Below are 72,089 nucleotides of genomic sequence, written 5' to 3'. Positions count from 1 at the left end.
AGCCAGTAGGAGTCATTACTTGAGTTTGGGGTCCCAGGGGTACTGTCATCTCTGAGCAGGAATAGACACCAAGAATGACCAAGGTCCCACCCTTTGGACCCCAAAGCCTGGACACTGTCACAAAAGCATTGAGCTCAGAGATAGCTAGAAGAATTGGTTTATGTGATATTGTGTTGCAAGATTCAGACCAGTATAAGCCACATGAGCTGACCACCCCTCATCCATAAAGACCTTTCTGGTTGGCACAAAGGTGACCCTCCCAATTGTGCATCTCCCAGTAAGCAATTGTCACCACCTTCCCCAAGATGCCTTCCCTGTGCACTGGTCTCCATCAGCCCACCCATCTGGGGATTCCCAGATTCTATTTTGGTGCTAACCCTTTTGTGGAAGTGTCGCCTTCTTAAACAATGTAGATTGTTTTAACTCCAGCTGACCTGGCCAAAAAGCTGTGGAAGGAAATTATCAGGAGACAAGAAAGGAACTAGAGGAAGCCGGAAACAAGCAGGTCAGAGCCAGAGGTAGTAACCACCACAGCTGGCCTCCCTGGAGGGAGGGAGAGAAGGAGGGAGGGAGGGAGGGAGGGAGGGAGGGAGGGAGGGAGGGAGGGAGGGAAGTATTGGGGAATGATGAAGAGCTGTGGAGAGAGCACCCATGGGTATCCAAAGAAGAAGCCCCCACTCATGTTCATTAGAGATGAAGTAAGTACTGGGACTTACCAGAGGAGGGTGTTAGCACCCCACCCTCACCCCCCACCCCCGGGGCCGCGGACCAGTTCAGCACCTCGGAGAGGGCTTTCAAGAATGAAGCAGAGTAGCAGTGGGTCAAATAGGCAAGCTGTATCAGTGTGGGGCTCTAGAATTTCCAAGCCTATAATTAAGTTTCTTACAGTTTTAGCTGGCTTTTTTCCCACTCTGTGCTACCTAGCACTCAAAAACAAAAAGGAATGGGATGTAACTTAATGGTAGAGCATTTGCCCAGCATCCATAAGGCCCATGTTCCACCCAAAGAACAAAAGACAGAGAGAAGGAGAAAGAAAAAGTGGGGAAAATAATGAAAGCTTGAATAAGCCAAAACATGTCCCTGGGGTCTGGAGAGATGTCACGGTAGTTAAGAGCACTGGCTATTCTCCAGATGATCTGGGTTCCATTCCCAGCATCCTCACAGCAGTTCACAACTGTCTATGACTCCAGCTCCAGCAGATCTGATGCTGTCTTCTGACCTCTGCAGGTACCAGGCATGCACACTGTTCACAAACATCCATACAGGAAAAACACCCATACACATAAAATAAAATTAAAATTAAACAACAAAAACAGCAACCACGTTCTCCCCTCTGCTTCCCTTTGAATGAGAGGCTAAGGGCAGGGGCTTTTCCTTAGCCTTTAGCCCACTTTAAATGACCAAAGGGTGGAGGCCTCTTCCATCTCCCACTCCTATGTTAGCAGCATTTTCTGGATTTCTTTGGTTTCTGGGCAGAATCAAAGAAGTGCACCTGGTTGAACTTGGTGCTGTCTGTAGTTTTGTTCCTCTTAGCTGAGAGGATGCTGGCCTGTCAGACAGATGCTCCCAGAAATCCAGCTGTTGGGCCCTCACCGGGAGCAGGCTTTGACCACCATCATTTTTCTGTAGGGCCTCCATGTCCAAATTTCAAAGCTGTGGGCCCTCTGCCTTGGCAGATGGATTTTATTTAGATCAGATGAATTTCCTCCGGGCACCAGCACAACTCCTCACTTAGGATCAGTGTTTCAGATGACAACCACCTTTGCCTCACCCAGGGGGTTCTGCGAGCTCACTTCACCTTCCTCTCATTTTCATATCCACAAATTCTGCCTACATCTGGCATCTGGAGCACCTATGCTGTACTGGACCAGAGTGGTGGGGGACGGAGACACCATCCCTACATATGCACCTATAGATAACCAAAGGTGTGTTAGTATACCATTTGGTAGTAGAGCTATACCAGGCTGTTCAGACATTGCCATGAGTGCATCACTGCCACCAGCTTCCTGTCTTCATAGCCTGATGGAGACAAGAGAAAGTTCTAGAGAACTCCAAATATCCTCAGGTGTAGCCCAGAAGCAGAGAAGAGGGAAGAGGAATGGAGGGCAGGACCCAAGATTTTTCTAGGAAGCCTTGAAGGCTTCATTCAGCAGCTGCTCTATGGACACAGGGAAGGAGAAACAACAGAGGCTTCAAGAGTCCAACACATGACTACGGAAGCTCAGATGGAGGCTTTTAGCTGACCCTTGAGTCATCAGAGATAAGATTTGGGCACAGTCCAACAAAAGGAAAGACAGGTTCTCCTACAGGAGAGAACATGCCCAGGGGCCCAAAGGCCCAGGAAGGAACAACACATTCTGTACATGCTGCAAGGCTTTTGAGTCCAGAATAGCCTGGTGGAGAATGGTGAGAAATGAACCAGAGAGCAGACAGTGGGACATAGTGATTCTCCTATATAGACCAAAATGAACTCGGCCAAGCTGCGGACCATCAGCCCCACCCAACTCTTAGTGAATGGGCTGACTGGGCTATTTCTATGGCCCAGCCTAGCCCCAGATACACAGTGAGGGGGCCCACTGTGCAGCATCTTCCGAAGGCCAATAGCCCATCAGACTGGTACAATGACCTGCAATTTTTAATCCCATGTGTGATAAGGGCCATTAACAAGTACAGGGGTTTGGGGTATTAAATAAAAGGTTTTCACTATCTGGAGATCAGGGAAGACCTCCTTACAGAAGTGATGTCTGGGTGGAGACTGAAGACTGAAGACTGAATTAGAATGAAACGTATTAAAAACTCACTCCCAGCTGCCTTGAAAACCTGCTGGGCAATTTCTAATACATGTGGCCTGAGAAATCCCAGTCCAAAGCACACATCCAAGAGCAGCCTTCTGCAATCCAAACATGAAGAAAACACAAATGTCCAGCAATAGGGAGTGGATTGTCATAGTATAGTGACTCCACACAGAGCTACTCAGTGGCAAAAAAAAAAAAAAAAAAAAACAAAAAAACAAAAACAAGAGTGAAACTCGTCCAACTGATGAGAGAGAGCAATGTGCACAAATCTCACAGTTCATCATTGAGCAGAGACAGCACTCAAGAAGTACACATTGCATGGCTCTGATTTCACGGGGCTCAAGAAAAGACAAAGCCAACCCATGACAGCACAGGGCAGAATGGCGCAAAGTCGCTGTTTAAAAAGATGAGAGAAAGCCCTGAGGATGAAGTTCCTGTATTTTAACCTGCATATGCAGATACGCACACATCAAGATTTTTCCCCTTCCCTCCCCCTTGCAATGGTGGTCTTTGATCAAATTATTTTTTTAATTTATTTATTAGTTCTAGTTAGGGAACAAGCTTGTTTCACATGTAAGTCCCTTCTCCCTCTCCCTCCCCTCACCCACCCATCCCTCCTCCCCCAGCCCCACCCCACCCCACCACTCCCCAGGCAGGGTAGGGCCCTCAACGGGGGCTCTGCAAAGTCCACCAAATCTTCCTGTGCTGGTCCTGGGCCCTTCCCCATGTGTCCAGGGCCAGAGTGTAACCCTTCATGTGGGATGGGCTCTCAAAGTCCCTTCTTGCACCAGGGAAAAATACTAATCCACCACCAGGGGCTCCCTGGAGTGCAGAGGCCTCCTTATTGATATACATGTTCAGGGGTCTGGATAAGTTTTGTACTGGCCTCCCCGACAGCATCTGGGGTCGATGTGCTCTCCCTTGTTCAGGCCAACTGTTCATGTGGGTTTCTCCAACCTGATACAGACCCCTTCGTTCTTCATTCCTCCCTCTCTTCAACTAAATTCCCAATTTCAGCTCAGTGTATATCTGTGGATGTCTGTCTCTGCTTCCATCAGCCACTGGGTGGGTGGCATAAAGGGCTCTAGGATGGCATAAAGAGAAGTCATCAATCTCATTTTAGGGGAAGGGCTTTTAGGTTATCCTCTCCACCATTGCCTGGATTGTCAGATCGTGTCATCCTTGTAGGTCTTTGGAGGTCTCCCTGGCTCCACATCTCTTCTCGGACCTATAGTGGCTCCCTCTGATATGGTATCTCTCATCCTGCTCTCTTTCCTATATTCTTCCCCCAACTCAATGTTTCTGCCCCTCCGTTTCCTCTCCTGTACTCCTCTTCTCTTGCTCTTATTGTAGCAGCTCCCTCCCCCCTGCACTCATGCTCCCAATTAGTTCAGAAGTTTATGCCACTTCCATTCCTGGGGACCATTTATCCCTTAGAGTCCTTCATGTTTCCTAGTTTCTTTGGTGAAGAGGATTATAGGCTGGTAATCCTTTGCTCTATGTCTAAAATTCATATATGAGTGAGTACATACCATGTTTGTCTTTTTGTGACTGGGTTACCTCACTCAGGATGGTTTCTTCTAGTTCCATCCATTTGCCTGCGAATTTCAAGATTCCATTGCTTTTTTCTGCTGAGTAGTACTCCATTGTATAAATGTACCACATTTTCTCTATCCATTCTTCAGTTGAGGGGCATCTAGGTTGCTTCCAGGTTCTGGCTATTACAAACAATGCTGCTATGAACATGGTTGAACATATGTCCTTGTTGTATGAACGTGCACTATTTGGGTATATACCCAAGAGTGGAACGGCTGGATCTTGAGGTAGACTGATTCCCATTTTTCTGAGCAACCGCCATACTGATTTCCAGAGTGGTCTTACAAGTTCGCACTCCCACCAACAATGGAGGAGTGTTCCTTTTTCTCCATATCCTCTCCAGCATAGATTGTCATTGGTATTTTTGATTTTAGCCATTCTGACAGGTGTGAGGTGGTATCTCAGAGTTGTTTTGAGTTGCATTTCTCTGATGGCCAATGATTTTGAGCACTTTCTTAAGTGTCTTTCAGCCATTTCAGATTCCTCTGTTGAGAATTCTCTATTTAGTTCTGCACCCCACTTTTTAATTTCATTGTTTGGTGTTTTGGTGGCTAGCTTCTTGAGCTCCTTATATATTTTGGAAATCAGTCCTCTGTCAGATGTGGGATCGGTGAAGATCTTTTCCCATTCTGTGGGTGGTCGTTTTGTCCTACTGACTGTTTCCTTTGCCTTGCAGAAGCTTCTCAGTTTCAGGAGGTCCCATTTATTGATTGCAGACCTCAATGTCTGTGCTACTGGCATAGTGTTCAGGAAGCAGTCTCCTGCACCAATTTGTTCAAGGGTAATTCCCACTTTCTCCTCTAGAAGATTCAGTGTGGCTGGATTTATGGAGAGATCTTTGATCCATTTGCACTTAAGTTTTGTGCATGGTGACAGGTATGGATCTATCTGCAATTTTCTGCATGTCCGAATCCAATTGTACCAGCAACATTTGTTGAAGATGCTATCTTTTTTCCATTGTATAGATTTAGCACCTTTATCAAAAATAAGGTATTCGTAGGTGCATGGGTCAATATCAGGGTTTTCAATTCGATTCCATTGGTCTATCTGTCTATTTTTGTGCCAATACCAAGCTGATCAAATTATTTAACACTTTGTTTTCTGGTGCTGGGGAGGAACCGAAGCCCTTGCACACACTGGGCAAGTACTCCATCACAGAGCTGTGCGGGCAGCCTACTCTTTGAACTTCAGCTTCTTCATTTACACAGTGACGTGGTACCACGCTCTCTGGAAGCCCTTGAGGAAAATCAAGCAAGAGGTTGCCTCCGAACTAAGGGTTGTGCCACTGTGTCAAGATAAAAATGTAGGGTCTTAAGTAAGGTAAACGAGCTTATTCTGATCTAAAAAGGGCAGACTCCCTTTTTATTTCCTCCCCTTGCTGCCTTGTGCTGGGGTCCTCCACAGCAGGTCCCCAGCCATGCCATCCCTGGAGGAAATGCTGTGGACCAATACAACAAGGAAGGTTGGGAAGTGCTTGCAAGCTCACATTGTGCACAGCGGGAGGCCTGGGGTGTGCAGGACATATGCCTCAGGGTCATTCACCTCACCAGCATCTCTCATCTTCCAAACACTGGTTAAGGACAGCTCCCAGAAGCCTGAATTCCATTAGCTCCAGTCTTCTGTGAGCCTGGAACCACAGGTCGCATCATCTGACCATGAGAGCTGGAGTCACAGGAGTACACAAACAAATGGCAAAGGCTTTAATCTGTGAGGAAATGATCCACTTGACCCTTGACCTTTCTGGCAGCCCCATGAGACCTTACCATGTTTCTGTTTCAGCTGCTTTGACAAAGGATAGGTGAATCCACAATGCCAAGTATGGTGAGCAGGTTAACCAATCTCTGAGGTTCTGGAATACCAGTGTCCTTCTCACAGGTGACACTGGCTAATTAGTTACTCTTTTTTTGTTGCCGCAACAAAGTGCCTGACAAACAGAGCATAAGAAAGAGGAGGTTCATTTGGGCTCACAGTTAGCAGGCACAGTCCATCAGAGAAAAAATGGTGTGGCTGCAGGAGCCTGTGTCAGGGTCACACTGCAGACACAGCCCTGCAGGGGACACTGTAACCACACCTGCTAGGGGCTGGCTACAGGTATGCATGACCACACCTGCGAGAGTCAGGTGATGTAGGGGAGGTTTAAGTGTGAAGGGCGTGCACGTGGAAGGTCTTTCTTCCTTTTCATCTTTGGCCTGCTGTACTTACTCCTTGCCCTGCAGGCTGGTTAGGTTGCTCTGTAAGTAAGGCATTTCCCTAATAAATACCTTTTTTACCTGACTCCGTAATGGTAATTCCCTCTTTACAGCCCTTCATAGAAAGGATGGAGTGGCATCAAGAGCCTGAGTCAGGGTCACACTGCATTTGTAGTTAAGAAACAGGAAGGTAAATGTGGTGCTCTGCACCTGTGATGGTTTGGATGAGAATGACGTCCACTCCCCCAACCCCACCCCCGCCCCAGCTCATGTTTGAATACTTGGTTCCCAATCAGTAGAACTGTTTGGGAAGGATTAGGAGGTGTAGCCTTGTTGGAAGAGGTGTGTTACGCCATTCTCTCTCTCTCTCTCTCTCTCTCTCTCTCTCTCTCTCTCTGCCTCCTGCCTGCAGATCAAGATGTAAGCTCTCAAATGTTCCCAACACCATGCCTTTGCTCTGCCTTCATGGACTCTAACCCTCTGAACTGTAAGTCCAAATTGAACACCTTCTTTATAAGTTGCCATGGTCATAGTGTCATATCATAGCAATACAAAAGTAACAAAGACAGCTCACTCTCTCCCTTTATTTAGTCCAAGACTCCAACCCACAAACTGGAGTTGCCCACAGTTAAGATGGATCCTCTCACCTTTACTAACCTAATCTAGGTAATTCCTCATGTATGCCCAGAGGCTTGCCTCCTAGATGGCTCTAAATCCTCACATCAATAATCAATATTAACAATGACACCAGGCAATAAACATATTTTAGGCATTCATCTTTTAACTGAGACTATGCACCATAGCTCAGCCTTAAAACCTTATACAGCATATGTTGAAAACATCTGACACAGTACTTAACTTGAAATCTAGGGCAATTGCTTTTTTAAAAGATGTTATTCTTAACACAAGACTATATACATGTGCTTCAGACATGTGATGAGAATAGTTCCAACTTCTAATTATAGAAAAGGTTCCCAAAAGATCTGCTTCTTGGCTCACACTGAGAATGTTATACAGAGGAAGAGACGGCTGCACCCCAGGCTCCCTGCTTCCTGAGCCACAGCTCGGGACTATGAGATGCTCCTTGAGACAAGAAACAGGACATGCCAGGGTGTGAGGGCTTGCTGGGGAGCACAGGCCAGCCAGGAAGCCACTCCTGTGCAATCAATCCCCTCGTCAGCACAGGTCCTGGGCCATGGAGAAATGTGTCCATCCTGCCAGCTTCCTGCAGAAGTCTACCCATGTGGACTGGCCACACCCCGCACCTAGAACCTCCCCCATTGCTCTCCAACTGCTTCAAAAACAGCAAAGCTCATCTCTGAAGTCACAATGTCCTTGCATCGACCAGTTTCGAGGCACTGTCCTAGCTGCCGGCTTCGTTGCCTGTCCCAAGCAGACTGTGGGTCCTTGAATGCAAGGACTAGAAAGAATCCTGCCCCCTCTCATATCACACGGCACCTGACACAGAGCTAAGCACATCAGGCCTGTGAGTGAATGGTTGGATGAATGAGTCAGGGAATAGATGTGCTGTGGAAGCCACGTTTCTCCCTTCCTGTTACTCCCACAGCCACTCGGGAGATGCTGGTATGTGTGTCGTTGGCATAGCAACATTTTTATAAGTAGCTCAAGATTGTCTGGTATAAATGTCTTTCCCTTCTCACTCACACAAAAGTCTGATTACTGCAGCATGTAACTGCACCCTAAAAAGTACACAATTGTTAAAAAGAACTGCAAGCATTTATGAGAACACCCTTTCATCAGAAACAACTCGAGCTATAAACACGTAAGAGTCTGCAAGGAAAACAATAAATTGATCTCACATCTGTTGAAAATCCCTTCATGGATCCACCATGCACAGTCCACACTCATTCAATAAGTACAGGATGTAGCCTAAAGCTTGCCTGGCTCTCCAGGCTCACCAGAACCCAGCATGTGCCTTACAACACACTGCCAGGGTCCTCCAAGCCCTTTCCCTACCTATACTTTTTATTTTTTAAGAATTATTTATTCTTATGTGCATTGGTGTTTTGCCTGCATGTATGTCTGTATGAGGGTGTCAGGTCCCCTGGAACTGGAGTTATAGACAGTTGTGAGTTGTCATGTGGATGCTGGGAATTGAACCCAGGTCCTTTGGAAGAGCAGCCAGTGCTCTTAACCTCTGAGCCATCTCTACACACACACACCTATACTGTATGCAATAGTAGGGTCACAAGGAAACATTTCTCTTCAGGAATGTGTATGAATATTTTTTCTTCTTGTTGGTACCTAACAACTGAGATGCAGTCTCAGTATGTAGCCCAGGCTACCCTCTAACTTGTGGCCGTCCTGCTTCAGCCTCCCAACTGTGGGATAGCAGACGTGTGCCACCATGCCTTGCTTGTATAAACACTTCCTTCTTGACACATATAATATGAGTTGTTGGTCTTGAGGAGACAAGGCACAAGCTTACCAAGCGGTCCTTTGTACCCATTGGTCACATAGCTAAAACAAAGGAGTGAACCCTCAGCCAATACTTTTTAAAGAAATCAAGTGGGTATACGTGAAGCAGCTCACCTCCTGGGGAGATCTGATCTCTAAGTGGCCACGGTCTTTACTGGATTTCCAGGCATACCTGGAGTTCAGTTTAGACTCTCCACAGACCACATCCACAGACCAAGGACTCTTCATCATGAATACTTGCAAGTAAAGATATACAGATAAAAGGGCTGTTTTGGTTAGGGTTACTATGGCTAAGAGACTGTGTTTGAGTTTGCCACATCCTTGCTCGGCAACCAAGGTCTTCTCCATCATTTGCACTGATGTTCTTCACTGATGAAGTTGTTACCATGAAGGTCTAGTGTAACAGCCTGACACAAAGTGGAAATGGGTAGTTAATTAAATGGATGGTGGAAAGGAGTCAATTTTCTCACTGTCGTAGTATGGATTGGCAAGAGGGAGCTGCAATGATTCGTGTGGTAACTGAGTGGTGATGGAGGCATCCTTTTAACTGGGCTAACTTAACACAGCTACAGAAAGCTACACAGAAACCTGTGCCTATGTGTGTGCACACCATTAGTACATACACATACATTTCCTTGCTCTGTCAGCTATGAAGATCTGAAAGGCATGCCACACCTGACACCAAGATTTTGGCACCAATCCTTAGAGAAATGGCAGCTTTTATGACAGGCAGAATGTGCAAGGTACAAGATACTGTTATTCCCACAGGTCAAGAATAAGACCACTACCACAGTCTTAAGCCAAATTTGAAGCAAACTTTAATTAAATACTCGCCAGGTTGATGAACTCTCTGGCCAGGTCTGGGTACTTAGCAAATGGCCACGAGCCATGCCTTGCAGAGGCGTAAAACGGCAAAACCACAGGACCACCATATTTCTTATCAGGTCCAATCAGGGACAAGCATGTATCCTGACATATTTCCTGACCAGAGGCCTCCCACCCACATGTGTTCAAGCATATCTAGAACAGATAGGTCAATGTAAAGGGACAAGCAGAAACTTAGTCATAACAGCAAACAACTCGTAACCTGCAAGATATATTATTCCTGTTTTGGTCTCACAATGCATGAAGCATCATCCAGGGCCAGAAAATAAAAGAAGTGTCACAAACAAATAGACACAGACAAATGCACTGTGACAGTTTGTATCTTGGATGTTCCCAAAACCCCATGTGTTAAAAGCTTGGTCCCCAGTCCTGCAGACCCAAAGCTACAGGATCTCCATCACTTGGGGAAACAACAGGATAACCAAGAGGAATTCCAGTGAGGGCCCAGCATCAAGAGTGTAGCAGAAGCCAGAGGTCTTGAACCAGACCAAGGACTCTTCATCATGAATACTTGCAAGTAAAGATATACAGATAAAAGGGTTGTTTTGGTTAGGGTTACTATGGCTAAGAGACACCATGACCATGGCAACTCCTTTTTTTAAATAAATTTTTATTTAAATTTACATACCAATCCCAGTTCCCTCTTCCTCTCATCCTCCCATGCTCCCACCGACCCCCCATCCCACCTCCCATCCACTCCCTAGGGAGGGTGAGGCCTCCAATGAGGGATCATCAAAGTCTGACACATCATTTGGGGCAGGACCTAGGCCTTCCCCTATGTATCTAGGCTGAGAGAGTATCCCTCCATAGGGAATGGGCTCCCGAAGCCCCAAAGCCCACTCAGGTACTAGGGATAAATACTAGCCCCACTGCCAGAGGCCCCATAGACTGCTCACCCCGCCCCCAACTTACACCCATGTTCAGGGGGCCTGGTTCAGTCCTATGCTGGTTCCCCAGCTGTCAATATGGGGTCCATGAACTTCCACTTGCTCAGGTCAATTGTTCCTGTGGGTTTCCCCAGAATGGTTTTGACCCATTTGGTCATCACTCCTTCCTCTCTACAACTGGATTTCAGGAGTTCAGCTCAGCGCTTAGCTGTGTATCTCTGCTTCTGCTTCCATCAGCTTCTGGATGAAGGCTCTATGATGGCATTTAAGATATCCACCAATCTCATTATAGGGGAAGGGCATTTAAGGTAGCCTCTCCACTATTGCCTAGATTCTTAGTTGAGGTCATCCTTGTGGATCCCTGGACATTTCCCTAGTGCCAGGTTTCTCTTTAAACCTATAGTGGCTCCCTCTATTAAGGTATCTCTCTCTTTTCTTGCTCTCCTTCTCTATTGTCCCCCACTTGATCTTCCTGATCCCTCATGTTCTCCTCCCCACTTCTTCCCTCCTCTATCTTCTACCTCCCCACTCCCCTGGCGCTCCTAATTTGCTCAGGGGATCTTGTCCCTTTCCCCTTCTCTGGGGGACCATGTATGCCTCTCTTAGGTTGCTCCTTGTTTCCCAGCTTCTCTGGGGTTGTGGATTGTAAGCTGGTAATCCTTTGCTCTATGTCTAATATCCACTTATGATTGAGTACATACCATGTTTGTCTTTCTGTGACTGAGTTACCTCAACATCTTTAGCCATTAGGGAAATGCAAATCAAAACAACTCTGAGATACCATCTTACACCTGTCAGAATGGCTAAAATCAAAAACACCAAGGACAGTTTATGCTAGAGAGGATGTGGAGAAAGGGGAACACTCCTCCACTGCTGGTGGGAGTGCAAACTTGTACAGCCACTTTGGAAATCAGTATGGCAGTTTCTCAGGAAAATGGGAATCAGTCTTCCTCAAGATCCAGCAATTCCACTCTTGGGCATATACCCAAAGGATGCACATTCATACAACAAGGACATCTCTTCAACTATGTTCATAGCAGCATTATTTGTAATAGTCAGAACCTAAAAAACAGCCCAAATGCCCCTAAACCAAAGAATGGATAAAGAAAATGTGGTACATTTACACAATAGAGTACTACTCAGCAAAAAAGGAAAGAAAGGAAGAAAGAAAGAAGAAAAGAAAAAACAAAAAAGACATCTTGAAATTTGAAGGCAAATGGGTGGAACTAAAAGAGACCATCACAACTCTTATAAAGGAAAGATTTAATTGTGGTGGCTTGATTACAGTTCAGAGGTTCAATCCATCATGACAGGGAGTGTGGCAGCATGCACACAGGCATGGAGAAGTAGCCAAGTGTCCTACATCTTGCAGAAACAGGAAATTGACTGACACACTGGGTGGTATCCTGAGCATAAGAAACCTTGAAGCTCCGCCCTCACAATGACACACTTCCTCTAACAAGGCCATACCCACTCCAGTAAAGTCACATCTCCTAATAGTCACACTCCCTATGAGATTATGGGAGCCAAATACATCCAAACTACCACAAGGGATTACTGTGTGACTCACTGTGTCACACTGCAGCTTCCACGATGAGATTCATTTCTTTTCTTCTCTTAAATTTTATTTTAGGAGGAGGTTACAAGGGCAGAGGGCAGATACAAAGGGACGGGAAAATGAAGTGGATGGAGACACATGATGTGAAAGACACAAAGAATAAATAAAATAGAAAATAAAAAGCTTAGTCCCCAGCCCACGGTGCCACTGGGAGGCGGTGTAATCTTTAGTAGATGGTACCTAGTAGAAGGAAGATAGATCACTGGGGGTGTGTCTTTTCAGTCAATGGTGGAATCCTGCCTACTCCCACCCCTGCCACCATGAGGTGGGCAGCTTCCTAGGCCCTAGGCCCCTGGCCCCCACTTCACACTGGCACAAGAGCAGTAGGGCTGACCTTCAAGGACTGAGACACAAAATGAATTCTCTGTCTTATAAATCAACTATTTCAGGGTGGTGTTGTTACAATAACAGAAAGCTAACACTCCTATATTCCCATGTCTATGTCAAAGAAACACAGGGACTATGGGGAAAAATAAAACAATGGCCAATAACAAAAACCAGAATAACCTAAGCCACAAAGCAAAACAGTGCTGAGTTAAAGCTCCTCTCAAAGTGTGTGAGTCCCAGAAATATGAGCAAATGAGAAAGAGACAGACTCTCCCAGGCACAGGGATTTCAAGCAATCTATGCAAATTCTGGGGGAGGGGTGGCACATATCTCCACCTAGGAAGTTTGGAACAAGCTGAAGACAGAGGGCAGAGTAGGTTCAGAGTGGAGGGACTGTCAACAGGGCCTCAGCAAGTGGCCAAGGTCAACAGCAGCAGCCATAAATCCTGCTAACATTCTCGAATATTCTCCTGACATGGAGGATACCAGCTTTCCCTGTCACTCTTGATCTAAGCACATCTAGAAAACATCAGACAGTCAGGGAAACTCTCAAGACATCCACAAGGGAAGCATCAAAGCCCAAGGGAGCCTGGGAAGACATGACAGGGAGAAACACATGCATGCTGGCTCTGTTTGGAACCAGTTGCCTCACCAATATGGAGGACCTGGGTGAATACATGAGAACTATGTACTGTCTCTTTGGTTTTTCTGTCAGCATAAAATCATTCTAAGCAACAACAACAAATCAAAAAAAAAAAGCAATGGGGGCAGGGGAGGTATTGGAGAGATGGCTCAGTGGTTAGGAGCTCTTACTGCTCCTGCAGAAGATCCAAGTATCCATATCTGACATCTCACAACCACCTGTCACTCCAACTCCCTGAGGATCTGATGCCTCCAGCCTCCACTGGCACCTGAACTTGTGTGCACATAGCTACACAGAGATAAACATGTATACATAGTTTAAAATAGTAAAGATACACCTTGAAAAAACAACAACAGAAGATATGGAAATGTTTGCAGAAACTAAGAGATGGCACATGGTTGTCCAGACAGCACAAAGAGCTTCCATGACTGGGTTGAGTGTGCAGGGCTGTGTGAGGATTGATGACAGTGTATTCATTCGTATACATTTGTATATTGATGACAGTGTACATATCCTCATGGGTGAATGTTTAAGAAAATTTAAGAACAATAAAGACTTGACGTTTGTCATAGTGTAAAGGAAAATACTAATAAAAGGTGAGGGAGAGATTCACACCTGGAATCCTCAAGACTCAAGAGGCTGAGGCAGGAGGAACTAGATGGCAGCCAGCCTCAGCAACTCAGAGAAACCCCATCTCAGAAACAAACAAGAGGAAAGAAAGCAGTGATAATTGGATGTCCAATGGCCAATGAGCACATAGGAAAGCAAATCTACAGTGAACGCCACTACACAGCAAAATGCCCACACTGGAATAATGGGGAAGAGGGCTCAGTCATAGACATATATAAAGACCAGGGCTACAAAACACATCAAAATGTTCAGAGTCACCTATCCACAATAGCCACAACATAGAAGCAGCCCAAAGACTCAGGGGTGATGTTGCTTTTCTGTCACACAAAGACTGCCCTTTAATCTATGCTATTTCAGACAGTAATTATGGCTCTACAGGAACTGGCCTGCTTCTCTGGCAGTGGCCAGGCTGCTCAGACCATGGCCTGGTGAAAATTCTGTTCCAGTAGGCACCAGTTCTGTTGCTGTGGCCAAATATAGCTTTTAATTAAATCCCTATGTGCTATTTATCAATAAGATTCAGGAGTCAGAGCTAGGGTGAAAACCTGCTAGCTCAGAGAGGTTGAGTAACGACTAGCCGACCTTTTCTCTTTGCTGTTGTCTCTGAAAGAAAGCATCCTTTCATGAGGAAGCAGAAATTTTGAGTCAGGTGTAGATTAGAAGAAAGGACATGTGATAGGTAGGATTTTAGTTGGGGGGGGGGTGGTAGAGGAGGAAGGGAGGGAGAAGGGAACTGGGATCATCATGTAATTCAAGCTTGTTTGTAATTCAAATATATAAAAAAATAAAAAACTTTAAAAAAAGAAAGCATCCTTCCACTACACCAAAACAAAAGAACCCATGCTACACAAAGTCCCTCCCTACTACTTCCTGTGCATCTCTCTATCCATCTACCAGACACCCTCTGACTCTCTATGATTATTTTCTGCCAACTAATTGCTAACTCTGCCTCCTGACCTAAGATTGATTTTATTTAATTAATGTAAACACAAACAATCGAATATCCCACAATATAGTGATGTTTTAGTTATACCATAGAATACTATCAGCAACCAAATTTAGCCAATCACTATAGTGCTAAAGCCAGAATGAATGAAGGCTACAGATTTCTTGAGCTCTCTCTCTCTCTCTCTCTCTCTCTCTCTCTCTCTCTCTCTCTCTCTCTGTGTGTGTGTGTGTGTGTGTGTGTGTGTGTGTGTGTGTGTGTGTGTGTGTGCCTATGTGTAGATAAATGATAGGTAGTGAAGGGCTCTAGCCGGCCTGAGCATGACAAACACGACCCTGGCAGGTTGTGTCCTTTACCCCTCTCTCTCCCTTACTAAACCACTAGATTACATTCCCAAAGTCAGATACCATAAAGTCTGTTCCCTCATTTGGCCACTGACTATTCCCAAGAGTGATCACCAAGGTCTAACTATCAAAACATCAAGGTCCAACAATCAAAATTCATTATTTTGACTAACCTAATTAAAATACCCACTCAGAACTAACCAATACTTCCTAGCTCATTCTAATATAGACCTCCCCCTTTTCCCTCTTAAAATTAACACCTGCAAAGCTATTTGCTGCTGTTTCTGCCCTAATCCCATCCAGCCACCTTGTCTCTCTGTCTTGCTTAATAAAGGATCTCTTTGTGTTTGGTTTGTGCTTGGAAATTGCTGTTTGGGTGTGGTCTGTGCCTAACCCTAGGTCCACTGGGAGCACCTTGCAGTACTCAGGAGCCTTCAGCTAGATAGATAGATAGATAGATAGATAGATAGATAGATAGATAGATAGAGTCTTAGGGTTAATATTGCTGTGACTAATCAAGACCAAGGGCCACTTGAGGAGACAAGGGTTTGTATCATTCACAATTCCATATAACACTTCATCATCCAAAGCAGTGAGTATAGGAACTCAAGCCGAACAGGAACCTGAAAGCAGGAACTGATGCAGAGGCCATGGAGGAGTGCTGCTTACAGGCTTACTCCTCATGGCTTGCTCTGCCTGCTTTCTTATAGAACCCAGGACCACCAGCCAAGGGGTGGCATCACCCACTGTGGTGGCTTGAGTAAGAATGGCCCCCATTGTCTCATAGAGTTGAATGCTTGGTCATCAGAGAGTGGCACTACTTAGAAGGATTAGGAGGTGTGGCCTTGTTAGAGGAAGTATGTCTCTGGGGGTGGGCTTTGAGGCTTCAAAAGCCCAAGTCAGTCTCCTAGTGTCTCTTTCTTCCTACTGCCTACAGATCTAGACATAGAACTCTAGCTCCTTCTCTGGCACCATGTCTACCTGCGTGCCACCATGCTTCCCGCCATGATGATAACAAACTAAATCTCTGGAACTGTAAGTAAGCCCCAATTAAATGCTTCCTTTTATAAGAGTTTCAGGAGTCATGATGTCTCCTCAAAGCAATAGAACACTGACTAAGACACCCACAAGGCCTGGACCCTCCTATCGATCACTAATTAAGAAAATACCTTACAGCTGAATCTTGTGGAGGCATTTTCTCAGTTGAGGCTCCCTCCTCTCTGATGACTCAAGCTTGTGTTAAGTGGACCTAAAACTAGCCAGCACAGATGATAGACAGACAGACAGACAGATGATCGGCTCTATGTCTTAGAAGCTCAGGAGTAGACTTTTATATTTTGAAACTGAATTCTTTCTATGTTGCCCAAGCTGGCCTTGAACTAGGATCCCTCTGCCTCAGTCTCTCAAACAGCTAGGATAACAGGTGTATGTGCCAACATTTCTGACCAAGTATAGTCACCAGTGCTCTGAGTTAAAGGAAATGAGAATAGTAGCAAGGCATTTTGGTGCATACCTGTAATCCCATACCCTGGGAGGTGGAGGCAAGATTAACAGCTCAAGGGCAGCCTCAGCTACATGTGAAAAAAGAAAAACAGAGAAAAGAAAGCAAGCTGAATAGTGGTTTCCTACAAGGGTGGGGTCCACGGTCCTCCCGACAGGAGGTAAGTGAGAGAGCCTGTTGGAGGCCAAGGGGGTCTGCCTCTGTGTGGTTACTCAGGCAGAGAGGCATAAAAGCATACGAACCTAAAGATACATGCCTACTGAGCTGCAGACACGTGCCTACTGACCTGCAGACACGTGCCTACTGACCTGCAGACACATGCATACAGACGTGATGAACACATGATGAGCAGGTGAAGAGCACGTGATGGGCACGTGATGGGCACTGATGGGCACGTGATGGGCACGTGATGAGCACATGATGAGCACTTGATGAGCATGTGATGGGGATGTGATGAACACGTGATGAGCACGTGATGGACATGTGATGAACACATGATGAGCACATGATGAGCACATGATGAGCATGTGATGAGCAGGTGAAGAGCACGTGATGAGCATGTGATGGGGATGTGATGAACACGTGATGAGCACGTGATGAGCAGGTGAAGAGCACGTGATGAGCATGTGATGGGGATGTGATGAACACGTGATGAGCATGTGATGGACATGTGATGAACACGTGATGAGCAGGTGAAGAGCATGTGATGAGCATGTGATGGGCACGTGATGGGGACATGATGGGCACGTGATGTGCTCGTGATGAGCACGTGATGAGCACGTGATGAACACGTGATGAGCACGGGATGAACACGAGATGAGCACTGAAAGACCCGCTCGGAATGCTTCTGCATGCCCCCTGCCCCTCTGTCTTCCCGGCCTGTGCCGGTGCTGGGTGTTCTCTCTAGAGCAGGCGGGAGGAGCAGTTGACTGAGGGCAGCGCGGCGGGGACTGAGCAGGGTAGGGCCAGGGTTCGGCCAGGGGCTGGAGAATGCAGCGCGGGCGGCGCCTGGAAGGGGAACTTGAGCTGGGAGAGCAGCGGTGCTGCTTGTCCAGGAGCTGCGAGCGGGGAGCCGCCTCCAAGGCCAAGGACACGGGGGCCGCGGAGCTGCCGGGGCCTCCCAAGCCTTCACCCCGGCAGGGCTCGCGCCCCCGGCCCGCCCCGCCTGGCACCACGCCTCGGGGCTGGGGCCGAGCAACGAGCACCAGGTGGGCCGGCCCGAGGGCGAGCACCAGGTGCGTTGGCCCGAGGGCGAGAGCACCAGTTAGGCCGGCCCGGGGCCCCGCCCCCACACCCCCACCCTCCGTCCCAAGGTCAGCCATCTGGACGCGGAGGGGGGGAATTGAATCTGTTGTACCAGACACCAGACCTTGAGAATATGCTGATCTGGAATGACTCTGTGTCTCATTTGAACCATCCAATAGAAATGATTCTGTATTTCACCTCATTTGAATAACTCTATACAATGCCTCATTTGAATAACCCTGTATAGCGCCTCATTTACATTGACCAATGGGAATAGCTCTGTACAATGCCTCATTAGAATTATCCAATAGAATCCCTGCTTCTAGCTTGCGCCTTTTTCCCTATATAAGGACCCCTTTCCCTTGGCTCGGCGCGCTTAGCCACACAGAAGCTAAGTCGCCCCGGGTACCCGCGTCTCTAATAAAACCTCTTGCAGTTTGCATCCAAGTTCGTGGTCTCGCTGATTCCTGGGTACGGGTCTGCCACCCCAGGGTCTGACCATGGCTCCCAGCTCTGATGAAGCTCATTCCTACGAGGATTTTGTGTGGGTACCTCTTCGGGGGTCTTTCAAGCACGTGATGATCAGGTGATGGGCACGTGATGGGGACATGATGGGCACGTGATGGGCACGTGATGTGCTCGTGATGAGCACGTGATGAGCACGTGATGAGCACGTGATGAACACGAGATGAGCACGTGATGAGCAGGTGAAGAGCATGTGATGAGCATGTGATGGGCACGTGATGGGGACATGATGGGCACGTGATGGGCACGTGATGTGCTCGTGATGAACACGTGATGAGCACGTGATGAACAAGAGATGAGCACGTGATGATCAGGTGATGGGCACGTGATGGGGACATGATGGGCATGTGATGGGCACGTGATGAGCACGTGATGAGCACGTGATGAGCACGTGATGAACACGTGATGAGCACGTTCTGCCTACTGACCTGCAGACACGTGCCTACTGACCTGCAGACACGTGCCAACTGACCTGCAGACACGTGCCAAGTGACGTGTAGACACGTGCCTACTGACCTGCAGACACGTGCCAATTGACCTGCAGACACGTGCCTACAGACCTGCAGGCACGTGCCTACTGACCTGCAGACATGTGCCAACTTACGTGCAGACACGTGCATATAGACCTGCAGACACGTGCCAACTGACCTGCAGACACGTGCCTACTGAGCTGCAGACATGTGCCTACTGACCTGCAGACACGTGCCTACTGACGTGCAGACACATGCCTACTGACGTGCAGACACGTGCCTACAGACCTGCAGACACGTGCCTACAGACCTGCAGACACGTGCCAACTGACCTGCAGACACGTGCCTACTGACCTGCAGACACATGCCTACAGACCTGCAGACACGTGCCTACAGACCTGCAGACACGTGCATACAGACCTGCAGACACGTGCCAACTGACGTGCAGACACGTGCCTACTGACCTGCAGACACGTGCCTACTGACCTGCAGACACGTGCCAACTTACGTGCAGACATGTGCATATAGACCTGCAGACACGTGCCAACTGACCTGCAGATACGTGCCAACTGACCTGCAGACACATGCCTACTGAGCTGCAGACATGTGCCTACTGACCTGCAGACACGTGCCTACTGACGTGCAGACACGTGCCAACTGACCTGCAGACACGTGCCTACTGAGCTGCAGACATGTGCCTACTGACCTGCAGACACGTGCCTACTGACCTGCAGACACGTGCCTACTGACGTGCAGACACGTGCCTACTGAGCTGCAGACACTTGCCAACTGACCTGCAGACGCATGCCTACTGACCTGAAGATGCGTGCACACTGACCTGAAGATGAGTGCACACTGACCTGCAGACACATGCAGGCTGTAACAAGGACCTGTCAGTGCATGGTCCTTGTTAGATAAAAAAGAGGCAGCAAGAGGTTGTTTGGGGAAAGGAACCCACACAAAATCCTAGTAGGAATGAGCTTCATCAGAGCTGGGAGCCATGGTCAGACCCTGGGGTGGCAGAGCATCAGAAGGGAGCAGGACCCTGTGTCAGAGAAAGCAGAATGGGGCCTTCATGGCAAGGGGAGGCTTTGCTTCAAGACCTGGAGAGGAGACTCATTAAAGCAACTGCAGGAGAGATGGCTGCCTCGAGGCAGGACTGGGGAAGGGAAAACCTCATTTGCTTTCTGTCTAGGCCCGAGAACCAAGGGGCCCATCAGGTGTCTTGCTCTTCCACACTCAAGCAGCCAGGACTGAGAGTCAGAGGAACTGGTCATGGGACACAGTGGCCAACAGCTGAGGTCTGCTGGGGACTGGGAACAGGGTGGCATGGGGACAGAGAACAGGCCCACTACAGCGAGTCTCCCCTAAACAAATCATTTGCATGCTGGACCACCTCCTTCTCTCTCAGGTATTACACAAGGGCTCACGATGAGCACACCTCCACACCCCAACACCCCCAGTGCCCTTGAGCTCCAGACTGTGTAAAGATGAAAGGATCAAGTTCAAGGCCAAGGCACTGATTGTCTGTCCAATGACTTTAAAATTAGACCAAAATTGTGAGGCAGTGGCAAAAGCAAGAAGGTCTCAGCAGGTCCCACAAGCTTCCTCCAAGACCAGTGTATCGTGTTCAGTAGTACTATTGCTGCTGCTGAGGCAAGGCCAGCTTCAAGCAGGTCCCAAAGCACCAAGCCACACTGCTTCATGCCAGTGTGACCTAGGAATGGGGTGAGAGGTGAGAGGTGATGACCTTGTCCACAAGGGAATCCAAGGACCAGAGAAATAGAAGCCAGTGTTTTTCTTGGGGTTTAAATTCTCTCTCTCTCTCTCTCTCTCTCTCTCTCTCTCTCTCTCTCTCTCTCTCTCTCTCTCTCATAACCATCCATTTCCTATGCACTTGACTAGCATGAAGACTCTGATGGAGAAAAATGGGAATCAGTCTACCTCAAAATCCAGCAATTCTATTCTTGGGCATATACCCAAAGGATGCACATTCATACAACAAGGACATCTCTTCAACTATGTTCATATCAGCATTATTTGTAATAGCCAGAACCTGGAAGCGACCTAGATTCCCCTATACTGAAGAGTGGATAAAGAAAATGTGGTACATTTATACAATAAAGTACTACTCAGCAAAAAAATAAATAAACAAATAAAAATAAAATTTTGAAATCCCAAGGCAAATGGATGGAACTAGAAAAAAACCATCCTGAATGAGGTAACCCAGTCACAGAAAGACAAACATGGTATGTACTCACTCATATATGGATATGAGACACAGAGCAAAGGACAACCACCCTGCAGTCCACACCTCCAGAGAAGCTAGGACACAAAGAGGACCCTAAGAGAGACATACACGGTCCCCCAGAGAAGGGGAAAGGGACAAGATCTCCTGAGCAAATTGGGAGCACAGGGGTGGGGAGGGGCAGGGGGAAGAAGGTAGGTGAAAGAAGAGGGGAGAGGAGGAGGGGAGAGGACAACAAGAGGGATCAGGAAGATTGAGTCAGGGGAAGAATAGAGGAGAGCAAGAAAAGAGATACCACAATAGAGGGAGCCATTATAGCTTTAAAGAGAAACCTGGCACCAGAGAAATGTCCAGAGATGTCACAAGGATGACCCCAACTAAGAATCTAAGCAATAGTGGAGAGGCTATCTTAAATGCCCTTCCCCTATAATGAGATTGATGACTACCTTAAATGTCATCCTAGAGCCTTCATCCAGTAGCTGATGGAAGCAGAAGCAGAGATTCACAACCAAGCACTGAGCTGAACTCCTGGAATCCAGTTGTAGAGAGGGAGGAGTGATGAGCAAAGGGGTTAAGACCATGCTGCGGAAATTCACAGAAACAGCTGACCTGAGCAAGTGGGAGCTCATGGACCCCAGTCTGACAGCTGGGGAACCAGCATAAGTAACAGTTAGGAGGCTTGAGCAGTCTATGGGGCCTCTGGCAGTGGAACCAGTATTTATCCCTAGTGCATGAATGGACTTTGGGAGCCCATTCCCCCATGGAGGGATACTCTCTCAGCCTAGATACACTGGGGGATTGGGGGCTAGGCCCTACCCCAAATGATGTGACAGACTTTGATGATCCCCATGGAAGGCCTGGCTCTCCCTGGGGAGTAGATGGGGCATAGAATGAGGGGTTGGTGGGGGGCAAGGGAGGATGAGAGGGAGAGGGAACTGGGATTGATATGTAAAATAAGATGTTTCTAATTTAAATTTTTAAAAAATTTTAAAAGACTCTGATGGTCTGGGGAAATTGCTCAGCAGGTAGCCACACAAACATGAGGACCTGGGTTCAGATCCCTAGAACACATGTAAACATCTGGCACGGTAGTGTGTTCCTTGTTCCCAGTGTTTCTCCATGAGATGGAAGTGGGACAGGAGTACCCCTGGGAGTCACAGCTAGTCCGATGCACAGCACAGTGGCAACAGACAGAAGAGCAAAAGAGACCCTGTCTGTCTGTCTGTCTGTCTCCCCCAGAACAATTTTATAAAAACTTTAATGTAACAAATAAAAACAAAATATTTAATAACACAGATGTTACTACTTTGAAAATGGCAGAAACAGCTGCCAGATTTATTGAGTGAATACTATGTGCCTGTGTCTCTTCTAAGAGTCAAGAGGAGCTTGTTTCATTCTCACAACATACCAGGTAAGCCCTAGTAAAATCAACCAGTCTTAGAAAAGAGGCCTGAGGCTTGGTGATCCCGGCACCACTGTCAGTCATCAGGGGCACAGGCTTCAAAACCCACATGTACTCTTGTTTTTCTTTTTTATACTTTTGTCACATTCATATTTTACTGCCACATTTTGTTTTCCTCCTTTTAAAAACCTTTTACATTCATTTGTTTACTTATTTGTATGTGCATATGTTTGTGTATGTGTGTGTACACAAGCATGCAGAGATGGAGACAGGCAGAGATGGAGACAGCTAGAGATGGAGACAGCTAGAGATGGAGACAGGCAGAGATAGAAACAGGCAGGGATTGAGACAGCTAGAGATGGAGACAGGCAGAGATGGAGACAGCTAGAGATGGAGATAGCTAGAGATGGAGATAGCTAGAGATGGAGATAGCTAGAGATGGAGACAGGCAGAGATGGAGACAGCTAGAGATGGAGACAGCTAGAGATGGAGATAGCTAGAGATGGAGATAGCTAGAGATGGAGACAGCTAGAGATGGAGATAGCTAGAGATGGAGATAGCTAGAGATGGAGACAGCTAGAGATGGAGATAGCTAGAGATGGAGACAGGTAGAGATGGAGACAGCTAGAGGTGGAGATAGCTAGAGATGGAGACAGGCAGAGATGGAGATAGGCAGAGATGGAGACAGGCAGAGGCTTCTGCTCTGGTCCCCAGGTGGGACTAGAGTGCTGAGGAAGATCTGACAGAGCACATGGATTGGGGACCTTAGAAAGCTCCCTACAGATATGTAGAGGGAAAAGCAAGGTTTGGCTGGCCTCGCGCTCTGTCCTCTTGTTTTGAAGAATGAGAAACTCCAAAACCATACAGAGAAATTCAAGTTCATAGGCTGTCTCCCTGCTTCTTGGCCCGGAGTCCTTCTACGCTTAGCCTTTACCTTAGTATTGGGAAACCTCATTCCTCAAGGCAAAAATTCCAAAGGTGTCTCTGCCAGAGAACCAAGTGAAGCGGCTTCAGTGCAAACAGGAGGTGAAGATGAAGGTGTCCATCCTGAGGAAACAGAAGGCAGACTTTCTCAAGCGCCATTGTTCTCACGTCTCCAACACACCAAGGCGCTGTGGGGGCCAGCCGAAGGACACCCTGGCTCCGGCTTTTGTCACTGCTTCCTGATATTGGCAAGAGTAGGGGCTGGCCAGAAAGGAAACCCACTGAACAAAGAGACAGAGGAAAGTCAGAGGCCCCCCAGGGAGAAGTTGCAGCTGGTCCAGCAGCTCCTATACTGTACAGGGAGATGATGACTATGAAAACAAGCCTTTGCCTGGGAATCTACTAACGGTGACATCACTGCCAGACAAGGCATCAGCTCAGAAGACAGGGAAGGAGTTCAGAAATGGGGATTTTCCATATGTGTTTAAAACTCTTCTCTAAAACCTGGATAAGCATGGAGGTGCCCATTCGCCCATGAGTGAGTCTCTGTGCACCTCAGTACTCCCAGCTTCTGTGAACCAGAGTGTGTGGAGGCCAGGCCCCCACAGGTAGGGTCATATGAAGCTGTCAGGACGAGCCCAGCTCCAACCTCATCTGCATCCTTTCAAGAGAAGAAAAGTCTGTGCTTTGGTGTCCCCACATGGAATACTGAGGTTCTCAAAACCAAGGAGTAGTTAAGGAAGTCAGAGATAGACAAGACAGCCCCTCCTGAGGAGCACTTGTCCCCAACCACCCCAAAAGTGAACATCTGCTCCAAAAGCATCCCTCAAAGGTACCAATGCCTACTCATAAATGACAAATGAGTATCATTAACTTGTGTTTTTAGTATTATGTGTGTGTCTATGCGTGTGCACACACACACACACACTCGTGCTCACGTGAGCTAGTATGAGCATGTGGAGGCCAGAGGGCAACCGCCAGTGTCTTTCCTCAGGTATCATCACTCTCCTGTTTGAGACAGGATCTCTCACTGGCCTGGACCTCACCAAATAGGCTCAACAGACTGGCCTATAAGCCACAGAGATCCACCTGTCTCTGCCTCCCCAGCAAGCATTTACCACCAGGCCCAGGTTTTTTTTATATGGTTTTGATGACTAAACTCAGGTCTTCATGCTTGCCTAGTCAACAGAGCTGTCCCCTCAGCCCTCTGGGGCTTTGCAATAATTGTATAGTCTTTCCAGAGTTTTATGAGGATTTTAGTCTAAGAAAAAACAGTAACAACAGTAGTGGCTTCCAGATGAGGAAACCAACACTAAGTGCCTCCACACAGCCCCCATGAGATGAGAACAAATGTTATGCCCATCGGGCTGATGAAGAAATGGAGATGGGCAGCATAGACTCACAACAAAGGGAATCAAGACTTTGAACCTGAGAATTCTGACTCAGAATGGTGGTACACACATTTAATCCCAGGGCTCAGGAGGCACAGGCAGATGGATCTCTGAGTTTGAGACCACCTGGTCTACATGGTGAGTTCCAGGTCATCCAAGGTGATATAATGAAACCTTTATCTCAAATGTATCCATTTATTTGTATTTTCAAGACATGGTCTCTCAATATAGCCTTGGCTGGGCTAGAACTTGCTCTATAGACCAAGCTAGCTTCAAACTACAGAGATCTATCTGCCTCTGCCTCCTGAGTGCTAGAATTAAGGGTGTGCACTATGACCACTTAGCCCTTGTCTCAAATTTAAAAAGGAAGGACAGAGGGAGGGAGGGAGGAGGAGGAGGGAGGGAGGGAGGGAGGGAGGCAGGAAGGAAAAGAGGGAGAGGGAAGGAGGGAGGGAAAGGAAGAGAGAAAGAGAGAAAGAAAAAGTAAATAAGGAAAGAAAAAATAAGGAAGGGAAGGAAAATACCAAAGTACAAAATGCACCAGAAATGGCTGGGCGTTGGTGGCGCATGCCTTTAATCCCAGCACTCGGGAGGCAGAGGCAGGCCGATCTCTGTGAGTTTGAGGCCAGCCTGGTCTCCAGAGCAAGTGCCAGGATAGGCTCCAAAGCTACACAGAGAAACCCTGTCTCAAAAAACCAAAAAAAAATGCATCAGAAATGGATCAAAAACTGTGCCCAAGACCACTGAATTTGGGAAAGTGTGGCTCCAAGGTAGGAAGCTACCTTATCTCTCTTCTGACCTTATTTGCATAAGGTGTTATGGAACAAATGCACAAACCAGGTAAGGACATCAAGGTAAAAATGTTGCTAACCTGGGATATAATCAGAAGTACTAGGATGCCAGGTGGTGGTGGCACATGACTTTGATCACAGCACTCAGAAGCAGAGGCAAACGAATCTCAGCAAGTTCGAGGCCATCCTGATCTACAGAGTGAGTTCCAGAGAAGCCAGGACTACATAGAGAAACCCTGTCTCAGGAGGGGGGGGGCAAAAGTACTAGGGCCTAGAATCCTATATGGGCTACATAATAAAGAAACACACACACACACACACACACCCCTTCCCTCCCCTCTTGGCCTGCCACTCTAGATCTGGGGAATGGTTGTTATGATGTATCATTACCACCAGGGGGCATCCTAACACTGCCCAGCATGGGCAAGGGCCCAACTCCAGCCATTTTCACAGTTGATGAACTGTTGGAAACTTCCAGGGAGGTTTGTTTTTTTTTTGGGGGGGGTTCCCCATTTTCATAAGCCATCGCCCAGCCAGAGTGAAAGAGAGGCCAATCTTTCCTTAGCTCAGGAATAAACAACCTCAGGATAGACAATGACCTTGAAACTCTCCTAGAGCCATGGAGATAGGTAGGAAGTAGGGTCAGGAGGTGCCTTCGTGCCCTGCCTCCTCCACAAGTGCCCTCTGGAGATGAGTCCTTTAGACCTTCCCTAATGAATGCTGGAAGAACATCAGTTGGAGGTCCTTTCTGAACAGAAATGGATGTGAAGGGTGTCCCTCAGACACACAAACTGCCTCACACATTCACACATCACCCCAAATCCCCGAGGGAATAAGAAAGATGTTTGCACCTCCTAAGGGAAGTGCTCCAAGATGTCATCATTCCACACAATGACGTCACAATACAGTATTGTGATGGAACACTGTTGCATTGTGATGTCACATGGACATACTGGTTCACTGTAAAGTCAAAGTGTCCATGGTAATGGCACAAAGGGGCAATGTCATAACACAATTATCATGTGATGATGTCACAAGGGAGCACTGTTACGGCGCCATAGAACACAGTGATGTCACCATTCAACATTGAGCTGTAGGGTGGGATGTTATGGTAGCAAAAATGCAGCAGTGTGACGGCACAGATCATATTGTGAATTTACAGGGAGCTTTGTGATGTCACAGACTAGCACTGTGACGTCACCACAGAGCACTGCAACACTGCACTTAAGCATCAAGAGTGCACAGTAGAACTGGCTTCGTGACACAGGTGTGACAAGAAATAGAAGGAAGAACTCTGCTAAAGCCTTGTCCAGGAGCCAAAGGAAGGGGTCCTTCCACCCCGGGGTGCGTACACTTGAATTCTACCCTACCAAGGGAAGCCTGTTTCTAATTCCACAGATCCAGGGTGAGTTCATACCAGAAATCAGTGGCCGTGTGCTCATTCTACTGGGAAAACCATTCACTCCCTCAGCTGACAAGAAAGGCATCTTGAATAAAAGGAATGCAGCAGTGAACAAAATAGAGAGAAGAGGTCTGTTTTCTGGAAGCTTCCACTACAGAAAGAGGAATGGATAAGCAAAGTCCCACAGCTGCATGGATGGAGATGAAGCAGTGTGAGGGACGGTCGGGGGAAAGGATGGGTTGGGACGGCAATGTTGACGCTGAAACAGCCTCACAGCGCATCTCGGGCTTGCCTCAAACTCACTATGTAGCCTAGTCTCACTATTCCCAAGTGCTGGGATTATAGGTATCTGCCACTACCACAGCACACCCACATGTGAGCAGAGTTCCTGGGGACGGGAGGCATTAGCTGGCTTGTCAAGATGGGCTGAGTCCTGGAAAGTGAGTAAGTGGAGTAAGTTGGCCATGCCAGGATCTGCTGTCTCCTCCTGCAGTGGGGGTGGGGTGGACAGAGAAGAAGCAAGACTTCAGGTGTGCTAAGGATTGGCTGGGGGCTAGGATGAGGGTATTGAGGACTATGTAGGAGTTCTAAGTTCATCTAGGTATAACTAAAAGCCACTGGGGTTCGAGATGAAGGGAAGGTAGAGAGACTCCTAATCTGACCAGTCCTGGGACCATGGCCAGGTGGAGTCTGAAGAAGGGCAAGGAAGCAGCCATAAAGTAGGTGGGCACTTGGGAACCAACAAATACCTTAGCTATGGTTAGGAAACACAAGGGGGACCAGACAGAACCCAGGAAAGTAGGAAGTGCCAGGCTCACTGGAAGCACTCTAAGGTCCCGGCTGCTCATTAAGTAGACAGCAATACATGCTTCAAAGATTGCCAGAAGTACTGCTAAAAAGTGAGTCAGATGAGAAGAGGCATGGTTATAATCCATGAGGAAGGGGGACACTGCTAGGATACTGGCCCGTGCTCTGCAAATGTCCCCCTCTTGGGGCTCCACAGAATGGGCTAAGGAGGCCTGGTGAATCAGAGCCCAGACACTGGGTAGGCCCCCAAGCACAAGGCAAAGCCAGGGCTTCATGAAATACCTCTGTCAGTATTTCGTCTAGCAGTCACTGGTAGGCTCTGAGCTCCAAATCCTTGCGGCAGGAAAGCCAACCTGGGACTGGAAAGGACCTCATCAGAGGTGAGGCAAACTGGAACAAATCACTTAGCTGAGAATATGAAAAATGGGTAACTGTGACATGTCCTTCACAGTTACACATAGCAAGCCAGACTACTAAGTCACTGGGATATGCTGTCTTTGCAGAGGTGAAAATGCTGAAAATGCCCTTTTTTGTCTCTGAGTCCAGGAACTTAATTGTTCCTAATGTCAAATTCCAGGGTGGGAGAAAAAAAACAAGTTTTCCCAGCTGTTTGGGGAATGCCCCAGCATTGTGTGGTGACAATGAAATAGAGAGCTGGCTGAGAGGGGAAGCCAGGAGCTGGGGCTGCCGTTAGCACTGGGATGTTTATGGTTCAATCTGCCCATGTTGTGTGTTTTCTTGTCCACTGAACAAGGGTCAGCTGATCAAGGGCATTCTTTATGTCTAACCTCACCTTTCCCAAACAACTTTGTGTTTTCCAGAGCACAGTGGACTGAAAAACATCCCCAAAGACATCATGTCCAAACCCTATGAATTCTGTCGGAAGAGACAGGCCTTTCAAGTGAGTCTAAGAGAGGGCAATTATCCACAGTTATTTAGGAGGACCCTAAAGAAATACTTGGGAGTGTCAAACCAGGCATAGTGGTGCAGGCCTTTAATCCCAGCACTTGGAGACAGAGGTAGACAGATCTCTGAGTTCGAGGCTAGCTTGGTCAAGAGAGTGAGTTCCAGGACAGCCAGGGCGACATAGAGAAACCCTGTCCTGGGAGTGGGGAGGTGTGGGGGGGTGCGGGATTTGGAATGTCACCTGGAGTATTTTTTTAGGTTATCCAAGAAATTCTGAAATGAAGAAATGATGCTAAAGTAAGTCTACAGATGTGTAGAAGAGCTGAAATATTTACCTCTAACACATTGCTACTTTAAGCAGATGTACCCCCTGCTGCAGACCTGGTCCACGCTCACATCTGTGCTTAGGGGAAGGAGTGCTGAAGTGGGGGTAGGACAGTCTTCATCGGGGGCATCAGGCTGGACTATCTAATGCTACTTTAAATGTTTAACTTTAAGATCACTAGGACTTAGGGCCCTCGGATCAGAGTCAAGATAAGATTTGGAGTTGGGAACGCCTTGGGCATCTCTGTGACTCTTCTTAAGTCATTCGAATTCCTTATGAGGGCAGTCTGTCATTAAGAAGGGTGGTGTGGGTTAGGGCTCTCAGCAAGGTTTATGTGTGCTTATGGAACCTAGAGTTTAGTAATTAGTTCATGGTCAATTGGGCTTTAAATTTGTTGGTATTGGGGGGAGTTGAGGTCAGTTGTACATTAATCCATCATCACTGGGAATTCAGGGTCTTGAAGGGCAATAGACCTCTAAGCAGAATTAAAGTCAAAGTACATAATCCAGGCTTTGCTTGGAGGCATGAATGTGTTCAATCATTAGTAGATGATGTAGTCAGGATAAGCCATTGTCAAGATGTCTGTTAGGGCTGAGGATTATTGAGTCATTAATGTCAAAAGTCTTTGAAGTTGTTAGCTTTAACATCCTTGAGACTGGAAATGATCTGATCTATGGCTTCATGGTTCCACTGCTCAGAGGCCTATAATGAGGCAGACTATTGGAGTAAGAAGTGCTTGGTAGAACAAAGGCTCACCTTGTGGTGGCCAGGGTCTCAACATCCCCTGAAGTAAATATTGTCCTACTAGCTCCACCCCTCCCAATAGTGACACAACATTTTAACGTGAGGGCCTTTGGAGTCTTTTTAGAAACTAAATCGTAACAGGTAAGACTGGCTCCAGTGTAACTGCTTCAAGTCATTTGGAGTTTAGGGTGACTTTAAGCAATAACAGTTTTGGGTAGTGTGAGAATTATAGGTGCATTTAGGATATCTTGGGCCTCTGAGGATCTTTTGGACTACGGACTTTAGAGTCATTCGCATAAAGCTGAAACTTTATGGACAGGTGTAGTATAAGATCCAGAGTCTATAGGACCCTTAGGGTTCATGCTATTCCTGGTAGTTTTAGGGTCATGTGGAATAATTTTGGACTGAAGGATGTGAGGGTCATTTCAGAAACCTCAGGGTCTTTCGAGTTGTCTGGGATCGTTGTAGTTCAGGTTTTAGTTTTCTTGGGAACGTCTTGGATTCATTCAGGAATAATGAGCTTCCAGGCTTGCTGTTAACATGTTCTGTAGCCCACCAGCAGTACTAGCCCCTGGAAGCTTGGTAGGACAGATCTCCAGGCCCTCACCAGATGTGATGGATCTCAGTCAACGTTATTAACAAGATCAGTCAATAATCCCCTTCCAAATCCAAGGTATTAAAGCTCTGTGCTAGAGCAGTGTTTTGGGGTTGGATCGTACTTGTTGCCCCAAGGTCATCTATCGAAGGCTTGGCTGCCAGTCTGCACTGTTAGGAAGTGGGAGAAACTTCAGGGAATGGAGCCTTGTTGGGATAAATCAGGTCACTAGGGCTCTGTCCTTGGAAGGAATATTTGGCCCTCCCCTTTTCTCTTTCATTTCCTGGTTCAAGTTTTGCTCCGCCATGATGTTACACTGCACCCCAGCCCAAAACAGCAGAGCCAAACTGGAACCCTCTGACACCATGAGCCAAAATAACCCTGTTGTGATGTAGGATGTCCTTCTGTATGCTGCCAATATGTGTTGCTTTTATTGGTTGATAAATAAAGCTAATTTGGCCAATGGCCATGCAGAATATAACCAGGTAAGAAATCTAAACAAATATGTGGACAGAAAGAAGGCAGGGCCAGGGAGGTGCCATTTAGCCACTGCGGAAGCAAGATGTGAGGTAACAAGCCACAAGCCTCATGGTAAAATATAGAATAATAGAAATGGGTGAATATAATTGTGAGAACTAGTCAGTAATATGCCTGAGCCTTTGGCCAAACAATTATAATTAATATTAAGCCTCAGAATGATTACTTAATAAGCAACTGTAGGGACCAGTAGGTGGGGAGAGAAACCAGTCCAGTGGGACTGGGAGAGACACAGAAAAGCTATCAACTACACTGTTGCACTTTTAAATTATCTCATCTGGGTGGGGTGGGGTGCACCTTTTATTCTAGCACCCAGGAGGCAGAGGCAGGTGGACCTCTGAGTTCAAGGCCAGTCTGGTCTACACAGTGAGTCCCAGGCCAGGCAAGACTACATAAGGAGAACCTGTCTCAATAAATAAGTAAATCAAACTAAAAATTAAATGAACTATCTTAGGTATTTTGCCACATTGATGGAAAGCTGACTAACAAAAATGGCTTCCGCTCATTTGCAGTCATTTCCAAGAGCTAAACTCAGGCTGTAGACTCACTAGACACTTTACCTGTGGGCTCATTAAACGACTGGGTATTTTAGAATTCTTAGAATTACAGCCACACTCTCCCTGAAGGACATTTTATACATTGAGAGATCAGATGGAGTGGTGTCCAAAAATCTGAGAGTACTTATACCTTCGAGCTCTTTAAGGGTGGTGTGAGACATTTGGCACATTTTAAAGTCATGGAGGAACACTCAGCACTTATGGTTTGTTTTAGTGACTTACACCTCTTCAGAATCTTTAAGATTGTTTAAGTCTCAGGCCACTTGGGGTAGTTCAGTGTTGTAAAGGATTTAGCATTATGTAAAGTGATTTATGACACACTGGATAGTTTGAGATGATCTAAGGCCATTTTTTAAAAGTTTTCTTTAGATATTTTTTATGGGTATCTTGTATGGGTGTTTCTCCTGTGTGCCACATGCAGGCCTGGTACCTGTGGAGGTCAGCAAGGAATATCAGCTCCCCTGGAACTGGAGCTGCAGATGGTTGTGAGCCACTAGGTGGGAACTGGGACTCAAACCTGGGTCTTCTCCAAGAATAAGAGTTCTTAACTGCTGAGCCATCTTTCCAGCCAAGGTCATTTTAGAGGAGATTACGGTTGCTAGGGAGTTTAAGCTAGGATGCTGGGCCTGTTTATTGAAACTTGCAGTTTCAAGGTCTTTGTGCTTAAGCTACATCTGGATATTTGTTCATGCCTTACACAAATATCACAGCGCCAACCAAAGATCAGGAAGCACTCAAGGTATTTGGGTCATCCTCATGGTGTCTAGATTTTTAGCAGAAAGTGCACACATCAACAAATTCAGACAGTGCAAATTGCTTTGAAGAAAATGAAAGCAGGTGGTAACTGAGGCTGATAGCTATGCTCAGTCCAGGAATATCACAAGCTTGTGATGATCGGGGAAAGATTGTTCCAGAAAGAAGTTACAAGTTCCAATTCTGGAAGCCGGGGGTGTTTGACATGTTTGAGGGATAGAAGGCCAGAGAGATGGCAGCACAATGACTGTCCAGAAGGCGGGAAACAATGGGGACCCCCAAGAAGACCTAGGGCTGGGACATTTAAGTGGAGTTGGCTAGAGAATTTGGTTCTCTCTCTCCCTCTCTCCCTCTCTCTCTCTTTCTCTCTCTCTCTCTCTCTCTCTCTCTCTCTCTCTCTCTCTTCCTTTTCCCTTCCCTCCATCTCTCCTTCTTCCCTTCCTCCCTCCCAACTTTCTTTCCTTCCTTCATTTCTTCCTGTTTCCCTTCTTGAATGTCATTGGGTTTTTAATGTCTAGAATTGGCTCCCTTCAGGTTTGGGGACCTCTGGAGTTATTAGGAGCCACTAAGCCTGTTTAAGATATTTGGTGGCATTTAGAAGGTTGCTATTGCAGAGGATTCTGGACTTCATCTGAGATTATTATTTAGGGTTATTATGGTTAAGGACTGAGATTTTAAACTTTTTAGGTTTTACAGTTAGGAGCATTCCAGGTCCTATAATAGTTGGTGTCATTTTGGCTTTTTATTTTTATGTGACTAGACTAGTTAGATTCTGTTTGTTTTGGAGTATGAGGTGCTGAACCCACAGTCTCATGCAAGCATTTCACACTGCAATATGCCTCTAGCCCAAACTTACTTATTTGGGGGATAGAGTCTTCCTATGTGGTCCAGGCTACCCCCAAAGAACTGGGCTCAAAGAAAGTCTCTCACCTCAGCAGTAGTCAGGACCCAGGCCCCCGCACTGTATTTGACTTCTATAAGGTTCTTTAGGATATTTTGGCCACCAGGGTTCATTTGGGATCTTTTAGGATTCTTTTGAGTCACCTAGGTTAAATAACAGGAGTCCAGCAGCTTAGTGTTGTTTTGGTACATCGTGTCTCAGTGTTTGCATGGGATGATGCATCATTGCTTAGGGCTGTCTGGATTTGGATTTGCAAGCTTATAGGATTGTTTGGTAACGTGGTTCTCATGCTTAGTGCATACAGAAAGGCATCCAGGCAAGAGTAAAGCTTGACAGGAATTGGATTAGAAAGCCTGCTGCAAGGACCCTGAATGTCCTCCTTTGACATGGGAATAGGTATGCAACTGCACACACATGAGTCTACAGCTTATACACAGACACCACACTCAGTACTCACACAAACCACAGATGGCGCGCGCGCACACACACCTACACCATATACAGATACCACACTCATACTCCACACACAAACTGAAGGGACCAGCCCCCCATTTCGGCAGCCATGACAGTAACACGTGCTCGCTATGACCTTGTCTTAGTCACTAGAGGTTAGGTGCCTGCCTCGTGACAAAGAACCAATCAGAAGTTAGCTGGTGGCGCTATGCTTTATGACCCTGGGTGTACTTTACGGACAATTGCACAGCAATGACGCACAGAGCATAGCAACCACCCTGGGAGGGCCTATGGGCCATAACAACCAGTTGGCCAATCAACACAGAGCAAACCCTCCAAGCCTGGAGGCACACCAATCATGAGCCTGTGTGTACCTCTAGACACTCCCCTTACGCTGCCCTACAAGATCTCTCGGCAGCTGGTTCAAACTGTCTTTTGTAGCCAACCACCATGGTGGGTGGACAAAAGACCCGAGCTAACATGGGGTTAGCTCGTTAAATAACAATAAAGCTTCATGCAGCTTGCAGCAAGCTCTCAAATCTGCCTGGTGATTGGGTTGACCGAGGTCGTGGCCTGGGACCCCGGATACCTGAGTTTTCCGGGGGTCTAACAACACCACATACACACACTTTTTTTAAAATAAAGAAAACCAGCCTTAGGAACCACACACACATCCCCAAAAAGAATATGAATCTCTTAGTATGTGATATAGCCATCAGGATTTTTAGAAACTGCCCAGGTGATGGCAATGTGTACCTCAGATTCATGTAGAGAAGGACGAGACTGACCTAAACACCAACATCTCGTGAGAACTCCAAGAGAAATGCAAATCTCCACCCACCCCCCCCCCCTGCAGAATGAGGAACTACTGTGGCCGAGCAAGCTAATAAGGGTCAAGTTCCTGTTGATTCTGTTACCCACTAAAGCTCATGAGGATTTACATGGGTTTTACAGGATCCTTGAGGTTTTGAGGGCAGGGAATTCTGGGGGCATTTTAAGATCAGTCAGCTGGGTAATTCTCAGACCATGTGTTGTTGGTTTATTGTATACATCCAGAAAGCATCTGAGTCAATTTTTAATTCTGACAATCATCTGAGTCAGTCCAGTGAAGGCAGGGTAGGTAATGAGTACACTAGACCCAAGATAAATGATAAATGGGTGTTTTATTGGGGAACAATTTACACAGATAATAATAAAGAACCTCTGTAACCTTTCTGTCCCCTTCTGGTCCAATCAGAGACCAGAGAGATATAAGGAGAGAGACAGAGAGAGAGAAAGTGAGCAAGAGGTGTCCCCTGTGCTTCCCTGCCTTCCGTTCTGCCCGCACCTGAAGCCACACCCAAAGGGGTGTGGCCACCAAGGCTAGATGCCACTACAGTCCAGAAATAATCATCACTGCCACCATCTCTCAACTCTCACCCGGTTCGTGAACTCGTAGCCCAGGTCTCGGGTGCCCATGTGGGATGGGGTAGCATGGAGTAGTCTTTGGACTTAGTAAACAAGAAATTTCATGTAAAAGCCCATGTAACAGAAGCGTAAATAAAATGTAACTCCACCGTTAGGTCATTGTTTTCATGGACTTTTGCATATCTGCCTGCATTCGTATCAAGCATGCTTTTTCCCCTACTTTACATGATAACTGTTCTAGTTTCATTTCTGTTGCTGTGACAGATACCCTGATGAAAAGCAATTTAGGGGAGGAAGGGGTTTATTTCAGCATGCAATCCCTGACCACAACGCTTCTTTGTGTGAAGTTAAGACAGGAACCCAAGGCAGGCTCTTGAAGGCAGGCCTACTTGCTATTCCACAGAGCATTATTTCTAACCAAAGAACTCACTTTACAGCCAAAGAAGAACAGCAGGGAGCAGGGGTAGGATGGGGGAGGGAAAGCTGCTTGCTGGCTGGCTCAAAAGCTGCCTTACATCCTGCTACCTTTGAATGCAGTTCAGGCTGCCTGCCTAGTGATGGTACGGCCCACAGTGGGCTGGACCCTCCTATATCAATTAACAACCAGGACAATCCTGAGCAGACACACCTATAGCTCACCTGATCCAGGTAATTCCTCAGTTGAGGCTCTCCTCTCAAATAAATCTAGGGTGTGTCAATTTGACAGTTAAAGCTCTTTGGCACAATAGCCTAATATCAATTTTTAAATTATACTTGCAATGGCTGAATAATATTTATCTTTATAGTTTAATTTTAGTTGAACCATTATCATAAAAACCTACTTGTTGTATTGAGGTTACCTAAGTCCATAGATAAATTTGAGGAGCCTGTTAATTTCTCTTAAAAAAAAAAAGATTTATTTCTTTATTATGTATACAGTGTTCTGCCTGCACGTAAGCCTTCAGGCCATAAGAGGGTACCAGATCCCATTACAGATGGTTGTGAGCCACTATGTGGTTGCTGGGAATTGAACTCAGGACCTCTGGAAGAACAGCCAGTGCTCTTAACCTCTGAGCCATCTCTACAGCCTGCCTGCTACATTTCTAATCTATGGATAAAGTATATCTTTCCATTCTTCAACTTTATTTTCTTTTATTAGATCCTTACCTAGAAATACAATATATTTTACACATTCTCATTATTTTAGCAACTTTGAAGATTCATTTAATGTTTCCTCTACTCACCTCTAGACTATTATGAGCATTTTAAACTCAGCCTAAATTTTCTGGCTTGTTTTAATGGGTCATAGATGTTGTTACTTCTAGTTTTCCTTGTTCAAGAGCTTTGGGCCAAATGACTTGATTTTTGTGGTAATTGTGTTACTGCCAAAATCTGGTTATGGAACTTTAACCAAAATTATATTTCTCATATATAGTCCTTATCTTCAGATCTTTACCTAGGATCATTTTGGATCAAAGCTTTTGAATATACCAGTTATTTGGTATGTGTGGGAATTCTCAACAGTTTCTTCCCCAAATTATACCCCAGACATCTCTGAGACACTAATTATCTTCCATTAGTTGGGCACACCCACGCTGTCCTGTTCCTTCTGCCCCAATCTTGGCATCAGTTGCCCTTCTAGCAGCCTGGGGTGCTCTGCCTTGGTACTACTGACCCCAGGCAGTTATGCAGATGTGGGCAGGGGGACCATGGCAACTCAGAGGGCTTAGCGACTAGCAGGGGACATTCAGAGTCAAGACTTGGGAGTGACCCTCAGGACACTAACTTCCTGTCAGATACCTGTTTTGCAAATTCCTCTGCTTCTCCTGTGGGATATCTTTTCATTTTGTTGTGGTAAAGCTTTTCAACTCCATGTAGTCACAAAGAGGTCCAGGTATTTGCTTTTGTTGCATGTGCCTTTTGGTGTCATATCGAAAAGGTCAGGATAGAAGCTATCATTTAGAAGATTAATCAGGGCTGGAGAGTTGCCTCAGTGGTTAAGAGCACTGGCTGCTCTTCCAGAGGATGTGGGTTGGATTCCCAAGATAGCTCACAACCATCTGTAACTCTATCTCCAGGGGACACAACACTCCTTGCTGATCTCTGAAGGCACCAGGCATGTACAAGGCACACATATAGAGATACAGGCAAAATGCCCATACACATAAAATTAATTAATTGATATATTTAAAAGATTAGTCAATTCTAGAACTCAGCATGGTGAGTGTGGTTGTTAATACTGTGTTGTTTACTTGAAATTTGCTGAGAAAGAAGAGCCAAAGTATCCTTACAACCCCAGCCCCAACATTCAACATGGTAACTGCATGATGATGGGTGTGCTAATTAATGTTACTGTGGCAACCATTTCATATAATTAATAAAAGTTGTGTCCACTCAATGATGACTATGATAAGCATGGCTGTTAATTTCCCATACAGTTCCTACCAATGTGCTTGCAGTTTTAAAACTTGTAAAGTTAACTTACATATTTATAAAGTATGTATTAGTAATATGCCACACACACACTATGTGTGTGTGTGTGTGTGTGTGTGTGTGTGTGTGTGTGTGTGTGGTGTGTGTAACTGTCATGTGTTTCTGAATCATAAGTGATGATGGTTTAGAGTGGGGTCATTTTGGTTTGGATCACTTTAAAGGGAAAATGGCAATGGTGATTTTACCCAAGTTCAGTTCTGAGTAGCGTTTGCTTATACCTGAGCACCCCAGTAACTTACTGAGGTGCATCTGCGATCTGCCAGTAGAGTCTTGTACTTACAGAGAACCTCACTAGGTAAGAACTTCAGCACGTGAAACAGACAGCACAGAGCCAAATCAAACCCCTTTCCACAAAGTACAGCAAGAACTGCCAGCTCCCTTGCAGGTTGCTGATATCTGTTGGGTTACCCAGACACTTTTATGAGGTCTACTGCCTGTCTGGATCTTTGTGAATCCCCAAACCAACTATTTTTCTCTTGTCTATGTCACCATCACCCCTGTGACATACAGCATAAAAGTCTGCATTTTGAGGAAACAGCATTAAAATCCTTTCTTGCTTGTTTTCTTGTTCTAGAAAATGAATTACAGTAATGATTTATCCTTCCTGGCCAGTTTTCCCCAGGAAGACAACTGCTAATCACATGTTCAAGCTTTAGAAACCAACCATCCTTCCCTTGCATTAGTTAGGATTCTCTAGAGAAACAGAACAAATTGTGTGTGCAGGTATACTCGTGCGTGCGTACATGCGTGCGTGCATGCATGTGTGTGTGTGTGTGTGTGTAGAATTCACAAGGAATTAGTTGATCAAGACACAAGCCAACCAATGTTGAAATGAGTGCTGGAGCAGAACAGAGGAACTAGGAAACACAGGAGCTGTAGCAGGCCACGCCTACAATTAGGACAACCACTTGGACTCTGAAGAGCACACAACAAATTCAAGTTTGCCTTTGGGAACATTGTGGAATTAAAAATAAATTTCATCCTACAGTAGTTGAATCCAATGATATGAAATTGCAGATTAGAGATCTGACTGTATTTACACACACATACATACACACACACACACACACACACACACACACACACACACACACGCGAAGATGTTTTAAGGAACTTGCTTATGCAGCTGAGGTTACACTTCAAGTCGGAAGTACAGTACAGGTTGGAAGCAGAACTACTACTTCCTTGGAAACTCAGTCTTTTTTTTTTTTTTTTAAGGCCTCCAATTGCTTTGATGAGGCCCATCCTCTTGTGGAGGGTAAGCTACTCAAAGTCTACTGTTAAATTCACCTAAAAACAAACAAGAAACTCACAACATCTAGCATTTGATCAAACATCTTGAACAGTGGCCTAAGCAAGTTGACAACTGCCACCAGTCACCACGCACTCACAACTTTACCAGAGTGTAACTTAGATGGCAGTCTGAAAGCCAAGCTCTTGGAGACCACTGGAAGCACTGGGTGCTTCCAAAGAAGCCGATGGGGTCTCCACACCCTAGTTTGCAGAACAGATTCATTCAGGATCTTAATGAGCCAGGGATGGCCTCAGGGTGAAATCCATCCCCACTATGTGACAGTCCCAGCTCCTCCTCCTACTGGTGAGCGCCAGGGGCCTCAACTAGACTCACAGAAGACACTTGATTTGCATCGGATCCGAAACAGTCAATGGTTTGAATGAGTTCCCCAAATTTACATGATGGAACCTTGGTTCCCAGTGGCAGAAGTGCTGTGGGGTGATGGGGTCATTAGAACTCTGCCCTGGTAAATGGAATAATCTGCTCGTGGGTTGTAGGACTGCAGGCTATTGTAGGGATGGTTTTGTTGTCAGCTGGAGCATGTGTACTTAGCATGCACAAGGCCAAGTTCAACTCCCAGCACCAACAAAACAGAACAAACACGTAAAACAGAGCTCTCTCTACTATGTTTCCTCTGTCTTGATATGTGGCCCCCTCTCTGCCATCACCGTCCGTCACAAAGGCTCCCACCTCAGTGACTCCATCTCGTAGGCCTTACAGGCGACAGAGCATGAACTAGATAAGCCTTCTCTCTAAGTCCCTGTTCTCTGCTATTTTGTTGCAGCAAATGGACTAAAAACATTACAGCTAAGTCTGGGCACATTCAAACCAAAAACCCAGTGATGGAAATTGTCTTATGGGCTGATCTGTGCCTTCTTCACTTTAAAACCGACCTCTACATGCAGCTCTCCTCCCAACACCCACCCTCCACCTTACAGCCGACCTCTAGATGCAGAGCTCCCCTCCCAAGATCCACAGACAGAATCCACTGGGATGTTCTTCCAAAACTGCTTTATTTAAATAAGGTCTAAGTCAGGTGCATTTAAAATTTTAAAAAAGTTACAAAAACATGGCTTCCCACTGAGACCTCATCAAACCATGTTAAGAACCAACGATTGAACTAAGTCGTGTACCATTCCTAATCGACAAGTTATGACAAAGAAAAAAGAGTGCACACAAGAGGAAAACTGAAGGAACACTAGCAGTAACCCCAGAAGCCAGCAGTCTGGATACTGAGGCTTTTCCGAAAGTTCACAGTTAAGCACCTCCGTTCTCAGTTCAGTGGGATTGGGGGAAGGGAGTGTATCCCAAGACTTGGTGAACACTTTCAATTAGACTGCAAGAAGGAATGTCCCACTGAGTGAGTTTATTCTCACGACGCTCTCTCATCTTGCAGGAGCCATGCTTGACAGAAAACAGCCCAAGTAAAAACTTCAAAACTGTGGAAGTGAGCTCAGGGCGGCCTCCTGTCTCCTCCCTCACCCTGGGCAGGTCTTGCTGCTGTGGGACACTAAAACTCCTCTGGTCACTGGCTGTATTTCTCTCTTGGAAATGTATTCCTGATCCCCAAATTCTCCATGTTACAAAGCTTCCAATAAAATATGGCTTTTCTTTTGAGGTTTTATTGTTTTTGTCCTTTTATAAGAGCTGGTATTTCTTGAGTGCTTCTTGCCATTTGGCCAGTTTCCTCATCTACCCTCCTGACACCAAATAAACACAACCCTTGCCAAGATTTTTGCATGGACAACAGATTTTGGAAGACTATCATATGCCACAAATAAAATGATAAAATGTCTTTATCTGGAAGTTTCTAGAAACAGTTAGGAAAGGAGATGGGTGCAAATATTTCTTTCCAAAAATATCAACTCGTCTCAGACCAACATCTTGGCCTTGGGCCATGGTACTGTCCTCTTGAGGCTCTCCCCCCAGCTCGGTTGTAGTCTGTCCAGTGTTAGCCGTGTGGCCTTCACCGTGTTTGTGCTTTGGGCCCTTTCACAACTAACACCTCCACATACTTTGAGCCATCGCCACCCCACTAAAGTGGTCACTGAGAATGCGAGCGAGCCTGTGACCGATTTCACCACTCCTCTTAGACAGAGTCTGGTGTTCTCTTCTTTTCAGCATCTTGTAACATAAGCCTTTGCAGGGGAAAAAGGAGTCCAGATGCAGCCAAAGTGCTTTTCACAAGTGGGATTAACCCCCCCACACACACACACACAGTGTGTTGGTCTTTTATTCCTCAGGATTTCAGGTTCATTGCACACAATTACATAAACCTACACAAATCAGTCTTGGAGTTCAAAGCTGCAGGGCCAAGTGACACCAGTGAGAAAAACCAGTTGCCACTGTCGAGGTCTGTTTAGATGCAGCCATTTTAAAGGTTTCCCAAGTTCACGGGGCAGGGTGGCACTTGGTGCTGGAGTTGGAAACCAGGCCCTCACACACCAAGTAACCCCTCTACCAGTGAAGTCTGCTGTCTTTCTTTTTCTTTCTGTCTTTCTCTTCTTTGTTTTTTATGATGGTAGAGATTGAAGTTGGCTTTTCACACACTAAGTACTCTACCACTGAATCACATTCCCAGCCAAGTTCCTAAAATTCTTGTTCAGTTATTTGGATGTAAGAAATGATTCTAGGGGATGGGCCAAGATGGATTAGTGGATATGTACCCCAACTCTTCTTCTGGACCCCACACTTTAAAAGCCATCACCTTGGCAACATCTTCTTGGAGAGCCTATCAACCTGAACTCTGCACCAGTCACATATTAACAGGATCACAAAGAAGGTTTATAAGCCAGACACCCCCTTCCAGTAAGAGACAGTGCTCTGTGGAAAGTCCCCTAGCCCCCAAAGGAGAATTATGGGGCTCCGAACATTCAAGATAAAAATAACTGGAAGGGAAATTTGTCCAAATCATTTTCTTACATATTTACGTCCACAAAGTTTCTCTTCATCCGTAATAAAAGGACCCCCCCCCCAATTCCCTGCTGAGTTTTGTGTTTTCCTGAAGTCCACTGAAGTTTATGATTATAAGGGACACGGCATCCGCTGCCCCTAGTTTTGTGCTTTGATGATGTCCACTTGTGAGTATGACTGGGACTAAGGCCCTCTAGGTTTCCATCCCTCTGCCCATGGGATGGATGGTGCTGCCCAGCAAAGGAGCTAGGTTGCTAAGTGATATCCAGCAAAATGGCTAGCCACACGCCATCACTTGAAAGGCCACAATGAGACCTTCTAAGGCAGGTAGAGAACAGCAACAGGAACAGGTCTACTGCAGAGGTCCACCTGCCTTAAAAGGCACACTGGTCAGGGGCCCTCAGTCCCTCAGCTGCTACACTTCCGGAGTTTTCTTGAGAGCAGGTAGGGAACAGCACTCTGCTGCGGCAAGGCTCACAGATGCCTGAGTTAAGGGCCTCTCATCTTGCCTTTCATAGACCAGAACCAAGCTCCTAGCATCTCTCTGTCCCGCCCAGAATGGTACAAGCCACACAGGTGGCCAGCTGCAAGACAGTTTCCCGAATGGAGCGGGTACAGAGCCATCCATGCCCATTCTGCCAATGAGGCTGGTTTTAAAAATCGCCAGCATGGATGCCCATAGGCTAATGGAGAACCATCCTCTGTGCCCAGACTTCACAGGACAACTCCTACTGATGTGATGTGCGCAGGGAGGGGCTTGAAGGAACCTTCATTTCAGCAGGTGGCCTCCATCTTCCCTTCAGCCCCACCGGTGCTTAGAAACTTCTGAGTGTCGTTTATCTCAGTATACACTCAACCCTGGCACAGGAGCTGGTGGGAGTCACAGTCACTCCAAACACTTAAGTTCCAGAAGGTTTTTCTTCACGTCAAGGAGGACACCAAGGATTGGCGTGGCAACTGAGAGAGCAGAAACCCCCAGAAGTGTTCAAAAGCCAAGAACAGAGGCAGAATCCATCCTTTCCAGGTGTCCACATAGGACAGGACATCCATTGTGCTCTCTCCAATGATAACCTTTCCAGTGCAAAAACTCACGGACTCATTGCATCTGCCCAGCAGTGATCTCACTTCCATCTCACTGGACTTGCCCCAAGGGCCCAGGGCTGTCATATCACTTAATTCCCAAAGATCTCACAGTCATCTGTCCTTCTTGACAAATGCAAACAATCTCTGCCACAAACCTTCAGGAATCCCAAATATGAGCCTGCGGAATCCTCTTCCCTTTTAAACATGGCAGGTACGTGTGACTGCCGTTGGCACTGGAAGAGGCAAAAGCCTTAGCTACTCCCATTCTTCCTGCCCAGGAGCAGTGTGTCTGCCAGCCTCATGGCACCTGTGCTGGCTGCTTGGCATTTAATTGCATGTGAAAACATCAGGGGGGCATATGGACATAATAAGTACATGTATGTATACACATGTATGTGCCCACATACACACTCAGGTATGTTGAGTGCACACACACACTCAGATATGTGTGCACACACACAAACACTGGGGTATGTGAACACACACATTGTGGGTCCTCCTCAGAATGAGAGCTCCGAAGAATAAAACAAAGGAGGGCAGAGATTTGGAGATTTGGAGCTGTCTGCTGCTTCTGTGTCCTAGTCCCGGGAGCAATGCTGTCTTGGGGGGGTGGGGGAGTTGTAGAGGTTCGTGTGGAAACATTTCTGTGGAAGAACAGTGCCTAGCTTCCCATGGGTCTTCTCAGGTCACTGGTGGCCTCTGGAGTATCTGGATTCCCTCGTTCCTATGGCTCAGATAGTCTCAGGGGTCTCTGCTATCTCCTCCAGCCTTTGCCGAATCATTAGCCGAAGCACAGTGTACCTGGGGACAAAAGCAGCCTGAACCAGAGGCACCTCTTGTGCCTCCCCCACCACCCAAGCAACACCAGAGCCCAACCATCCTGCTCCTCAGCTCTCATCCTTGGCTACTCTCAGTCACTTCACATACCCTTCCACAGGAGGATGACAGGGAAAAAGGTCAATTACAAATTAGACTCTTTTGCTATGGTTAAAACGTATGGCAAATGGTGGCGAGAAACACGAAGATATCAACAGTAGCAGAGCCAGAGTCCACTGAGTGCTTACTATGCTAGAGGTCCTGTGCTCAGTACTCCACATGCAGGGTATCTCACGGACCCTAATCAAAGCTGGAACATACAAAATTACCAGTATTTCACTCTGTAGGGGAGCCTATCAAAATGGCAACCTCATACAGTCTGCTTATACCAGTGCCTGCTCCTGCAAAAGAGGCCCTTAAACAATGACTGAACACACAGCCTCATTGCTGGTGGGTGACTTCAGTCTCCATAGATGTGCCTGAGCTGTGGCACTGCTGGAGTGGGCATCATGTTACAGGGCCGGGGAGGGGGGCATTCTCGTCATTCTTGGAGTTTGCACTATACAACAAAAGCTATGTTAAAGTTTAGGACATAGTATGTGCTCAATAAAATGTCAGCTGCTATCACACTAACTACTGAAAACAGGAAATATGTATTTGGCATTATCCTCCAACAGCAAATCAACAACCTTCTTTATATTCACAAAAGACAGTCTATTCTGTGACTAAAATGAAATCATTGGTTCTTCCCAGAAAGAAGTTTGCTGAACTCTTCAACCCAAATGAAATTCCAGAAGACACACATCTAAAGGGAGGAAGGATGGGAAGGATTTTAGAGTGGGCGACTTGGGCTGTCTCTGCTGTGCAGACCACCCTCCTAAGGTTCCCAGAGCATCTGTGACTTAGCATTCTTTGCCTGGACCCCTTTGGGACATGCCCCAGGACCTGTGCTGACTCTCAAATAATAACCTCAGTCTCTGAGCCTCATCTGAGGGAACACCACCTTCCTTCTGGGAGCCTTGTCACACAGCTGTGACACTACCATGCCATCGTCTGAACATGTCTCCTCCCAAAGGTTGGTGTGTTCAGAGCCTAGACCCCACACGGCAATGTTGGGTAATAGTCAAATGAGTATAGTCTTCTCACAAGACTCCAATTAGTTCTTAAAATAACAAGTTCTTATGAAAATTCCTGTCTCATTTGTGGTTATCATTGCCACCCCATCTGCCATAAAGCCCTCACCAAAGCCAAGCAGACGTGGGCTGTGCATGCGTGCTCTTAGATCTCCAGAACTGTGAGCTAAATAAATCTCTTTTCTTTCTAAATTACCCAGCCCTGAGTGTTTGGTTACAGAAACAGACAATAGATTAAGAGCCAGGAGAAAGGGACTTCCCTATTTCTAAATCCAGATTCCAAAAAGATCTGAAGCCAACACATTCTTTCCCAGAGTTCTTTCATAAAAGGAAAGGAAAAGATACTGAGTTATCTCATATCCAAGTAAGCAGCTGACACAGAGCAGGAAACAGAAACCCAGTACTCGTGTCCCTGTCTGAGATCTGGGTCTGCGAGAGGCAGCCCTCTGGCACCAGCGCCCACAAGGCCGCTGACCAGTGGGGCCTGGAAACACAGCCTGACCCAGACTCTCACTTGCGCGTCAGCTTCTCCACCTCCCGGTCCTCTTCCTCCTGGAGTTTCTGAATGAAGCTCTTCAGGACTGGCATCTCAAACTTGATGTACTGAGCCACCTGGGGAGGGGAGCAAATCCCGTTGTTATAAAAATGTTTTGCTATAGCTTTCTTCAAGGCACAAAGCCATCAGAAATCTCTCTTTGCACTAGCCCAGAATTTCCTCATTCTACCCGAGGCTGGTCCAGTCTGCATGAAGAAACCTGCATTTGCATGTTTCCATCTTGTTACTTCTCAGTTTTCATTTCATTATTGGTAGCTACAACTCTGGCGACTTCACACAGAAAAGTGCTTTCCTTTCATACAGTGATTCAGAAAAAGAGCTTCTAGGGCTGGCAGTGTAGATGGGGGAGGCGGGAGGTTGGGGGCAGGGAGGGTCTAGTTCCTTCCCTGGGCTTGGAGTGTAGCTAGGGGGTAAGGGAACTCTAGTTCCCTCCTGGGGCTGGGAGGGTGGAGGTGGGCTCTGAGTTCCATCCCCAGAACTGCAACAAATCAAAGACCAAAGAAGACCTTAAACACTGCTTTGTTCTCCCCAGAGGGAGGGTGAGGAGTCATCACAGCCCAGTTTCGTGTCTCCTGTCTCTGGGTAGCCAAATAGGGCAGTGACTGCCTTCAGAGAGTTAAAGAAATGGCTTTCCCTCCCCAGTGCCCCCCCAAAAAAACCCCAGATGAGTGGTAGTGGCACACTTGGGAGGCAGAGGCAAGCAGATCTTTGTGAGTTCAAGGCCAAACTGGTCTACAGAGTGAGTTCCAGGACAGCCAGGGTTATACAGAGAAATCCTGTCTCAAGAAACCAACCCTCCTCAAAACCAAACAACAACAACAAAAACAAACAAACACAACCCTGACCTACTCTCTCGATTTTTCCTCCAGGTATTTTTCTACCCTACAAGTGCTTAGTTTGCCTAGGTCGCTTGCAGGGGCCACTGGAATTCCTGTAGATTTGATACACTCTCAATCTGAGTGGAGACTTCAAATGAGCTTCCATGGTTCGGACTAGTTTCCTCTTTTGAAAATTGTTTGCAGATTTATCATGTGTGTGCAATGTGTATACGTGGACATATGTGTGAGAACAGGTGCTCAAGTAAAGGGCTTGCATGTACCATGGTGTGTAGAACAGAGGGAAACCTTATCTTTCACCTTGTTTGAGACAGTGTCTTTGTTGTTTGTCACTGTATTGACAAGCTAGGCAGCCCATTAGAAGACAAGAAGCCCTGAGAAGTCTCCAGCCTCCGCCTCCCACCCAGATATATGTTCATCCTGGGAATTCAAACTCAGGCCCTCACACATGTACATTTCTACCCATGGAGCCATCTCCCCAGCCCGTGTACTAGGTTCTTATTCTCCAACCACCAGCCATGGGGAGGAGAGCCCAGGAAGCCACTGCCCTTCAGCTGGATCTGAATAAGATAAAACTCACCCGAGCCTAGCACAGGGCTGTTCCTACTTGCTAGCAGAGTCATGAGGAAAATGGTAAATGTTATAAGGAACTTGGACTTGGGGTTGCTGTTACTGTACCAACTAACACCCGAGAAGAGAAATTCCTTGGTGTTGAGAGCACGCTTCCAAAGTCCTCAGAGCCCTAGCATCCTTGGGAGATCTGAGAAAGTCATCCCTCTAACAACCCCACAGGGCCCATCCTCAACTGCTATCAAAAGAAGCTGATATTAAAGCATGGCAGCATAGGGGACAAAGATCTGGTCAAAAAGTCGTGCTGTAACCCAACAAGTCTCCTCCCCAGCACCAAGCAAAAGGGACTCACATCATAGGTGACCTCCTCCACCTGGTCCTTCTCCATTAGGAAGACTTTGGAGACCTGTTCACATGGGCCCTGGAGGATGCGGGCGATCAGGGGGTAGTCGGAGTTCTTCAGTTTCTGCTTCTCTGAAATTGACACAACCAAGGTAGTCTGAGCTCAGCCCAAGAGCTTTCTCACCAGGAATGGTGACCAATTCAGGGCTCCAAATGGGACAGGCAACTTAGAAGATGCAGCCACACGAGTCAGACTGTGCTGGAATGAACTACTCAACATCTGTGTTAAAAGTAGCCCTCCCACACACACTAGTAGCCCTCCCCCACTCCCACACACACACTGGCCCCACACACACACTAGCCACACATACCCACACACACTGCCCCCCACACTACCCCTCACACACACTAGTCACACAAACACACTAGTCCCCCCACAATAGCCCCCCCCCACACACTAGCTCCACACACTAGCCACCCCATACAATACACACTAGCTCCCCCTCCCTCCACTCACCTGACACACACGCATACACTACCATGCCTCAGACCCTCTGGAAAACACCACTCAGGAGGAACTGGGCATCTGCCTCTGGAGAAAATCCAGTTCATTTCTAATAGGCAGTTAAGTGTGGGGATTTAGTATTACTGCCCACATGGTGCTCCCTGGGGCACTTGTCCCTAAAGCCCACCAGGCTCAGGGGCAAACAACAGTTAGAATTTTAGGAAACATCAACAATGGAATAGAGGGTTTGTCTTGGACGTGCTATTTTGAGTTAATTGAAGGATGTGAAGTGGACTGGGTTCTTCAGACTCACCACCGCTAGTATGGACCACGTACAGAGCAAACTCCTCTGCTGAGTTCTCAATCTGATTCAAGAACAAAAATAAATTCAGTGAAACATCCCAGCCTTGAGCCATTTGCTCTATCTTGAAGCCAGACTCCAGGCTTCTGCAAAGTAAGGGCCATTGCAACCGAGGGCATGCAACAGGCAGGGGACTGTCAATCATGCTAGATAACAGGAGTGGAGCATCCTTCACCCAAAATGTTAGGGAGAAAACGTGTTTCAGATTTCAGAGTTCTTCAGGTTTAGGGATTTTGGCAGAAGTTTTACCAGCTTAGCTTCTTTCTACAGAAACCTGAGACCAAGACGATGACCAAGTCACATCATTGCTCAAGAAGTCTCTGGGGCTGGTGCATTTTAGATTTCAAGCTTTTGAACTGGAATAGTTAACACATTCCAGAATGGGAGTCCCGCATGCTTAATGTGTGTTCACTCATCTCACACTGTGACATCCCATGGCACCACCCTCCACTCTCACTCTTAACATGTGTTCACTCATACTATGACATCCTAAAGCACGTAAGCTTTATATCATTTGGGACAAATATATCAAATATATTTGTCAAATATATATTTGGGACAAATATATCATTTGGGACAAAAAAGAAAGAAAAGAAAGGAAAAGAAAAGAAGAGAAAAGATACTAGTTAGGCTCATATGTATAATCCCAGCCCGTCAAGAGGCTAAAGCCATAGGATCTGAGTCCAGATGTTTGAGACCAATCTGGGCAATATAGTGAGGTCTCATTTCAAGACAGAGAGAGAGAGAGAGAGAGAGAGAGAGAGAGAGAGAGAGAGAGAGAATAAATAAGCAATACTTTGTGTTTTAACTGTCATCTCAACACAATCTAGAATCACTGGGAAATGAGTCTCAGAGAGGATACCTATAGTCTGTTGATATAGGAGTTATCTCGATGTTAATCGAGGTGAGGGATCTGCTCACTGGTGGATGGCGCCATTCCCCAGGCAAGCTCACCATCAAGGCCACCTCCCACCCTGACAGCCCTGAGGCTCACAGCCAACAGAGAGAACTTGCCTTAAACTTGTTGAGCAGCAGCTTCAGGACCTGCGGGGTAGTCATGGTACTGTTGATTCGGACATTGGTGACAGATCCATAGGCTGGTGTGAAAACTGATGTCTGTCAACAGAGGAGTCTGGCTCAGGGGAGGAGTGGGGACAAGGACTAAGTATCAAAACCAATAAGTACTCGGAATGTACTTGAGGAGAGCCCCAGGCACTCTGGCCAGCATCAGGCATGGATGTAGACAAAGTAGCCCTTGGGGTTTGTCCAGCTCGGACTAAGCTCCCCTGGGAAGTTTGGGTCTGAGCGCCAAAGAACAGGTTAGAGGTGACACCAGATAAACAAAACATTCAGAGACCCTTTCTTTAAGAGACCAGCCACCCACCATATACTTGTGCATGAGATGATCTCCAACCACCCTCCCATCATGCACAGGTGCATGAGGTGCTCTCTGGCCACCCTCCCACCATGTACTTGCTTCTGGTGGGATTTAAGCAGGAGAAAGAAAGGGACACTTAGCTAGTTTGGGGTCCCTGAGGTGGCAGCATGCTGAGCTGAACTGAGACCTGTAGCCTTGCTCAAAAATAGTCATCAGCTCAGGGGGTCAGATGGCAGCAGAGAAAGGAGTAAATCATTATGGTCCATTTTCAGGGGGTGCATTTTCAGCTTGTCAGAGAATCACAGAGAGGCAGAAGGTATCAACACCAAGCCCTTGTCTTCTCAGGCTGGTGCCAGAGTTTACTTGACTGACCACTCTCAGTACATCCTAGGGGTTGAAAGGCCACAGGCGATCTGCTACATGACTGAGCCCAGGGATCTTTAAGGAAGAAGATTCAAGTCCCAAGATACAAGTTAGAAAATTCTCCATCCTGATTGGGAATCTGGGGAGGGGACAATACTCAGGGAAGATTGTACCACTCTAAAGTATTCAGCCAATTGGGAACTTAAGGGTCAATTAAATTTGGTTAGAAATATAAAATGCTTGTTTTGCACCAAATGGCCCACCTTCTTGCCTTTTCTCTAGGATGCCACTGACATGGCAAAGTCATGAAATATAAACACTTGTACTTTCACTATGGAATCCCTAGTACTCTTATTATGAAGTGAGGATCACTGTTTCTCACACTAGGAGGGGAGCACAGGGTGCTGGGGGAGGCCAGGGGTGGGAGCAGGAATTAACTACACAGACTGACCTGCCAAGGTGAGCAAAGATGAGTGAGATGTGCTCCCAGGGCTCTGAAAGCTAAGTCTGCTTCACACGGGCTACTGAAACCCCCTACACCTAGTGGGAACTGTTCCTCACCCCGAGCCCTGAGTCTCTCAAGAAGCCAGTAAAGCCTCCTTCCCACTCACATCCCTCAGACTGAACTGAAAATTCTTGGCTTCCTAGGTGCTTCCTCCTCCCCCTGGGACCACATGGCCATAGCACTGAAGTGCCAGATGCCCAGAAAGTAGTGATGTCCCCGAGGTTTTTCCTCTACCTTGTGGTTGTAGTAATGGCCATTGATAGAGAAACGATGGCGTCTGATTCGCCGCTGGTCGCTGGATGTCCTCACATTGCCACGGCGACGCACCCCAACATCACTGCGAGTGCGCATCAACTGTGGGGTGTCCTCCTGCACAGGTTTCAGGCCCCTGGAGTCTGGGAAGAGAGGTGGAAATGAGCTGTTTGCTTGAGCCCGATTCCTTTTGAGGCTGACACTATGGCACCCACTGTCTCCCCAGAAACACATTTTATAAAATGGTTTCCTGCTGGAGGAGACACACACATAATTTACTGAGGAGTTAACAGTACACAGGTTCCAGGCACAGGCCTCAGGTCTCCCCAGGCTCAGATCCCAGGTCTACCCTCCTACCCTGCACCCTCCCCATGTTTCCCTGGCCTCTCCTGCTTGTTTTTTGAAGGGGTAACAAGAGCCTCCACTTGTGGGATCATAGTGAGGGTGTAAGTCAATATGTATAACAGAGCTGAGAACAGCACCTGGCTCAGGCTAAGCTCGACCTAAGGGCATGCAAGACGCTGCAAACAAGCTGCCGAAGGGCACAGCATGGTGGGAGCCTTGAGGCCTTATGTTGGGTTGAAATCAGCTGGTCATACAAGGATATGTGTACTTTGTGAGTCAACTCACACAAGGTGCTCAGAGCAAAGTCACAGAGACAGAAAGTCAAATGGCAGCTGCTACTGGTGAGCAGGCTCCGGGAATAGGGCTCTCCTTCAAAAGCTGTCACTTCTCTGGAAAGAGGACAAGGAGCCACACCCACTCCAAGTGGTGGCAGCAGGCCATCTGCTTAGACTTGTATGAATTTGCATGCATTTGCTTGTCCCATCAGGAATAATGTTGCAGGTTGCTTTAAGGGAGGAAAAATAAAGGGGAGGAGGTGGGAGATTTTTAAATTCTTACCTTTTAACCTTTAAAAAAGATATTGATCCATGTGGGTTTTACGTATTTATACAAAAAGTCACTGGTTAAAACACAGCAGTTGTCACTCCAATGGCCCCTAGCTGGAGCTCACATACCTGTGGGGCTGGGTGTCTCACTGCTTTCAGCCGGCACGTCCACTTCTGAGATCTGAACAGTGGGCGTGGTGAGGGGCTTCAGGGTGGTGCTGAAGATGGCAAACAAACAGGACAGACTTGTTTAGCCCCTGAGAGGACATGTCTCCATTTCAAGGGCCCCTTCCTGCAATGGAAGCTTTTGCACATGCCACAGGCAAGAAAGAGGCAGGCAGGCTGTGCTGAGTATCCAGGAGGCTGGTCCAGACCCCATTCTAAGTGCTGGATGGGTGTGGGGAACTCAAGAGAAAGATGTCAGTAACCACAGCTGCAGAAGCACAAGCCCCAATCCATCAGACCCAGAAGGGAGAACCCAGAACAAAGCCTGTGTGTGGCCTGCACCGAGTCTCAAAGCATGTGTAGGGTCTACAGCTCATTTTCTCAGGACACGATTCCAGGCTGGGTTTCTTTCTGTTGGAAGAATATCTCAGAAGCTGCCTCTGGCATCTACAGCTGAGGAGTGATGAATACTCTCAGGATCGCAAGCTGGAGAAGGGACCACAACAGGTCACCTGAGCTGAGACCCGGGTTTGCTGTGGTGACTGGGAGCCCCAAAGAGAAGTGGAGGCAGCTCAGAAAAACACATCCAAGACCAACCCAAGGGGATTGGGTCTGAAGGGAGAATCTGTTTGACGAGGTGAGAAGAGTGAGGGTTTTCCCTGTGTTCCTGGGATGCTACCGTTAGGGAAGAAAAGTAAAACGGAAAAGCCCCAAGAATTTCTCCTCACAGCTGTCTAAGCCTCAGTCCACACCCTTCAGAGCATGGCAGGCACTTGGCCCAGGTGGCACCCTCTCTCTGGGGTCCAGAGCAGAAACTGGCCTTGGCACCTTACACACAGTCCTACAGGCAACGTTTAAGTTGTGTTGGCATCTGGAACATACTTCCGAAAGCCCTTAAAATATTTACAGGCTTCAAGAACCAGCTTGTTGTCATGGGGAATGGAGAAAAACCAAGAGGGCAGTCTAAAGGATCCCTGGGCAGCTCCAGCCCAAAGCATCAGGGGAAAATGGGATTCTAAAATCATCTCACTTGAAGAACAGAATGTAACAATGTAGAGGTCAAAGCCAGGCTCGGAGGGTCCGGCCCACTGGAACCGAAGCATGGTCAAAGTGTTGAGATCAAGCCCAAGCCCTGACCAGGCTTCTCTATGCCCAGTCGGTGGAGCAACAACTTCCCTCCTTCAGTTCTCTTGGGAAGAGCCAAGGTTGGTTCCAGGGTTTGGCTGTTCTGTAGATATTTCTCAACTAAAGAGAATGATACACTTGGCTGTGGAATGTAACAATGTTCCAGGCAGCCAGCAGAGAGAGAGGGCTCAGTTCCCCTTTAAAGTAGAAAGCACGTCACTGTGGTTTTGGCTGAGCAGCCATCCCACTCCACCCAGGTTCTGGCCCGAATGCCACCCACCTCAGCAAGTTTCGAGGGGAACAAGGCTAGTCACTTGATCTTAAAATTGAAGTCCCAGAGAGAACAAAAGATCTGCTCAGTGCCAGCAACCAGCTGTTCATTTGGCCACCGAAGGTGGGAGATCAATCATGGTCTTCACCGACCTTGCAGTGAGGACCAATAGGAAACCTCCTAGACTACTGCTGTGTGCCATGACCTGTTCCAGGTGTACGGGAGACCCCTGGCTGACCTCACTTGGCTGGCTCAGACAGAACATTCCTTCTCTTCCATTAGGTTCCACCGAGACAGATTTGATCAGTGGGTTCAAATCCTAGATGTTCCAGGAGCAGGCCCATTCCAGCTGGGAGGATGTGTGTGGGTTGGCACCCTGTCAGAGCCTGCAAGCTTGGCTCAGGGAGCCACTAACAAGAACCCTGGGGAGTCCAGGGCTCTCCTTGAGGGAGGACCCTCTGCCGCCATTCCTTGGCACTTCCGTTGCTGACTCAGAATCACTCCTCCTCACTCTGCGCCTGTGGAGTCAGGTCAGATGCCCCTTTCTTCCCATCGCAAACCCATGGCAGGTAGCAGTGGGGGGTTCTAGGAACTGGACTGGGAGCCCCCAGACATCCTCCCTTCACTCACCCCTGTGCGCCCAGGTTACAGCCAGAGTGCCAGGAAGAGGAGGATGGAGGGGGACGGATGCGTTCGTGGTCATCCTGCATCTGGAGCCGAATGGGCCTGCGCAGCCCCCAGGAGATGTTCAGCAGTCCCTCCACAATGAACTCGTCTTCTTCCTGCCATGAAGCAACCGGGTGCTAAGCCCAGAGTGGACCCACGGGATTCAAGTGGTGTGCAAATCCTAGCTCTGAGGCTCACTCTGCTGTGAAGTCCCTAGCTCCCTGCAGCTGACCTCAAAGGTCAGAAGCACAAAAGTTTCTGTCAAGGGCTGAACTAAGTGAAGGCTCTCAACAGCATGGGGCGATCCCCCACCAACACATTCCCAAAACCCTGTTTCTTGGAACTTGAGATACACATGCGAAATTCATCAAACCTTTTTTATTGTCTTTATCCTCATGGCTTTAAGGAAATCAGAATGCAATGGCCAGGTGTGGTAGCTCATACCTCTGGTGCCAGTGCTCAGGAAGCTGAGGCAGGAGAATTGCTATCAGTTCCAAGTCAGTATGAGCTACAGAATGAGCCCCTAACTAAAAGAGACAAAGAAGGGAGGAAGGGAAGAAGGGAGGGAGGGAGGGGGAAAAACAAAGATGGAAGAAAAGAAGGAGGGAAGAGATTCAAGATCTTAAAATAACAGAGACCAGCCTTACTAATTAGAAGCAAGAACAAAACCCTTGAGCTGGCTGTTCCCCTTGCATTTAGTAATCCAACCTGACTTTGGGTAGCAGCAACTCAAAGTTTTCCCCAAGTTTACTTACAGAACATGCTCCTAGAGCAGAACTGTTGCCTTAAAAGGTGTCAAGTGTCTGCCAACTGCCAACTGTGGTGCTGACCTGTTTTTTTTTTTTTTTTTAAAGCAAAACTCCCCTGTGCTCGTCATAATCTAGCACACCACACTACACAAGAGATGAGTCAATCCTTCAGAAATTTCAAAGTTGTACCCAAAGGTTGTTGACTAACAAGAAGTTAACTAAATGTGAAACCTGCCTAAGTGCAGCCTTCTAATCCTATTTGGACTGGAGATCTCAGAGAGGAACTACAGGGTCTTTCTGGTTTGATTACAAGATGCTCCCACAGTGTATGGGCTTGTTTGGTTCCTTGCTGGTAGAAACCCTAGGAGGGAAGGTCTAACTGGAGGAAGTAGGCCACTGAGGGTTATACCTGCTCTCTAGTAACTTCCTGTATGTCTCTACTTCCTATCTGTCATGAGGTGAAGAAATTCTCCTGACACTCTCCCACCACATCCCGTTCCACCTGGGCACACGAAGACAAGTAACCACAGACCACACCCTCTGAAACTGTGAGCGCAAATATTTTTTTAAGTTGTCTTAAACTTTTTTAAGTTGTCTGCCATGCTATGCATTCACGGCTACACAAAGTAATCCAAGGACAGAAGCAGGAAAGTCATTCAAGAAGGGTCCTATGCAAGGCTCGCGCTCAAAGCCCAGTCGCCAGTAGGAATACAAGGGTCAGGCTTCTTTTCTCCCTTCTGAACCCAAGCTTTCATGAGTGTCAGAGAGGGGCCATGAACATCTTCAGGACATCTGGTCAGTGGTCAATTGACCTAGGCCAAAGATCATCCTTGTGGTGACGGGGAGACTAAACAAGATGGGAGAAGATCAACAATGTTAAGGCATTTGGTGTCTTAAGGAGAAAGGCTTTATGTAGGCAGGGCTGTTTATACGGTTTCCAGCTGGCCAGGACTAGCATCATTCCTTTATTCTGTCTAATAGCAGGGTGGGATTTAGCCCACAATAGGACTTGAAGTGCAGTGCTTTAAGAGACAGGGAAAGGCTATGCACCTTGTATTCTATTCCCCAACATCTTGCCTTAGCAACTGAAATTCAACACTTGCTCTCTCTTTCTATGAACCAGGTACTGATCACTTGAAAATGAGTTCTAGTCAGTCAAGAACAATTGAGTATCAGTTATTCTCACAAGCTTCTTTAGAGTTTGCAGAAACAGATACAGGATAAGTAAAAAGAAAGAGTAAAAGAAGAACACCCATTGGCATCCTAAGTCCTAGGGGTATTGCTATGTCATGAGGGACAAGGAAGAGACTGGGCCCCACCAGGGCAGGAGGCTCCAGGCTTCCTATGGGGACACCTTACCTCTCTGTGTCGGAGTTGCAGGTTCTGGCCTTCATAGTACAAGTTGTAGGTCTTCAGATGGAGGAGAAGTTCATTCCTTGGGGGAGAAGCACATTGCCCGAGAAAGTCAACACAGTGCAATCATCCCTTCTTGCTCACCCCCCAACTGGCCTCGGCAGTCCTTTGAATATATGTACACATGGGTGTACACACAGGAACACACACATGTACACACACATGCACACACATGCATGAAGACTTCTGCACCAACCACCCCACCGACACCTTTCCCCATGACCAAGGTCAAGATAAACATTAGGAAACAGCCTGTAGACAAAGACTAGCATCTCCAGCATTCTACCCCAACCTACAGGCAAGCAGGCAGAAGTCACAGCTTCACAGACAAATGGCACTTCCATGCCAGCAGGAGTTCTCCTGCCTCTCTTAGGCCTTTCTTCTCTCATGCTTGCTGGGAGTGAGGACAGGGTTACTGCTATTGGCTTTCACAAAGCTCTGAGACTTCTGGCATTTTAGGAAGTTGACAGGGATAACTGAAGACTGTAGGGGGCTTAGCTTCAAGCATTGGAGAAACCAAGACTCTCAACCACAAGAGCCTATTTTTTTCAACAGAAAGAAATGAATGATGCCTTGTCACCTGGAATACCAGAGTGAAAAACGGTCAATCAACCTCGTGGTTCTTTGCTCTGCTATTAGGAGCTGGCCTCCACCTGGGTCCCCCAATACCCTGAGCATTGTTCAGACCATGACCCTGCAGTGAATAGAACACATACCCATGAAAGAAGCCCCATGGACTTGGCATCTTCCACCAATAGAATCTATCCTTGTGCTTATCACAAATTCTTCTCTAGGCCCTAGCCCTGAGCTCTGTTTATCAACCAAAAGAATCCATTCTTATTGTAAAGGTCACAGGTTACAAGTTCTACTATGTTTAAATGTGTAAGGAAAGTAAACCATGAAGCCAGTCCCTTTAGGGCTTGACCCAGTGCCCACAAAGACGGCATTATCCTGAGTTTCATTCTTCACCCCTCCCACGGACCATCCCATGGCAGACTTGCAAGGGATGGGAAGGTGTTTGTCCCCGACATTGGGCTTCATTGACAAACCAACCCCTGTCATGTTTAGCAAATTCTCATCAACAGAATAGATAAATAAAGGAAGTTATTGTCACATAATGGAGTGACACACCATTACAATGCATGATACAATACACAATGAATATCTTAGTGTACCACACACTATACTGCTGAATCTCGTGTATCTTGTGTTAAGGGGAGGAAGCCAGACCTCTTGGAGAGCCTTGAATAGGCGTGGGCCGGAGGAGCCTTCGGGACCCTGGTAATCTTCTACTCTTGATACACATGCCTGCTGTTCATCACTCCATGAGGGACACCAGGTGACAGCTTGGGAAGCTGCCTATCTTCCCAGGCAAGAGGTGACAGAGCTCAGCTCTTCTAAACCCAGCAGGCCAACAGGAAGATTTTGGAGCCCAGTAGAGAGATTGTGGACCTTGAATGGCTAAACCTCAGGGAAGGAGTCATTCTACACAAGCTGGACTGAGTTAGAGAAAAATGTGACTCCACAAACCCCAAGCAAAGGCTCACTGTGCTGTCCAAACTTCCTGCTCATGAGATGTCCCCAGGGAAACCCTTTGGTGAAGATGCAAGAATGTTCTGGATCTCACACAACAGGCATGTCTATGTGACCAAATGTAGTGTCTAAAACAACTTAGTCTCAGATAAGCTAAATCATTTTTAAAGATGGGGAGCATCCAAGAGGTAAACTCCCTGTGCTGGGCATGAAGACTTGCAGTGGGACAGAATGGAGACACAGCTTAGTGTGGAGGGTTTGCCTTTCATACAGGAGGCCCTGGGTTTGATCTCGATGTCTAGTCAACCTCTGTTTTATCAGCAAAGCCTGTTCCAAAGACATTAATGTACAGGAAAAAGCCATGGACCAGTCCCTTCTTTTTCGTCCTTCATAGTATGAAATAACTGGGCCTTGGAGGTGCTAGGCAAGTGTAGCAAGAGCTACATTCCCAGATCCGTTTTCTTTTTAATTTTGAGATATGATTTTATAACTCATCACAGCTCAGGCTAGCTTTGAACCAGCAATCCTCTTGCCTCAGCCTCCCAAATTGCTGGGATTAAAGGTGTGTCACCAGGCCTCACTGACCCCGCCTCTTTTTTTCAGAGGGTACCTGTGTCAATTTTAGTCAGAGCCATGGCAGTCTATGGCACACTATCACAGCCTTGTCTTTCCCTAGGCAACACCACAGTAGGGGCAGTGAGCCATGTTGGTGGCCATTTGTGGCAGTTATGACAAAATACTATACAATAGGATTTCACTTCTCAGCTGAAGAATCCGTGATAAGGCTATAGATGATTCAGTGTTTGGCAAGGACTGGTCCTTCATGTCTCCTTCCTGATTCCTCACTGGCAGAAGGATAAGCCAATACCCTCCAGTGTTCCACTCCTACAGAAGCCTACCTCCCAATCCATCACCACAGGTTTCAGACTTCAAAGGGAATTTGGGGGTATACACGTTGAGAGCCTAGCAAGCAACCATCAGCCAACTCCTCTTTCTGGAAGCTTTGTTTGAGTTTCCAAAGGTGCTGTGTCCTGTTACCCCTTTACTGGTCAGGCTAGGTTCACTGGGGCATGTTTTCATCTATGGCTAATGGTTATCTTGCCCCTGCTCTCACTAATTCATGTAAGCTGCTTAGCTGCTCACACATATGAAACTCCTCTCCCGGTGGCTTCCATTCACCCACAGAGTCCCAGCATGGGCTGAGCAATACTACAAGACATCTTACTTGGACATGTATTTATCTTGTCCACACGGGACTAGAGCAGTTTGGTGCGTGTAGTCCATCCTTCCCTTCTCTTTTCATCAGAACGAGAGACCTGTAGTTGAAAGAAGAAGCCAGAGTTTAGAGCCACATTGTGACTTTGGTAGACACAGCAGGACAAGAGATCCAGCAGTAGACAGGAGACAAAAATCAGCTGGAATGGCTCTCCTTCCCCCAGATCCACAGCCGGAGCTGCCCAGAATAAGGGGAGCTGATGTGATGCCCCTGCTGGCTTAATATCCTAGAAAAAAACATCCACAGGAAAGAGCATGACCTCTGCCCCAGCCAAGGAAAATACGGAAAACAAAGTTGGGCCAAGGATGGCCAATGAGTCTTGTCTCTAAAAGGACATCTGCCACACAGATCAATCTCATCTGGCAGGGACCTCACAAAGTCTACTGAAGTTGACCGAGGGCAGGAAAATCCCTGGACTGTTCAAATAAAGCCATACGCGCAGCAGTGCAGCATAGCTCTGTGAGCACCACTGGAGTGCAATGCGTGAAGGCAACTCATTACTTAGGAAAACAAGTAATAAGCTAGGAAATTCAGTCGTCCCATCTGTCTCATTCATATGACAGTAACATGCCTTTGCCTACGCAGCCCAAGTATCTGAAAGCACATATTCAAATCTGCTACATAACATGCCAGGGCTTCTCAGACTTCACCCACTGGATGTGCAGCTGGGCTGTTCTCTGCTGTGGGTCTAGCCTTCACCCACTGACATGTGCAGCTGGACTGTGCTCTGTTGTGGGTCTAGCCTTCACCCACTGGCATGTGCAGCTGGGCTGTGCTCTGTTGTGGGTCTAGCCTTCACCCACTGGCATGTGCAACTGGACTGTTCTCTGCTGTGGGTCTAGCCTTCACCCACTGGCATGTGTAGTTGGGCTGTGCTCTGTTATGGGTCTAGCCTTCACCCACTGGCATGTGCAACTGGACTGTGCTGTGTTGTGGGTCTTCCCTCTGCATTGGGAAAAACTTGCTAGCCTCCCTGGCCTCTTCCTACTTGAAACCAGTAGCACTGCCCTGGCCATAACTATCACAAGGGTGTCTAACACTGAGCATGGTGGCACATGCCTGCAATCCCAGCACTTGGAAGGCTAAAGTAGGAGGGTCATGAGTTTGAGGCCAGCCCAGGCTACATAGCAAGTTCCAGACAAGCTCAGACTATAGTGAAATTATGTACACAAACAAAAAACCAGTTCTTCAGCCTCTTGGGTCAAAGCTGTCTCTGGTTGATTGAGGAACTCTGGCCTGTACACACACTCATGTAAATAAGTGAAAGTCTGTTTTCTGTCAATAATGACACCACTAGCCTTTTTTAACCCCAAATATTTTATTAAGAGAATTTCCAGGGATAGAGAGATGTCTCAGTAATTAAGAACATTGACTCTTTGTAGGGGGCCGTTTCCTGCATTCTCCATTACAATAATGGTGCCTAAAGACACCAAGATGTAAATTACTTCACAGGCGCTGGGTAATCTCCATTCCTTTGATCTCTGCCTATCCCGTGGCTCATTTGGCCTGAGGAGCTGAAGCCATTCATAGGGTAACACGTCCCAGGTGGCTGCTTGCCAGCCTTTTTAAGGGATGGGTTTCTTAGTTCAGTGTCTCCGCTCTGGTAAGCTTATGCACTCCACTCTCAAGATGCATTAAAGCTTGTCTGCAGAAGGATCCGAGTGTCCTGCGTGTATTTCTTGCCGGCGAGAAAATACAGCGCGAGGGACATATGGTGCCGAAACCCGGGAACATGTGAACATCTCTGGCACCGCGGAGACCCCTCTAACGGGGCGGATTCAGAACTGCAGGGTGGTAAATTCGGAGAGGTATGTTTTTTCTGGACTTTGGCTTGGGAATGTTGCTATTTTGGGAGGTTAATATAGAGGCTTCTGTGCTTTTACTAGGAGCTATTCTGACCTTTCTCACTGTTGTAGCAATCTTAAAGAAGTCCAGAATTACATATCAGAAACCGAATGTGGTGAGAGATGGGGCGCGCCCAACAATAAAATATAAGGAAAAAGGACCTCCCGGGATGTCTACTGACAAGGGAGTGTATAAGGAAAAAGGACCTCCCGGGATGTCTAGTGACAAGGGAGTGAATAATTTGTTAAGAGAAACAACAACAAATAAGAAAAAAGGACCTCCTGGGATGTCTAATGACAAGGGAGTGAATAATTTGTTAGATGATTCTGTAAATAAGTTTAAAGCTTTAAATCTTGATAGCTCTGATGACTCTAAAAGCTCAAGAGATAAAGTTTTAGAGGAAACAGCTCAGCTAGGTAAAAAAGAAACAAAAAAGGAGGGAGAGAAAATAGGGGATAACCGGTCACACCCCGGTAAATTTAAGAGAAATAAAGACTCAAAACCTAGCCTCTGCCCTACAATGAAACTAGAGGCCTTGGAGCTGAGCAGCTCAGACTCTGAGATTTTAGACTCTAGCAAGGAAGCAGAGCTAGAGGAGGAGGCAGCACGATACCACCCCGATAGATATCGGCTGCCAAAAGTGAAAGCAAATGTGAGGCCATCGCCTGTTGGTCCAGCAGGTGTGCTTCCATCAGCACCCCCATTATTTGGTACCCACTCCTTTTTACCATCAGAGGAGCGGAGGAAATTACAGATGGCTTTCCCAGTCTTTGATAGGGGAAAAGGCCGTGCCTGCTATTCAACACTTCTTAAAGGCCTGGAATGCCTGGGGCTTTAAAGCCTCATAAACATTAAAGCTCAGGGCCATACTGAGGCCAAGCGCCAAACCTCAAAACCTAAAAGGCCAAAAGAAAATGATAAAATGGAAAGATATCTTAACTGATCCTTGGAGAGGCCCGGATCCTATTCTCATAAGATCCAGGGGAGCTATTGTGTTTTCCCACAGGATGAAGAAAATCCTCTGTGGATCCCAGAAAGGCTCACCCGAAGAGCCCCTTCGGACCTTCAAAAGTTGGAACTCCACCCTCTCCCCGGGAGTTGAGAGCCGCTATTGTTATCCAGATTAACTCCTGTCCTTGGCGGAGAGATTGTCACTGCTTAAGGGGTGGGGGTGGGATTGTTTGATGCAGCCGTTTGCGGATTGCTGTTACTTCTGGCTGGTCTGTGAGAAAGGGGTGGGGGTGGGATTGTTTGATGCAGCCGTTTGCAGATTGGTGTTACTTCTGGCTGGTATGTAAGCTCGAGGGCTCAAACCAAGAGAGATCGCCCAAGCGCTTCCACTGATATTTGGCTAACAATGCTTAAGCAATAGGCCGCCGACCAGACAGCTCTTGCACACCCGGAGCCTAGGCTCATTGCACAGGGTAGAGTGTCTGGTTTGAGCAGCCCAATGAGGGTGTTGAGCAAAGGCATCGCACAGAGTTGCCTAATATGCAGGCTTCTCTGAGAGGTACGTTGACCTGCATAAGGGTTACCTGCCCGAGCCTCCCTTTCCCAGAAAAACGGCAGAGGACAGGTCGAGAGTGCTTCGGGTCAAGCTAACAGCCTGATGGCGACTCTCGTACACAGTCTTAATGTTTGATTTGGGAAGGTACAACCTCTACCTCTATTCCTCAACATATGGGTGACCTATTTGCTTATAAAAATATAAAGCCTTATCATTAATTAATAAAAAAGGGGGATATGTAGGGGGCCGTTTCCTGCATTCTCCATTACAATAATGGTGCCTAAAGACACCAAGATGTAAATTACTTCACAAGCGCTGGGTAATCTCCATTCCTTTGATCTCTGCCTATCCCGTGGCTCATTTGGCCTGAGGAGCTGAAGCCATTCATAGGGTAACACGTCCCAGGCGGCTGCTTGCCAGCCTTTTTAAGGGATGGGTTTCTTAGTTCAGTGTCTCCGCTCTGGTAAGCTTATGCACTCCACTCTCAAGATGCATTAAAGCTTGTCTGCAGAAGGATCCGAGTGTCCTGCGTGTATTTCTTGCCGGCGAGAAAATACAGCGCGCGGGACAACTCTTACAATAAATCTTTCCGCCAAAAGCCACCTGAGTCCCATTGCCACGTGTGAGCTTTACGACAGCTGCCTGCCCAAGTCAGGCCCAAATGAATACATAGACTTGTATTAGTTACAATGCTGCTTGGCCAATGATTAGGATTCTCATCTGTTAGCTCAGTCTCAATTATCATACATTTATATATTTTATAAGATTTATCTTATCGGACGCCTTATTGGCGTCCCTCCTAGCTGGTGGATCACATCGTGCCGCTGGAGCAGGAGCCGAGGGGAAAAAAGAGGGCCCTTCCTGTTTCTCTTTCGCTTAAATATGAGTCTCCTTGCTATGTCATTTCCTGCCTGGATCAGCACTTCTCTACTACATTTCCCAGAATCCTCTTTGACTCCTAGTTCCGTCTAACTTGCTTGCTGTCTTATTGGCCAAACAGTATTTTATTCAATAATCAATAAGATAAACATACACAGTAGTACATTCCCCATCAATAGACTGTTTTCCAGAGGCCCAGATTGGATTTCCAGCACCCACATAGCAACTCACAACTGAATATAACTCCACTCTCAGGGGATCCAATGCCCTTTTCTGGCCTCTGTGGGTACTGCATACACTCAGTGCACAGATACACATGTAGGCAAAATACTTCTACACATCAAATTAAAATAGATAAATGTCAAAAAAAGAAAAGCAAGGGGTCAGGAGAGATGGCTCATGGGTTAAGAACACTGGCTGTTCTTCCAGAGGTCATGAGTTCAATTCCCCAAACACAGGGTGGCTCACAACCATCTATGAGATTTGATGGCTTCTTCTGTTGTGCAGGCAAACATGCGGGCAGAACATTGTATGCATAATAAATAAATCTTTTTTTAAAAACTAAAAAAAAAAACAAAACAAAAGGAAAAAACATTAAAAGGGGGATTATGAAATGTAAAAATGACAGCAAGTAAGGCTCGGCTGGTGGCTAAACCACTTTACTATTCTCACTCTGGCAGGTGTCTGTTCTGCCTTCCTACCAGTTACCAACCCTTGTTATTTCTGAGGCACCACAGGCACCAGGTACTTTCCTGTGGCAGACTTCAGCATGCCTATCATTAAACCAAATCCACTTTGTTTGTGGGAACAGAAAGGGCCTACCCTGATCATACCTTGAGTTTGGCTCCAAGAGAGCAGAGCCAGACCTCTGACCCACAGAACCATCAGAAAATAAATCTGCATTGCTTTAAGGCTCTGAGTTTGGGAGTTTTGTTCCAGCAACTATGAGAAATGAATAGAAGGTTTCTTCAGCCAGAGTGAGACTTGTGGCCCATCTGTGTGCCCAACAGTGGGACCCTAAGGACATATTGGGGTCTAAGTCTTAAAAACTTGTGTTTTCCAAAAACCCAACAAAATCTGACTATAAAAACAGAGTAAGTACGCACTGCGTAGAAAGAAAACAGGGTAGGAAGTCTGTCCTAGAAGCTTTTCTTTCCTTTGCAAGTGACAGTTACTCTTATCTAGCAAATGCCTCCAAAGGCCTTTTCCTATGCACTTGCCAGTTTTCACATTCCATAGCGTTCACCAAGTGTCTAGCTGTGCAAAGCTAACAGTTTCCCTGCTTGCAGTGTGCAGGCTGCGTAGACAGACGGAGTAAACAGTTTTATCAGGGGAGGGCAGGATCATGGTAGTCCACAGGAAGGACACCAGTTTGATTTTAGGTTGGGTCCTGGGAGCCAACTGGATTCAGTGACCCCCCCAACTAAGATGTCAGTGGCAAGATGGTGATGACAATGGTACAGGGTAGATGTGTCCAGGCAGAGGTACATCTGTTGTAGAATATTAGTTAAAGATGTGTTAACATTTGTGTATGCTGTGGAATATTTGTTAATGATACAAAGATGTGCTGCGTTCTTTCATGTTGCGTTTGTTTAACTCTGTGAAGCTGTGTTACTTTGCCTGTCTAAAACACCTGATTGGTCTAATAAAGAGCTGAGCAGCCAATAGCAAGGCAGGAGAAAGAATGTGTAGGGCTGGCAGCCAGAGAAAATAAATAGGAGGAGAAATCTGGGAAGAGATGGAGGAGAGAGAGAGAAGAGGGAGAAGATACTGGGGGCCAGTCACACAGTCATGGAATAAGAAGGAAAGAAAAGATGCACATAAATAGAGAAAGGTAAAAAAAAGCCCAGAGGCAAAGACAGATGGGATAAGTTAAGAAAATCTGGCAAGAAACTAGCCAAGCTAAGGTCAGGCAGTCATAAGAAAGAATAAGACCCCATGTGTATTTACTTGGAAGCTGGGTGGTGGGCCCCCCAAAGAGCCGAAGAGTAAAAAGAGTAAAAAAAAAAATAGCCAACAACACACACCCTTTGTACAAGATGGGAGTGTGAGCTCTGAATCAAAACAGATAATGTCATGAGAATGGAGAGGGTTATTTATGGCAAGCTTCCAGATAGCCCAGCCAAGAGAGTGGGCAGAGGGAGAGAAGCCCCTAGAGGACAGGGGGGAAACAAGAAATGTAGTGTTCTGAAAACCTTCAGAACAGGGTATCCAAGACAGAGGTGACAGTGGAGCAAGGAGCTAGGAGACCTTGGTCAGAGTTGTTCTACAGGCAGGTCCCAGTAAAAATCAGATTAATGGTAAAGAATAAGCCTGGTGTCTAGCTATTTTTTCTCACATCAAACATAAGAGAAGTGATATTACATTATTCTCTTTTCCTAATTCCTTTCTTTCTTCCATTACTAGTCCTTCTGAAAGCCCTTATCCCCTCCATCCAGTACCACTCATCCACCCTCCAATCTATGCATCCTCCCAACCACCCACCATTCTCCCACCATCCTTCTGTCCTCCTATCTATCTATCCGTCCATCCATCCTCCAATTCATCCATCAACCCATCATCTTCTCACTCATCTTTCTATCTCCCATTCATCCTTCCATCTTTCATCCATCCTCCCCATCCCTCCTCCCATCCATATTGCCATCGATCCATCCATCATCATCTCCTCCATTCACCCATCCTTCTTCCCATCTACTCCTCCTCTCATCTATCCTATCTTCCATCCATCCATCTTCCAAGCCTCATATCATTTTCAGCCATAATCTCCATCCCTTTTTTTCAGAATTATTTAGCTAGTCTCAAAACTCACCAAGTATATTTTCTGTAAAGCTCTCTTTGTTCACTGCCTCCACCATAACCTATAATTTAGTAATTTTGTTTTGCATCTGAAAGCAATCTACCCTGCTCTTCAGACAGTTCCCTTTTGACACCACATCCTCTTAAACCTACTAGGAATACCAATTAGAGAGTAGGAGCCTTCTGTGTAGTTATTAAAATCTATTTGATACTAGAGGCAAAATAGGCAGATCAACAAAACAATACATGTGCAGAATTAGACCCAAATGTATCTGGAAACACAAAATGTGAGCAGCATCTCTAAATAACAGAGAAAAGACATACTAGCCAAAAAAAATATCACTAGAGGGCTGGCTGGCCTTTGGAGAGGGAAGATAAGGAGAAGGGAAATTTTTTCTCTTTTATGCCTTCCACCAAAAGATTATACATGCACTGAAATGTAAACATTAAAAAAAATAAAATGGAGAAAGAATTTAATGAGTGTATATTAAACTAGATGTGAGGGAAAAAACTTCTTTCCCAGTCAAGACTCAAAATCCAGAAACATAATAATTAAAAAAAAAGAAGAAGAAGAACTATGGCCGGGCATTGGTGGCACACGCCTTTAATCCCAACACTGAGGAGGCAGAGGCAGGCGGATCTCTGTGAGTTTGAGGCCAGCCTGGTCTACAGAGCGAGTTCCAGGGCAGGCTCTAAAGCAATACAGAGAAACCCTGTCTTGAAAAAAAAAATTATCAAAGTTTCCAACTTCTGCTCAGAAAAAAAAAAAAATTTAACCCCATAGGATGTCAAAGGCAAATAGGGGACATATTCCCAGTGTATATGACAAAGGGCCAGCATCCTTAATACATAAAGGACCTTATCAATTCTAGTTATTAATAAATCTTTGAAAAAAAGTTCCACCTGTCTTGTGACATTTTTACTTACCAGGTTAATAGAATCAAGTCTTCCGGCAGACTCGATTGTAGAGATTCTCCAGGGCCTCACACTCTTTCTAGCTACAGTGCAGTCTTACCATGGGCACAACCAGAAATGGTCTGCTATTCCGTCTGCCCTACAGACTCATGTTAGGCTACCCTGTTTTTTCTGGCCTGCTTTCTCCTCACATTTTTTTCTCTTATTTTTACACTTCTTGACGTGTAAGGAGAATACTTCCATAGCTACCATGTTGTCAGACTGACATGGCAGCTAGGTGGTTGCCGGACCCATCATCTCCTTCCCAGCATCTGCATCTCTCTCCACAGACTTTCCATCCATCTCTACAGATCCCTAACTACTCCCACCCAGCTGGGAAATGAAGCTAAGTTCACACACACACACACACACACACACACACACACACACTGCAGAGCAAGCCCCAGAGGCATAGCAGTAACAATGGGATGGAAATTTAGAGTTAAGTTCCGCACAGGAGGGGGGGTCGAAGAAAGATGTTTGGTGGAGATGGAATGTGGGTTCAATTGGAGACTTCCTCCAAGGGTGACCCTCAGCTTCTTTGCCCTTAAAAGTGGGGCATGGCAGCTGCTGGTGGTAACCCTCCTGTCTTCCCTGTTATTATCTAGAATTTGTAGGTTGCTGTAGTCCAAATGCCTTGCAGGAATCATTTACAAGCATCATCTCCCACAATGCCTTGGGACCAAACTGGTGGTTGCCATGTCTTTGTAGAAAAGGAAGAAAGGAACAGAGCCACATTAGCTGGCATCCTGGGCTCAGGTCAGAAGCTCCCTCTGGCTTATCTCATTGAGAAAAGATGAAAGCTGGAAGGAGAAAGAAGAGAGAGAGAAGAAAGGAGACAAAGGAGCCGGGCGTTGGTGGTGCACGCCTTTAATCCCAGCACTCGGGAGGCAGAGGCAGGTGGATCTCTGTGAGTTCGAGACCAGCCTGGTCTACAAGAGCTAGTTCCAGGACAGCCTCCAAAGCCACAGAGAAACCCTGTCTCGAAAAACCAAAAAAGAAAAAAAAAAAAAGAAAGGAGACAAAGGATGAAGGAGAAGGGACAAGAAAGAAGAAGTGTGTGTGTGTGCAGATTTCACCCAAACAATTACTAACACGGCAGGCTAAACCTTTGCCTGTCAGCAGGGATGTCACAGGACTTCTAAGTAGTACATTAGAAAGTTAGGTAAATACTGAATGCCCCCTAAATACAGAACATGTCTGCTAAGACTTTGGAAATGTTACTACTGTTGGATGCAGGCCACCCAGACTGCACACTGAACTCACAACGAGATGTCCAACCAGTCAGATGTCCCTATGGTGCCTGCTTCATATGAGATCAGACTGTTCTGGACTCTCCTTAGCACTACTAAACCCCTGTATAACGCCATCCAGCTTGTCAGAGGGGCCTAGTTTGTCCCAAATAAAGAACAATCATGACTTCTTTGCTACTTGCTTTAAAGACACATTGAGGTCACACCCTTCCCTCCCTAAGAACCAAGAGAATGTCCTTCCATTGACCATGACCACATCTCAACCACAGAGAGGCTTCTGGGCCTGCCTTTCCTCTTCAACTCAGACCCAGGCAGGCTCTTATGTTCTCTAAACCCTCATCCAAATTTTCCGTACCTTCTGAGCTAACCCAGCCACCTCTGGCCAGAGCAGTCCTGAAGGAGCAGACACTCAACCTTGGCTTGCCCTTCCTTACAATACTTAAGAGCAATGATACAAAAACCACCTACTGGGGTCTCCTTCACCCTCCTAGGCCAGATGCTCCCATCTTGAGCCCTCCCTCACCAGGTTTCCAGGAATGATCACCCCTGAAATGGAAAGTCTGGGGCTCAACTACAGCCATGGAGGAGAACCTGCTCTCAGGACGACAAATTCCCTAGGAGCAGAGCCCACGCCTGGGGACAATTCCTGCAACAACAACCTGGGATTTCTTCGAGAAACATGTGATGGGGCTGGCAGGGGAGGGGGCTAAGGAGTGGTGCTGATTCCCTTGGAGGCAAGTAGTTGCCTTCTCCCATAGGGTCCCTGGAGTGTGAAGAACAGTACAGAACTGTCCAGTGACATCAGTGCTATCACTAGCCAAAAGGCCCTGCACCCTCCAGGGAGGAAGAGTGACCTCACTGGCATTCTTTGCATGAGCCAGTCTCAAGACAGGGGCAAGCTAAGATATATGTGGGCTATACATATACCAGATATTACTGGTGGTACCAGTAATATCCATCACATCCTAACAGCACTTAGAAGCAGCACTGTCTAAAAGGTGTGCACTCTCTGCTTGAAGTCATTAAATAACGAGTTACCGTATAAAAGCTGGCATTTCTGCCTTTATTGTGTTTGACTCCGGGTCAAACTCACTCTAGACTCTACACAGTCCTGCTAGTCACTCAAGTGTCTGACTACCTAACTCGCCCTTGTCAAGGCTGAAAGCACAGAAATAAGTCATTGTCCCAAGCCTAAATAAGCCACTGTGGATTCTAGAAATAGCAAAAGCTTCACAGGATAGGCCACCCTGGAAGGATGACAGCCATCAGTGGAAGATGTGTCCTAAAGCAAGCCTCCTGATCCTCCCAAGTCATGACCACCACCACAAGGGCCAGAATCCAGACAGTGCCCAACCTCACAACAGACTGCTTGACTATACAGACTTTTGCCTTTACTGGTTTCTTTAAGTGGCACAGTGGTGTGTGACTGGGCCCAATCAGTTATGGCTGCAGAGCCAGTTTTTGCCCTAAAACTCTGCTTACAATACCAACCCCACATCTGGGATTAAATACTCTCAGTTTGGCCATGGTAAAACAGCTGCCTACCCAAGGCAGGCCTAGTGCTCTGAGCAGCCAAGTGGTAGGATGGGGAAGACCTGCCAGCTATGGCATTATCACTGACCTTCCAAGAAGCCTCCCTCTTCCTTTCCACAAGCCTGGAACACAGGCATTTCCAGCCTCTCACACTAGGCTCCACAGAGTCAGTGAGGGGCTACTCAAGCCTGAAAAATCCACAGGCCCAGCTTCCCATGAGAAGAACACAGGCCATGCCTCAGGAAGCCCCTGGAGCTGAGAGAGGTCACAGCTCCCTCCAAAGACAGTGGGATCTCTCTCTCTTCCTAGTCCTGTTTCTTTCTAATGTTGGCACCCTTACTCCCTGTGGTCAGGTAGCTCAGAAGTCAGCTCTGGTTCTGCCCCAGCCTTGAGACTGTCTCTTCTGTTGTCCACTGGAAAGGCCCAGGGGAGAAAAGCAGGTACAGGACAAAAAGGACAGCCCACAGGGAGGCAGATGGAGAGTCCCCTTTGGTGGCTGTTGCTGTTTTCCTTTCCTAACAAGTCTTTCCAGATGTGTGGCAGGACCCAGGCCCTGCCCTATCCCCACCTCAGCAACCATGAAGGGATAGAGTAAGGTAGCCCTCAGTGCAGAGCACCTATGGGTCAGAGAACAGGACAGTGGAGGGATTATTTCAAAAAACCATGATGTCCAGGCCACAACGAAAACGGATGATTAGCAGGGCCTTTGTGAGCTTCTCCAGGTCAGGCCAGCATACATCCAGGGAAGAGGCACTGTGAAATCTGATAAAGAGCTGTGTAGAGCCAGGACAACACCAAATGTATTTCAAACAAGGAGTAGGACTGTCGAAAAGAGACCTGAGTTGGTATTTAGCATCCCTCCCTGTGACTTGTACTTCCAAAGAGAAAGGGGACGACAGAACATCTCTGGGGAATCATGATATGCAGGGAGAGAGCTGCTGCAAACACCTCTTCTTGCAAACTGGAAGGGAGGAAGTCTGCGCCAGGCTCTGGCCTGATGCAAAGGAAATGCTTGCTAGAGGCCTCAGCTTCCCCTTTGGAGGCTGGACTCTACCCCTTCACTGTACCCCCAGCCTCCTCTGAGAGCAATTGCACCGTGCTTCATGGTATAGTGCTGAAGGCTAACTAGTCAGGTCACCTGAGAGAATCAGCTTTGTGGAAGAGCTGTAACAGAGAGGAGACAGTGCCAGGGCATATGTGCTTCAGCTCCCTCACAACAGGGCAGGAAGAAGGGCTGCCGGCAAACAGGAAGCCCCAACCCCATTGCACCACTCAAGGAAGGAGACTTAAGCTGTGAGCTAGAGGCTCTGCCAAGATCTACAGATGACAAGGGATTCCACACAGTGGTTCAAAACTCTGCATGGGCAAATTCAGGTTTCCAACACTTCTTCGCCTTTGTCTAAATGCCTTGATCAATGGAGGGCCCACTTCCTGGTCAAGCTGTGTCCTTTCTGAGACTTGTTTATTCTCCAGCCTTCCCCAAACAGCTTTCACCCTTTGCACGCAGCACCTGAGTTCCCTGGCAGCACACAGAACCACAGGGAGGGCTGGAGCTGAGCAGCAGTAAAAGCCTCCCACACGAAGCTTTACTCTTTAAACATTTTAGAATACACTTTATTAGGAGAGAGAGCCTTGAGGCCTTTGGTGGTCATGATTACACCTTGAGGTGGGGGCATATTGAAAAGTGCAGTATATCTCGCGGTCACATCTGGTGTGGAGGAGAGCATTGGAAGCCTTAGGAATGTTAGGAGAGATAGATTACAGTGGGAAAACAGGAGAGTTAGTCACCAAGGACAGCATGGGCATGTATGAATGGGAGAGACCATGAGATTCTAACTCTGAGGAAAATGCATTGATCCTGCACACCACAAAAGAAGCAGCATCAGTGAAGACATAAAAGGTCCAAGGTTAGATGACTGCCTCAGGTCACACAGAGCTCAGTGTTCCTGGTGCAGTGCCTGGCTGAGACAGTCTTAGCCAGTGAGACAGTGCAGGCTGGATATGGCACCAGCCAACAGAGGTTGGGAGTCTTGGGTAAGGGACGGTGGAAGGGAGTGGTCCAGCAAACACACCGTAGGAAATACAGACCCATAAGAGCCAGACCCACGGCAGAACATAAAGATCCAGGACCTTGGGCCTGGCAATCACAGCCACCAACCTTCTATCATAGCAACTGTCAAGAGAATAAACTACTTTTCTCCATCACAGGTCTCATGATCTGTCCCCACCCTCCCCCTCCCCTCAAACAGTCTCCAATACTAGCAAAGGCATAGGTCCTATCTAAGCCACCACACTCCCATGGGCCTGTGGGCAGATGCAGACTGAGCCGCACCCCTCACACGCACACACGGGGTGGGGGTGGGGGGTTTGGCTGGGATTCCCCTAGTACTTGGGGCTGCAAAGACCAGATCCTTCCACACCACCTGGGCCTCTGAGTCTGGCCCTGTAAATTCCGATCTGAATTCCCCAGCACAGCTACTGCAGCAGAGCTCAGGAAGTGAATCTGAGGCAACTGCCCGAAACACCTGCTTCCTGATCCACACCAGCATCGGCCAGCAAGTGACTGGAGCCACCCCGAGACACCTAGACAATCAGCCTGGCCAGAAGAGCAGCCTGTTTATAGAGGGACATCCCTCGGGCGTCCGAAGGCGTTTGGCCTTCTCAATGAATGT

At 47.0% G+C, this 72,089-nt stretch overlaps 1 protein-coding gene across 1 annotated transcript; it reads right to left on the bottom strand.

Annotated features, from left to right (window-relative positions):
• Positions 1–43,676: 43,676 nt before the first annotated feature.
• On the bottom strand, positions 43,677–58,658 carry Rassf2 (Ras association domain family member 2). The gene is made up of 10 exons (XM_035447169.1): positions 58,600–58,658; positions 55,788–55,863; positions 53,644–53,795; positions 51,582–51,670; positions 50,545–50,705; positions 49,079–49,180; positions 48,017–48,068; positions 47,209–47,330; positions 45,409–45,506; positions 43,677–43,746 (listed from the first exon to the last, which is right to left on the bottom strand). Exons 1-10 carry the CDS (start codon positions 58,656–58,658, stop codon positions 43,677–43,679), a joined length of 981 nt encoding a protein of 326 aa, XP_035303060.1.
• Positions 58,659–72,089: the final 13,431 nt, after the last annotated feature.

This window comes from Cricetulus griseus, chromosome 6, assembly GCF_003668045.3.
Source record: "Cricetulus griseus strain 17A/GY chromosome 6, alternate assembly CriGri-PICRH-1.0, whole genome shotgun sequence".
Lineage (NCBI taxonomy): Eukaryota > Metazoa > Chordata > Mammalia > Rodentia > Cricetidae > Cricetulus > Cricetulus griseus.
This window is presented reverse-complemented; position numbering and strand designations above follow the sequence as displayed.

Coding starts and splice junctions, on each gene's coding strand:
- Rassf2 (XM_035447169.1), bottom strand. CDS start 58,658: ATGGACTACACGCACCAAACTGCTCTAGTCCCGTGTGGACAAGATAAA. Junction 51,671..53,643: donor TGTAACCTGGGCGCACAGGG/GTGAGTGAAGGG, acceptor TGCCATCTTCAG/CACCACCCTGAAGCCCCTCA. Junction 49,181..50,544: donor GCCATTACTACAACCACAAG/GTAGAGGAAAAA, acceptor CTCTGTTGACAG/ACATCAGTTTTCACACCAGC.